This window comes from Nelumbo nucifera, chromosome 2 (assembly GCF_055504915.1).
Source record: "Nelumbo nucifera cultivar China Antique chromosome 2, China Antique-T2T, whole genome shotgun sequence".
Taxonomy (NCBI): domain Eukaryota; kingdom Viridiplantae; phylum Streptophyta; class Magnoliopsida; order Proteales; family Nelumbonaceae; genus Nelumbo; species Nelumbo nucifera.
The window spans coordinates 26,483,823-26,555,911 of record NC_142650.1 but is presented as its reverse complement, the minus strand read 5'-3'; the positions used below and the strand labels follow the sequence as shown (position 1 = coordinate 26,555,911).

The 72,089-nt window shown below is 36.5% G+C and overlaps 2 protein-coding genes and 1 long non-coding RNA gene across 3 annotated transcripts; 2 read left to right on the top strand and 1 right to left on the bottom strand.

Moving 5' to 3' along the window:
• The first annotated feature begins 20,490 nt into the window (after window positions 1-20,490).
• LOC104595387 (phospholipase D alpha 1-like) lies at window positions 20,491-28,125 on the top strand. The gene is made up of 4 exons (XM_010256099.3): window positions 20,491-20,871; window positions 20,958-21,058; window positions 24,274-26,158; window positions 27,427-28,125. The coding sequence occupies exons 2-4, from the start codon at window positions 20,969-20,971 to the stop codon at window positions 27,858-27,860; spliced, it is 2,409 nt and encodes an 802-aa protein (XP_010254401.2). The 5' UTR covers window positions 20,491-20,871; window positions 20,958-20,968; the 3' UTR covers window positions 27,861-28,125.
• A 20,221-nt stretch (window positions 28,126-48,346) lies between these two features.
• On the bottom strand, window positions 48,347-48,776 carry LOC148802021 (uncharacterized). The gene is made up of 2 exons (XR_016083062.1): window positions 48,633-48,776; window positions 48,347-48,452 (listed from the first exon to the last, which is right to left on the bottom strand). It is a non-coding gene; the product is annotated as an uncharacterized LOC148802021 (long non-coding RNA).
• An 11,111-nt stretch (window positions 48,777-59,887) lies between these two features.
• Window positions 59,888-60,797, top strand: LOC104595386 (uncharacterized). The gene is made up of 2 exons (XM_010256098.2): window positions 59,888-60,207; window positions 60,311-60,797. Exons 1-2 carry the CDS (start codon window positions 60,036-60,038, stop codon window positions 60,541-60,543), a joined length of 405 nt encoding a protein of 134 aa, XP_010254400.1. The 5' UTR covers window positions 59,888-60,035; the 3' UTR covers window positions 60,544-60,797.
• The last annotated feature ends 11,292 nt before the right edge of the window (window positions 60,798-72,089 follow it).

Here is a 72,089-nt window from a genome sequence, read left to right as displayed (position 1 = left end):
TTGGTAGAAAGAATGATGACAAGGTGCTTTCTCAAAAGAAAACACATGCATTAATATTGATACACATAGACACATCTATCACAGCACCAATGTCTAGCACATTGGCACCATTAAGGTTTTCGAACCGCTGTTAGCCCAGACGGTTGGACCGTTTGGCTCGGGAACCATTCAGGCAACTAGTTCCATTTTACCCCAAACCCGGTCCCTAGCCAAAAACTATTGAATCAGTCAACAACCCATTGACCTGTGTAGTTGAACTATCGACCTATTTAATGGTTTTTAGCCATTTTTTATTTTTTAATTTCTTTTTGTCAGGATAGGCTATCCATTCGAACTGGATGGTCGAACTGTCAACCTGAAAATCGGTGGTCAGAACGGTTTAAGCTTCAGGTCATTTTTTAAAACATTGGGCACCATAATGTCATTTTGATGTCAAGAATCAATTTCAAACCACCAATATAATTCACAAAGCAACTATTCTACTAATTTTTTTCTTTTTAACCCCAAATTTTATTTGAGGTGGAAGGATATCGCCTTAAAATTTTATTAATCAACCAACAACAAAAGGAAAGTAAAATAAATTAATATATACAAGGGAGGATGTAGCCTGCCTTACCTCAAAACCTAAAACATAAGTACACCTCCTTACCCTCTCTCAACCCCTGCTCAAAAGCTTAAAAAACAATAGAAAATTAAATCAACAAAACAAAAGCCATTAATTAATTCGCCAAATAGGGATCTTCATATAGTAAGAAATTCCTGAGGTCCCTTGGAAAATCCTGAGTTGAATTAAACACCTGAAATCTCTTTCTAGATATGACAATGTTAACCAAGGAATCAGCATATCTCCTTGATATATTAATTTATTTTACTTTCCTTTTGTTGTTGGTTGATTAATAAAATTTTAAGGCGATATCCTTCCACCTCAATTAAACACCCTCACGAAGGGTGTGAGTAAAACTAACACTCAAAGAATTAATTATACATTTTATGGAGAGGAAGCCTTCTTGAGAACCATATCAATTAGACTCTTGCTATCACTTTCAATCTCTACTTCAGAAATCAGAAATACCATTATTGAGCAAAAAGACAAACCATCATGAAGAGCTAAGCATCCACCAATAGACATTCCATTGCCATAGTGGAAGACATTAACTAGAAAAACTCTCAGATTCTGTCATCTTTTTTTTTTTTTTGTGAAAAGAAAATTCATTAGCAAACACAAACCAAAGGATGCCTTGCCTTCTCTGATAAATCCTCCATCAACATTCACTTTAGGGGATGTTTGGAACCATGGCTATTTTTCAAAAAAACGGTGCCACATCAGATTCACATAGGCGTTTCAACAAATGCCCATGTATCTCATTGTTTGGTTCAGCTGATTATTAAAAAATCGGGTATGCCTCTAAAATCGGGACCCCACCGATGCATGAAACGCCATCGGTGAACCATTTCTCTCAACGGTTGACTGATGTGTATCCTATGTGGTGCTTACCTGTCAGTACATACATAAAAATGGTGATAAAAATCACCTTACCAAACAGCATAGTATTACTCACTACTTATGTGGTAGAAGCATTTTTTTTTTTGAAAAACGAGTCGTAGAAGCATGGGCGTTTTTTCTTGAAAATTGATCCCAAAAAATGCCCATACTTCCAAACACCATGTTAATAAAACCTCCTAAGGATTGGAATCTACACTTTTGAATTCCTATCCTTCCAAATTAGCCACAAACACAGTTCCATCTTCGTAGCTACTTAGGAGTCTAGCTTCCCATTAATGGAAATAACCTTCAGAAACCATCTACCAAAGTCAGCAAGCGAATTCACCACCTCTGCCCTCAAACCAAGGGGAATGTCAAACCACACACATCTAGCTTTACTGTAATGGATAAGGGCATGCATGAATGATCGACTCATTAGCATTCCCACACCGAGGACAAGTAGCTGATTGGACAATTTTTCTTTTTACTAGAATTTCCTTCACTGGAAGAGCATTTGAACAACATTTCCAAATGAAGCTTCGGATCTTTGGTTCAATAAGAAGGCGCCAGATTAGATTCCAGAAATCGATCTTTAGGGACACTAACACGACCACTGCTCTTTGACCCAAGGTGGAAGGCTCTGAAAGCTAATAATTAGTAAGCTGTTTTGGCAGTGAACCTACCAAGGGATTGGGAACCCACGTAAACTTGTCATCCCACTCATTGACTCTATCATATTCCAGCTTCTTTAATTTTCATTTATAACTTATAAGGGAGCTCACCATCAGATTTTGAGAGTTCCTGGGACTGGGACCCATTGGCTTGCAGTTATCTAATCCTGGAATCCAGGGGTCAGACCAAATGTTTACAGATGACCCAAGATTTGCTTTCCAATACCCACCCAGTTCTAGAACTTTTCTGCCCTCAAGGATACTCCTCCAGCCCCAGGTTTGCACGAAGGAAATGACAGTGAGGGAAGTATTTAGCCTTTAGACTATATATTATATTTATTGGAAATCAAATTTTTAAAGAATATATTTTTTTTTGAGAGGGGGAGTTAAGAAAGAACAAGTACTACGGGCAGGCACTGGAACCGACCCCGAAATCACCAAAGCTAAAACTGATTCTATCACAGGATAGGTTCCGGTTCCAAAGACCTAAAACCGGTCCCTACAGGGTAGGTTCCAGGTTTTACCATGAAACCAAACTAAACTGAATCGAACCATGCTCACCCCTATTGATGGCAGCTTTGAGCTTGACCCAGAATTATAACTGGTGACGGTTCTAACAGTCCGACCAGTTAGACCAACAACAGTTTGCAAAATGTACTGATTTGTTTTTGTCCTACGTTCTTGTATTCTAAAGGATTTTATGCTGAGGGTTTGATCAATGAATTTGACTTATCAGGCTTTGAAGTAAATCAATTTCCCTATTTTATTTTTGAGGAATTGAATTAGTTTTATCAAATGGGATTTTCACACAATTTATAAAATTAGCTTATATGGGGTGTTCGACAATGTGAATGATTTTGATTTCAAAAGCAAAAAAAAAGTTATTGCCACATCAGCAAAAATGTATTGCTTTTACTGACATGGTAGGCATTTTTGTTTTAGAAAATAAAACCATTCACATCTCCGAAAACCTTCATTTAATAATGTCAAGTTGATTACTGAACTCAGTGTTTTAAACTCATGGTTGAATCGATGAATTTAAGATAGGGGTGAGCAAAAAAAACCAAAAAATCGAATCGATTGAAACCAAACCAAAACATCGGTTAACTGAACCAGTCAGTTCGGTTTCGATTTGATATTTTTAAAAAATTAACAGTTTTAGTTAACCATTTAAGAAAATCGTCGGTTAACCGAATGACCGATATATGTACAGTAAAATATTGTATTATATATATATATATATATATATATATTTAAATCGAATTGAAAGGTTAGAAGAGAGAAACCAGTCTCTTCGAAAATGAAACTTTCAGTTTTTATCTACTAGCTCTAGCTGGACCTACTCATGCGTCATATCTTTAGCAAACCAAGAAGAGAAAATGAAGCTGGACCTACTCAGTACTCATGCGTCATATCTTTATCAAACCAAGAAGAAAAAAAAAGGAGAAAACAAGAAAAAAAAAAAGAGAAAACAACCCTCCCATCTCCGCAAACAAAAGCTCTGTAAAGGTTCACCATAGATGAGCTTCTGCTCTCCAATAAGAAAGTATTGCCTGAGGAGTCTAACACAGCACCACTGACAAGCGATTTCATCTCCTCTGCTGGGCTAGATCTTGGTTCTTCTTTGTGTCAACTTTCAGCCCATATTCTCAATACAGATTACAGAAGCCATAGTTCCTATTCTCCCACCACAGACCATTCGAGCAGCGGCACAGTTCTTCATAGCCAACTTGGTTAGAAGGAAGGAGCTTAAGCGTAAGTGCCATTCGGCCCCCTCCTTATTAGCAGATCAAAATGATGTTCCCTCCAGTTCTGTGGAGCAGTGCCCCGCCTCCTGATCGACCCCTTCTATTGTTCGTCAAGCCTTCATTGGTGTGGTCTTGTATATCATGGCTGGTGTTTCCATTTATATGGTGTGAAGTGGAAGTTTCACTGGTCATTCTACAGCCAGATTAGTAGATGCATTGTATTTTTCTGTTGTGACTCTCTGCACCATAGAGACATTGTGCCTGATCCTTCTCTTCTCTCAGTTCTCTGTTTTAGATTTTTTTTTTTTTTTTTAAATGTATAAGAAACCCAAAAACCGAACCGCGGTTAATCGATCCATTAATCCGGTTTCGGTTTAGGTATTTAAAAAACCAATGAGATCGATTCGTTTTGAAAAAATGCCCCACCATGAGCACCTCTAATTTAAGATTCGCGGTCTATTTTACAATCAACCACTTGTCTGCAAAAAATCATTAACTTGTTCAACAATGCATTGACTTCACACATTAAACCGCTAAGCCGTTTGATCCAAATTTTATATATTTTTTCTTTTTTATATTTATTATTAAAATATGACATCATATATTATTCTATTTGACCTGAACGATTGAACTGTTGTTCACTATCCAAACAAAAAAAGTGATTCCATTTCTCAATTGATTATGAAACACTGTTTTTGGTTGATTGAAGCGTTCATCAACCAATAATTTCACAGGCCGCTATTTTGACATATGTTAAACTCTAACCAATAGGCCGCCATGAATCGATGTCCTCGTAGTATTTGTCGTATACAGTTATATTCGTATGTAAAAGTAGGATGAGTCCTGACCTTGAATTGATATCAAATCCACGAATAGGATATGATTTATAGGGAACTTATTGTATAATAGTTGACGTGGGATATCTTAATTGACCCTATGTCATCCGGTTTCCGTAGAGGGTACGAAGTGGATAAGAGACGTCACTCCAAGCTCCAGCCGACAGCCGACAGCCCAATGGGCCCATTACTTGGAAAGACAAGAGAATGATAGGTGCAATGGACCAAATTGGGTCAATCACAATAAATGGAGCAAAGTCCGAATCGGACAGTCGCATCACTTCACAAGTAGTTGAAATGGATTTTAGAAGCATTTAATAATGGTGAGTATGACTAATGACTGAGGACTGACGATTCTAACCCCACGATCCATCGATAAAAAGAATGAAACTGGATTCAGTCAGTGCAAACCCCTTCAAACAGTAATCATAGCCTTGCATTGAAAATATCTATACTGGGTTTGTAAAATTATTCGACAACTTCTCACCATCAATTAATCGACAACTTATCACAGCAGTTGATGGGTGAGACGTGAGAGCGGATGAGTGGTTGTATGGCAACTTGCGGAGAAAACTGGCGTGTTGGCTCGTATTAGAATCCACATGATCTTTTAAAGCTGTGTTTGGTTTGAAGGAAAAAATAGCGAAAGAAAGAAAAAGGAAAAGAAACTGAGAAACCCATTTACTTTTTACGAATTGGACAATAGAGATGTAATTGTAATGTGGGCTGGGTTGGACCAACACCGCCCATTTTTTGCGGGCTGCATGCACTGCCCAAGGCTTGGCATGAATTCTCCAAGAGGGAAGCCCAGCACTGCCCAAGGCTTGGGCCCAGTCGATTGTGCACTGGGATGTGGATTAAATTTGTCATAAAAATTGAACAAAAATAATGAAAAATTAACAAAATAGATGATAAGGTGAAAAAAATTAAAAATATATCCCATGTGAGTTTTCATATATACAATTGTTTTTATATAAAATAAAATTAAAAGATACAATAAAATTGAAATATAATAGTAATAGAATTAAAAATAAAAATTTATATACATAAATACTTACATTTTTTATATCCTTATATACCTCTTCCTTTCAAGAGTGCTCTTCTTTCGTTTTGTATTGGATTTCTACTGGAGCTGGAATTCCATAGCTATGGGTTATTGGGTTTGCTTTTGTTAGGTTGGTATTCGAAATTAATATTTTTTGTTCTAACCTTTTGCTGGAGTGTATACAACTAGTACTACTTGTGCGTCTTGCATATCGCTTAATTGCCTTTTACCGTGGTTGTTCCCCTATGTTCATTCTGGTAAGTGGAAAGCAGAAGAGACAAAAAGAGAATTGCAAAGAATGTGAACAATATATTTGTAAGGAAAATAGGAAACGTTGGTATTAGGGGTATTTGGAGAATATTTCAAACCAAATCAATAAATTACGATTTGAAAAATTCTTAAACCAAATCAAACCAGACGAAACAGTTCTATTGTGGTGTGGATCATTGTATTGGGCTTAATTTAATTAGAAAGCCCAAATAATATGTATACCTACTGAGTTTTTTCACTAGTATTTAATGTTCATTTTTTTTTCTTTTCTCTTCTCTTCTCTCATGTTTTTTCTTTCTTTCTTTCTTGTTCTTGTTCTTCTTCCATCTCGGTAAAATTCTCCTTTGATTTCCATCCAAAAGAGTAAAATAGAGTTTTAAAAATTTTATATGAATCTACATCTAGTGTTTCATTGATGAAGGTTATGTTTAAATCAAATAGAAACAACCCACAAAGTACGTTTAAATATTTTTGAAAAAAAAAATAGAGTATATTTAAGTCAATTTATAAAAACTCTTAAGTCTTTAAGTCAATTTATGAAAATTTAAGTTATATTAAAATTCAAAACATGTTTAAATGTTTATCCAAATTATTAAAAAAGGAGATATTTGTATTTTTTAAAACATTATGAGAGTTTTTTTTTTTTTTGGTTAAGATCAAAACCATGATAGAATTTAGGATTGTAAGAGAACTCAAAGGAGTTTTGAATATTTTTCACTATGCAATAGTGTGAAATAAAAAATCAGCTGATGTTGAGGATCACCAAAAAATAACTTTTACTGGGGATGATGGTGATGGGCGTATGACTTCTAATACTCTCGATTAGGGCAAAGAGTTGAGGGTGTCGGTCGATCAGATACGATGAATGCGTGGACGGTGAATTATAAATGTCTAATAAATGACTGATGTGAGTTTTTGTATTAAGATTTTAATAATTTAAAGATCGATGGATTAATGTGTATTTTTTTCGTGTGCTTTTTTATGTTGAAAAAAATAACAGTTTAAAGATTGTTTGGTTAAAATACTTTTTTGTACGTCTTTTTATATTTTTATAAATTGAAAAAATAACGAAATATTTCATTTATAGCTTTTTAAAAATAATATAAAACAGACTTTTTGTATTTTCTTAGAATTATAATTTTTGACAGCTAAATCTTTTTCAAGAGAAAAGATAAAAATACAAATTATCGAACTTCTAAAAAGCCGATAATCCGTACAAAAAGACATGTAAAACGGAACGTATCCATTACCGAAATACCGACAATACACGTGGGAACTGGGAGCGTCAAAAGTTGAAACTGGAAACAGCCGACACACAAAATGGGCCATGCAACTACAGCCACGTGTCTGACCTTCCAGAAGCTGCATGTCCTCCTCAGTCCTCAACCACATTTGTAACTTGAAAAGCAGTTTTATTAAATTACTTAAATACTCCTTTCAAGTTTAACAAATATTTTTGAACCGTTTCCGCGTGATATCGCGTGTATATGTTTTATAATAGTAAATTTCTAATTTTGCCCCACAAAGGCACAAACAATACTAGAGGTTACGATGAAGGATTAGTTTAGCCAAACGCGAGTTTTATGGGTAGGTGTAGGCAGAGGTTACGATGAAGGATTAATTTTGCCCCACTGTCCATGAGAATTCTGTCCACATTTATTGTAGTCGTACATGGAGAACATCACGACCCCTGCATAGTTTTATGGGTAGGTGTAGGCAGAGTTTTCATGGGCAGAAGATCTGGAGTCGCTGAATGCAATGGTTCAGCGGTATGTCCGATGATAATTTTTATGTCAGTAAAAAAATACATGGATTTCACATCACACTTCTTACAGTTGGACACATGAATTTATTACTGAAATAGAATATTATTAACTGAAAAGTACGGACAGGTCCAATGTAGATTTCTGAATTCTAGAGTTATAAATATTCAAAATGTCAAAAATATCCATTTTATATATCAATGCTTCTTGAGAATTGGCATCAATTCCGAGCTGACACCCACCCCAACTGTATTTTGGGCCTAAAAATTCTGACCCTGGGCTGAACCGTCATTCTCCCTATTATTATTAGTTCTGTAGTTAGCTCAATAATAAGTTATAGGCAGCCATGAGTGAATAGGTCTATAATTAGATCCGATTCAGTAAAATTCAAATATGATTTTATTATTAAAAACTTACATTTGAATGTGATCTGAAATTTGATCAAATTTGACAACTTTGGATTCGAATTCAAATCTTAATGATTTTGGATCAGATTTGGATTTAATCCAATTCTGTGATTTTTTAGAATACAAAAAGAAATAAAAAGTTAATTACTTTTCAACTTTTATATGTAAATAAATTAAACTAAATATACATACCAAATTTATGTATATATTCATATATAATATGATATATAAAAATATGTATTTTATAATTTTAAGTATAGTTATATAAACTTTATATATTAAAATTAACAAATATTACAATATAATCAAATTCAAATTTTAATGATTAAGGTTGCATTCGGTAACCTGGTAGATACCCATCCCAGCCCGTTTTGGGATGGAACATATTAAATGGTGTTTCTTTAATCCCATGGCACGTTCAAAAACAAGCTATGGCTGGGTTTGGAACACAAAATATTGTACCATTCCAGCCACACCAATTTCTTGTGTTTTGGAACGAGCCACACCCATGTTCAATATTTTATTTGATTCTATACTTATGAACCCACTATTTCAAGACTTGCACCAAAATCTACCGTTAGTCCAATGCCGCCATTCTCTCACTATCTCTCTTTTGTAGATTTGTGACTTTATAATTTTTAGTTAATTATTAAACTATCATTTATACGTATATTATTTTTTTATTATGTTTAATTAAATTTATATGGTTATATTTAAAGTTATAATACGTATATTATTTTCCTGATTTTTTTGAATTTTTTATTTTTTTAATCCACTTAGTTATCACAAGAACCAATTAGATGAGGTGGCCAAAGACGTGCCAAATCCTCCTCAAACTCAAACTGGACTCTTGTGATATATATATATATATTAGTTCGCCCATGTCAGCATAGCTCTCCTTTGAGAGAAGCTATTTATCTATTTTCTTCATTTTTTTGTACTTTTTCTTATTTTCTTTTGTTTAAAAAATATGAAACAGTAATCATTCATTATCTTGATTAGATTAAACAACTAATGAGATGCACTATCCCATAACCTAAATAATCTTTCTCCTAAACTACCTCTCCACTATTTCAAAATTTATCTCTAATTCCTATTTATCTTCTAAATTATATCTAATTCCTATTTATCTCTAAAATTATCTCTAATTTAGCAGAGAGTTTCTCTCCTAAATTATCTCTAATTGCTATTTATCCTCTCCCCTACTTTTTATCTATATCTATCTAAAGAAAGTTTGGATTAAAAAATTTAAGAATTATTTAAATATTCTAGCAAAATTATATAATAACTTTAAAACATTTATTAAAAACACAAAAAATATATATATTTTTACAAAATATATCACGAAATTATGCACTAACAATTTAAACTATGTTTTTCCGGATTATCAATTTAAATGCTTTCAAATATTTGATAATATTTAATAACTTTAATTAAATAAAATTCAAATAACAAAAAATTTTAAATATTTTATAGATTGTTTAAATATTTAACATAACTAGATTTTAAATAGTTAAAATAAAGAAATTATGGAATAAATTTTAAAAATTTAGAAAAGTTGAAAAGTAATTATAACATAATATTGAAATAAATAATTTCTCTTATATCAAGTAATAATTCGAGAAAATAACTTTCAAAACCATTAATATTTATTAATAATAATTTTAAACTCTTCATTTGAATTTATTATATAATTATATATACTAAAATCAATATTTGTTGTATTTTCATAATTATTTATTGTATTTTGTGATAAATGTATTTTCAATGATTATGTATAAATTTTTTTTGTTTTGTTATTTAATAGAAAACTTCAATAATTATTGGATATTAAACTACTATTATTGAATTTTTTAAATTTAATTAAGTGTACTTATTGTATTTATTGTATTTTTGTTATAACTTATTGATTAATTAATATTTATTAGACATTAAACTATTATTTGCGATGAATTTAAATCCATCGCAAAACCGCGATGAGTTCCAGACCCACACATACTTGCGATGATTTTAAAGTCTTTACATAATCGCGATGAGCACAGACTCACCACAGAGCATAAACAAATAATAGAAACACATGCACCATTAAATAACACATGTGACGGGACACCTCGTAAGCCTAATAAGGGTGTGCAAGCTAAATAGTGATGTCACCCATGCTATGTCTTTTTAAAAGGGTCACGAAAGGAAGTAGCACACGTTTATCATGAGAATCCTTAGACGAAAGGAAGGTTCGTCCTTGAGATATCTCAAAAGACACGTGGTGAAACCCTAGCGGTGCTCCCTAACAACTAGTCCTGTTCATGGGTCGGGTGGCCCAACGAGCCGACTCGGCCCGACCTGACCCCTAGACGGGCTTGAACAGGCTTTTTGGCCCGCGGGATTAACCACGAGCCAAAAACCCCGGCTTGCATAAAATTCGAGCCGGGCTCGGGCTTTGCCAAAATAGCCCGGCCCGACCTATAGTTAAACCTAAGTAAAAACCCTACGTGATGTCCATTTGAATAAATATTTTGATTTGAGAATGTTGTTGATTCACTTGTAGGCCCATTGTTCATTTAAATAGGGGAAAAAACATCTAAATTAAAATAGAAAATGTCCATTTGAATAGGGAAAAATTAGAATTTCTTTTATTAGGTCGGGCTTCGGGCTCGGGCTTCAGGCTTTTTATCCGGGCCGGGCTCGGGCCTAACATTTTTCTGTTAATAAAGAGTCAAAGCCCGGCCCGACCTGGCCCATGAACAGGTCTGCTAACAACTAATACCAAATCCAAAATTCCTTTTCCTAATGGGATCCAAACACTTTTTGGCTCTTTCCTTTCGGGACCTCGGGATCCCTCCCTATAAATAGAGGTCCAATTCATAATGAGATAATCATTCTATCACCTCATTTGCCCTAGCCTTTAGTCTACCTCTCACACTCGGCTTTCCTTTGTCCTTTAAGGAGACTCCTGTATGTAGCCTAACCATCTCACTCATAACAATTATTAAAAATAAATTTAAAAATTAGATTTTAGACTAAGAGATATGGGAAAATTTTCACTTTTTTATATTAAAAATTACATTTAAAATATAAAATATTAATATATATCCATGGTTAGGTCGTTCGATTTTGGTAAATTTACAAATGGCCAAAGTGAAACTGATCCAACTTGGTCGATTTGGGAATTTTTTGAACCAAAGCCCACATAAAATACTATAAAACCAACCAACTCAGGTCGAGTTGATCGGGTTGGTCGATTTCATAAGTTTGATAAGTAAACCTAACTAAAATTAATTCTTGTTATTTTTGTATTATAAAAAAATTATTAAAAGTAGTATATAAAATATGAATAATTATTAATTATTTAAAAAGTTTAAAATATAAAACAATTATATACTCTTACATGTTTCTATTAGGGTCATTTACTAGAACACACTTTATAGTTTTACATATTTACTTAAACCTACACTATAGTTTTCATTTTACTAAAATATCCCATATATTTTACAATTTATTTATTTAATCAACCTTTCACTAAGGAGTGTTTGTTTTGCCATTAAGCCCATGATTTTTTATTCCAAAAAAGACCCTTAACACTTTTTATACAAAAAACAAAATTGGCTAAATATAGCCAATAGAGTGGTTGCTCGTGTCTTATTAATGGCAAAATGATATTTTTATTTTTATTTTATTTTGATTAAATCCGTTGTAAATTATAAGTAGTGTTTTAGTAAAATGTTAATTATAACGTAAAATTGTAGTAAATCCATAAAACTATAAGGTGTTTTAATAAATGTCATTTTCTATTATTTATCTTTTCTTATACATGCATCGCGCACGGGTCCCCCGCTGGTATACATATATAGCACAAGCTTCAAAAAAATCCAAAAGACAGAGGATAATCCTTCAATAGAGCTTATCCAAAGTCGAACATTGTTTTTCATTCAACTGCGTTACTAATTGTTGACAAACAGACAAAACCCCCTTTTCTCTTCATGCCCTTTTCTTTCCCAATTTCTAAGGCTTTTACAGCATACCACCATTCAGCTTCAATGCTGTCCCTTGCTTTGCACTGAACTCCTGCTGACCTTATTGATTTAACATAATTACTCCCAACCTGTCATACTCCAAAAGTTGATCAAAAGACCCATCCACGTATAAAGGGTAATTTTAAGAAGTTATAAGAATAGCTCAGCATGATAGAATAATTGCAACTAAAGCAAAAAAGGGGACAACTTTGGGGCTTACCACCCTTCTTTTGTAAAGGTTTGGGGCTTACCCTGGTCTTTATCAAAAGTTTGGCAAAATTTCAGCAATTTTCTTTGGTAGCATGTCTACCTCAAGTGAAATGCTTATTCTCCCCATCTTTCTTTCTTTCCTTTCTTTTTTTTTTCATTTTATTTTTTATTCATGTGGAGGGGAGGAAAAGGATAAGAAATTCCTTCCTTTCTTTTTAATTCATACAAAGAGAATAAAAGGCAAAAGATATATATTATGGTTAGATGTATTGAAAGTAGCTGTCAATGGGTTGGGCCCGATCCGATGAATCCAAATTGATTGGGCCGGTTCTGATTCCAGGAACTAGAACTGATGGGTTGGTTCTGTATCCTGATATAGGGTCTTGATTACTATCGGTTCGGACCAATTCCACCTAGTCCCAAACCGGTTCAGACCTAACCCGATATATATAATGTATAATGTATTAAATAAATAAATAAATTATATATATACTTATACATATAATATATATAAAATATTTAATATATATCAAACATAAATATTTATTTTTTATCTATTATAATCGGGTCTATTGGGTCAGACTCGATTGTTCCGAAAACCGATAGATTCAGTTCTGGGTCCAAAAATTACAAACCCTATCACATCCGGTTCCAGGTCCAAATCCTCAGCATTTCATGTTAAGTTAATTCCGATTCCAGCTGATTCCGACTCAGACCTGATCCATTGACAACCCTAATTGAAAGAGAAACGGCTCAATTTGTAGGGTTGGAATCAGAAGGGACAAGCGACTTATAGGAGATCGGATGTTGTGGGGCATTTAAACTTTATGGATGTTGTGGGGGTGTTTGTTATTGGTTAAACATCCATCAAGTGCGATTCCAGATGTGCTGCTCCTATAGCTGTATATAATAGGTTAATTATGTAAACACGCTAATGTTATGTGCACATGGGACCCAGTAGATGTGGAGGGCCCATTTGGACTGAGTTCTGAGTTATTGAATGATTCAATAACTGAGTTATTTGAATCAAAACTTAAATGAAAGCTGCCTGGGTGGCTATGGACTTTGGAATACCAATTGCTGTGAATTGAATGGGATTATTCTTTTCTTTTTTTTTTTCTTTTTGTTTGGAAAATTTTCTATTAATGAGATCGATAATAGGTTGACCATTTGATCCAATTGGGGGAAACGGTTTAACCTCCGGGCTGGGTTTTAAAAACTATTCAAAATTAGCTATTGCCATTCATCAAAAGAAAAAGAAAAATGAAATTCGAACTATTCTACTTGCAAAAATTTCCTCTTCCCCCCAAAAACTAATAAACCTCTATTCATAAATCGGGCAAGACCTAAAAAAATATCACAAACACATTATATATACATGTTTTTTTTTTTTTGTTTTTTTTCTCTTTTGAATTTTGGATTTTTCTTTCACATGCACCAATTGCAATTGGGTCCTCGTTAATTTACGTGTTCTTCTTGTTCTCCTCTTTTTTATTTTTTTTTCGTTTGTCCCAAGCCATTAATGTATTTGAACATTTTGTTCAAAGCATTTGTCAAATTGCTCATTTCTAGAAAAATGACTAAAATGTTTGTTTAATATAGAATGAATAGACCAACCATAGTGGATTTGGATAGTTGTGCTTGTTGTCAATCCTATTCATGGTTCTAAAAAGTAGACAAATCCGCCATTTTAGACTTCATTTTGTTCCGTCAAACTCTTCTACACCCTTTTCTAAACTCAGCTGACAACAAGTTACAATCATAGAAAAAAAATCCGGAACCTAATTTGTAGGGCAGCATGCTCTTTTTAAAGTTTGAATGTTGACTAAATATTTATGTGAATATAAATTTGTGATTTTTGTATTACCTTATTTTAACCAATTAAAATGAAAAAAAAAATACTCAATTTGGTTGAGATCATTAAAATCAGAGAGATAGTAGACATGGATAGAGTTGGAAACTAATGGGTATCTTGGGCATGAAAAAGTTTGAATGTTGACTAAAACTTGGACGCGAAACACTCTTATAGATATATTGGATCAGGTAAGCATGACGTTGTAAGCACGTTAAATGAGCATTTACAAATTTTTTTGACACCTGTCCTTTAAAATACCCCATCCTACCATTGAAAAAGATTAATACCCACATTTATCATGTGCTCATTTAACGTGCTTAGGTTGTTGTGTTTACTAGATCCCATTCCTCTTTTTTATAGGTCAATTATAGAAATAGATATAGAGATAAACATAATAATATAAAACTTACAATTTAGAATATAAGCAAAGAAAATAAGGAGACAATTGAAAAGTAAATAAATAAAACGAGTGTTGTGGGTATATAAAAGTTTGAACATCGACTAAAGTTGGAACATGAAAATGTTTCCTTTTTACACAAGTTATATGGATATCTAGCAAAAAAAAGTATAAAACTTTAAATGATAGAAAAAAAAAGTTCTAAGTTTTAAAAATATGGGTCCGACTTAACTTTAGGTTGTGTATGAAAATTAATAATTTTTAACAAAATAATAAATTATTGCAAATTATTTAATAAAATAATTACTTTTCCATATTATCTATTAATGTCTATTTTACTTTATTAATGATTAAATGTTACAATTTTTTGTAAATATTACTTAAATATTAGTAAATATATAAAATTATGTTGTAATAATAATTAAATTATTCTAAGCCCGAGCTCAAGGTTTAAGAAAATATATATGGATCCGATTTGAATCCAATCCATTTACAACTCTATTTCTCACATTATGTGTGGGCTTGGTGCAAATCTGAGTTAAACCTATCTTAGAAGAAAATAGTTGTTTGAGCCCAAACATTTGTAGGTTTAGATGGGTTGGGCTAAGTTATAAATGATTATCGCTAAGTAGAAGGAGTCTTATGAAATTTTTAACAAGGCCATTTATTAGATTTATTATTTTAATTAATTTTTATAAGGAATGCAAATGGTTTATTTTTTTACTTTTTATTATTAAGTTTAATTATCCTATTGATATTAATTATTTTAAAATATAATTTAAATGTATTTTAATTTTTAATTTATGATTTATTAGTTTTTATTAACTTTAGTAATTTGTTATTAATTTTAATTATTAGGTTTCAAATTATAATTTTTTGACATTTAACCAATTAAATAGAATTTGAATATTAAACAAATAAATGGAATTTGGATGAGAGTAAAATTCTCTCTCTTTGGAATACAATAGGTTAATAATGAAAAAGGCATATAGAAATATGCTAAGATAAGTTAATGGTGGAAGGGGTGGGACCTATGTTTTAGAATTCTCTCATTCTCTCTCATTATTTTAAGGTGATTTAATTACTTATGATATTTTTATTAACTAATTTTTAAACTGTTATTTGTTTTTGGGCTGGGTTGGGGCCAATGTCGGCCTTAAAATTTTTAGGCCTGATGCGGACCTAGGCTTAGGCCGGACTAAAATGGTCACCCCTAAGCATATTGCTTTTGGTTTAGTAAATTAATGAGGAGAGGAGAGAGGATAAAATAGAAAAGGAAAAAAATAAGAAAGAGTAAATGAATTATAAGCAATTTAATTGAGTAATTGAGAGAAGAGAGAATTAATGAAGTGAGTTGTTGAAAAAGAGAGAGTTAATGGAAGGATTAATGAGGAGAGATTTTCAAAGAAGTAAATGAAAAAGAGAATAGAGAGTTAATGGTGAGTTAATGAGGAGAGACGAAAAATCTAAAGACTTAAACTTGAGTGGCTACTTGAGTAATTTTGTTCAACTTTAAAAATAAAAATAAAGAAACCCAATGAGAGTTTTAAGTTTGCCTTCTTATATCTTTAATGATTTAACTTAAAAGTATACATGTACATATGTGAGAAATAAGAGAATGATGGGTAAATATGCATATATGGGTAAGAGTACAAGATTTGCACATTTCCAATCAAGTATTAACTGTATGTGATATATGGCAATAGGGACTTTTACGAGTTGCGTGGAACCAAAAGCAAATATAATTTTGATTTAGAATGAAAAATTTTTAGTATAATATAAGGATTGTACTCCTAAAACACCATAACTTCATTGTACATATGATTAGAAGGGCCATGGCTTGTAATATGTTTTGCAAGTTGCTATTTGAAATTTTGAATTGATATAGAAAAGGGTGAGCGTCGACAATTATAAGAAGCTAAGAGATTACTGTGGATAGTAGAGGTGTTAACAATGGAAGATTAAATTTGACTTGGGAAATGAGGTGAAGGGATGATATATGACAACTTCTCAACATGAAGCCACATGAAGAACAAAGTAGTTCGACACACATCAAAATATGTGATTGCCATCTATTGCACTTTGGGTCTACTGGGTTATTCATCTGTTAAAGAGAAAAATTCAAACATTTGTGTTGTGCAATGGTAGTTGATGTAATCGTTTTTGGTCATATACTATTTTTTTGTGATGTATAAATTTTTTTGGCTAAGTACCTCGTTATTTGACCCGGGGGTGACGTGCCTTGGTGATGAGCTACTTGGTGGCGAACTCCCTGGTGGAGAACTGCCTGGTGGCGAGCTCCCTGGTAGAGAGCTACTTGGTGACGAACTGCTTGGTGGTGAACTCCCTGGTGGAGAACTGCCTGGTGGCGAACTCCCTGGTGGTGAACTCCCTGGTGGTGAGCTCCCTGGTGGCGAACTGCCTGGTGGCGAGCTCTCTGGTGGAGAGCTACTTGGTGGCAAACTGCCTGGTGGCGAACTCCCTGGTGGAGAACTGCCTGGTGGCGAGCTGCTTGGTGGCGAGCTGCCTGGTGGCGAACTGCCTGGTGGCGAGCTCCCTGGTGGAGAGCTACTTGGTGGCGAGCTCCCTGGTGGTGAACTCCCCGGGGGAGAACTGCTTGGTGGACTCGTCATTTGACATGCTCCTAGGCGGCCTGCAACTCAGAGGGTGATGGAGCTCCCTGGTGCAGCGCAACCCGATTGCCCTCTGCATGAAGTGATTTCCTCTCCTTTGTAGGCGGCGGGAGCTGAGGGACCTGCGAGAACTGAATCAGAGGACCCGGGGGTATTTTCCCGGTGGGGACTCTCCGATGCCTAAGTTAGCATTCTGATTACAGAGAGCTTGGAAAAAAATGAGAGAGCTAGAGAGCAGGGGTTACCATCATTTTTTCCCTCCCCTTGGCTTTGAAGATCGGAGTCCTTATATAGTGGTGTCCTCGCGGGTTAGGTGGGTGAAAAGCCTTCAAACGATAAGACTCGTCATATCCTGTCAGAACCGGGGTACGGTGGTGAACTCCCCGAGATTGTCAGGCTGGCGCTTGTGTCAGGCGGCCAGGTCGGCACCTAGGCCAGGTTGTCAGGTCGGCGCCTGTATCAGTTGGCGGGTCGGTGTCTAGGCCAGGTTGTCAGGTTGGCGCCTGTGTCAGTCGGTGGGTCGGTGTCTGGGCTAGGTTGTCAGGTCGGTGCCTGTGTCAGTCGGCGGGTCGGTGTCTGAGCCAGGTTGTCATGTCGGCGCCTGTGTCAGTCGGCGGGTCGGTGTCTGGGCCAGGTTGTCAAGCAGGAGATCTTCCTGCGATATGCCAAACTACTCTTCTGTACCGAGCTACCCTACAAGTGGCGAGCTGCCCGGGGGAGCTATGCCGAGCTGCTTGTGGCGAGCTGTGCCAAGCCGCCTGGCTCCTTGGAGAGTTGCCTAGATCCTTGGCGAGCTCTTTGGTGAGCTACCGAGCTCCTTGGTGAGCTACTGAGCTCGTGGGGTATGCTGTTATGGTTCATCGGTGGGCGTCTTATGGGTTGCCAGGTCGGCCAGGTCGGATCATGTACCGGGCTGATCCAGGTCGGCCAGGTCGCGCAAGCCACGCCAGGCCGGCCAGGTCGGCTAGGTCGGTGCCCCGGCGGGACACCAACTTGGTAAGTTGTTGCCTGGGTGTCGCCTATTTGTCATGAGGTGCCACGTGTCACAATTTCACTAGAGGGCCAAATCTGCCCTCATCAGTAGTGTTTCTGTTTGAGACAACTAGGGTTAATAATCCTAAACTCGAGTATGGAATTCCTGAATTGCTATAATTCTATTGCATTTTATTTGCACTTTCATTCACTTTGTGACAAGTATCCCCAAAAGGGCTATTGTGGCAACTGGCGAGCCTTGCCGTCTTCAACGGTTGAGGGAGGAAAAGAGAAGAGAGAGGGGGTGTGAGGGTTGCAGCGGTGAGCCTTGCCGTCTCCCACAGTTGAGGGAGGAGAAGAGAAGAGAGAGGGGATGTAAGGGTTACAACGGAGAGAGGGGATGCAAGGGCTTGTTCACGGTGGTGAGATCGGCACTGTGTGTTGGTGAGAGTGAAGGGGTGGGAATAGAAGGGGAAGAGACGGAAATCCTGATAGAGGGAGGGAGATAGTAAGTGGGAATATTATATATGAAATTGGATTGGACGCTTAAGGGCATTTCGGTCAAGAAAATATTTAATAAGCTGGCTCATCATTCAATGGCAGTTTGGTCATGAAACTTACATTTAGGTTGAAATAGACAACTTGGGCCAATGAAATTTAATGGTGTTTTTAAGGAATGGTGAGTTTTAGAAAATAAAATCTTGTGAATTTTAAATGTTTTGAAAAATTATGGTGAATTTAAAATAATTCATTAAAAAGTGATGATGGATTATAGACAACTCTCCAAAATGTTCTATTCCCATCATATCCCAACAAGTCAAAAGGCCACTTGCGAGTAGAATACTCTTCAGATTAGTGGTGGTGTGGTCTCAGAGAAACCGCTTACTTCGAGAGAAGAATAGTTATCAATCTTCTGACATCATAAGAGTGTTTCATATGACCCAAAATAAAAAATAAAAATAATAAAGCTTGTGATTAAGAGAAAATAAGGCCAAATCACACAATACTATCGCTCTCAAGTCTCAACCATATATGCTAGTTGGGGCGGTCAATAGGTCAGGTACCACAGTGAGAACCGGGTCTCAGATGGGGCCCACAGTGAGCACTGGTGTTTTCAATTGTGATAGGTAATTCAGCTGGGTGTGTATAATTTTGTCTCCAGCTCATCCGGACTGAAACATGATAGCCAATCAGATGCTACTTATTAAATTCATGAGTGGATTTTAATTGATCAAAGCTCTTCTCATGTCTTTCTCGCATTATAGATTTTCCATTAAATTATATGTTAAAAGTACAATTGTCAATTATATTCAAATCTTAACGGGTCAGACCCGACCCATATACCACTTGGGCATTTTCCTAATTCCTCTCCCCGAGTTATTGGATACTTTTATTTGGGTAGAAAAAGTTCTTGGATCTAGAGCTCAGTTTTTTTTATTTATTTTTTTATATGCGAATAAAGTAGGCCCCTAAGGCACTAATGCTTAATTTCAAAGATTGGAGTTAACAATGAAGTTGATTGCGGTAACTGGCCTAGCCCACTGCTTTTTTTGTGATGAGACCCTGCCCTCGCCAATATCTTAAATTCCAGGCCCAAATTTCAAGCCCATGCTTTCTGTTGAGTATTGAGGAAGATATCAATTATCCCGGATAACGTCGCCCACTCTGGCTCAGGATAATGGGGCCCATGAAGCCGGCCCACCACCAAGTTGCACGGTGGACACTGGACAGACATAAGATAAAATGAATTGAAAGCGAAAAAAAGATGTTAGAATAAGTAGAGACAAGCGTCTGATAACTATTGGGTCCATGGAGCTTAAGTGGTTGGGCATTACATGCTGCTTTGATAGTTGATAATGACACCCAATTAGAAACGGGTCCTACAGGTTCCATTAATAATTCGGTGCCAGTGACCCGACCCAAATTCTTCCTTCCTATCTCGTGGTCCGTATTAATTTCCTTTCTGTTTTTTATTTTTCAAACTTCAAAGTCTTCGTACCAACTAATGAGAAAATCCCCAAAAAGGACAGAATACCACTATACCAAGCTCTTTTATTGCCCAAAGCGTCCCTGGTATATTGTCCTTTTCTCACTTAAATTGACGAAAATACCCATAGCGGTAAAACTCGAGTTCCTTTCGCTTTTTCCGCGTAACAAATTTTTTCCCTTTCTTAATCTTCGCGGGATTTTTTTTTTTTTTTTTTTTATTTTATTTATCTCCATTTCCGCTTCCATTCGACTTTACATATACTCTCCCTACTCCCCACTTCCTCAGTTGAACTGTCTTTCTCTCTCCATCTCTATCTCGAGATATCTTTCAATTTCGTACAGCAGAGGATTGGATCAGATCCTTTCTTCCTTCCTCTACCTCTCTCTCTCTGTTGGTTTCTGATCTCTTGCTTCGAGTTTTTATCTCTTGCTACCTATCCGAAACTTTTCTGCTATGAAAAGGAATATTCCGTGACTATATCCTCAAGATCGCTTTGGGAAGTCAGGTTGCTTGGTGAAGTTAGATTCTCTATAAAGGTGCTCGGTCAGGAATTCTTTCTGTAAATTCAGTTCACTTTGGGGGTGAGGCTTACTCCGATCTTTTCTTTAGTTAATCTGTTTGGACTGTTGAAGTGATTCCAGTTAGTTGACGTTTTTGTATCTTGCAGAGATCAGGAAAATGGCTCAGATTTTGCTTCATGGGTCGCTTCACGTCACGATCTACGAGGTGGATAAGCTATCTTCCCGACATGGTGGTTTTTTCCATCAGGTATTTGCTTCAACTTCAACTTGCAGGTCTAAAAGTCGGGATGAGATCGAGTGGTTTTTGAGTTTTTCTTAAATGTATTTTCGTGCTTCATATTTTTCTCTGTTTTTAAAGGACTTCGCATGCTCTCTGATTATTCTTTGTTTTCTCTCTAATCTCTTTGAATTCTGTTAAACTTCTAAGTGTTTTTGTACGATCTGCAGCGGAAACATATGATTCTTTTTCTAGTTATGCATTAATGTCACTGGATTTTGTGATGAGATCATATAAAGGGGAGCTATAATTCAGTTTGTTAGGATTATCTGCTAGATAATTCTTTTATATAGTTCTTCTGTTCAAATATCTAAATCAATTTTTTTTTTCCGTTGTGTTGTGATAAATCTTAGTTTTTCAGAAGCTGTGCTATTTTTTTTTTTTAATTATACCATGTGACTGCATTTTGGTGCTTTAAGTTTTAATTATACCATCTTCTGTTTTGAGTTGCTTTAAGTTTTAATTCAATTTGAAAGATGGGGAAAGTCAAGGGATAACCACAAAATGCTACTTTTGTGGTGTGGAAGCTCTGATTCTTCTTACTTCTTTACTTTCACGGAAATGCAATTGTTCTGATCATGCCCTCTAGAAAAAAGGATCTGGTTCTACCAGTAATTGAAAGGATTCTTTTCTTAAAATGATAAAAATATGAGAAAATATTATAAATCACATTCCTTTTGTTCCTATCATGTCCTTGTTGGGACCGGGGTCTGTGCACCAGCGTTTCCAGACTTGGACCCGATGGAAACTGGCAGCCAAAACAACTTTTGGGATGCCCAGTTCTTAAAATATTGACCTGGTCGAGATGGAAACTGACAGCCAAAACAATTTTTGGGATGCCCAGTTCTTAAATTTTGACCTGGTCAAGCTCACCCCAAATACATGTGTTAATAGGTATTATAATAGGTAACATTTACTGTTTTAACCATAATTTTGATGTAAAATAGTTTTGAAAGATAATCTGGAAGCATTTTTAAAATTTTTTCACATATTTACTTGAGTAAATTGAGCAGTTGAATTGGAGTATCGAACCATTTGAATGGGGGACCCAGTGACCAAAATGGTTTTACATCCTGTCCGAGTCTGAACAAGATTGCTGTTGTGTCAGTGAAGTTGCAATAGATAATTGAAAGACATTTTAGGGAGGCTTGCTATGGAGGTCTTACAAGGCACGCACACACAGACATAGCAAACCAATCGCAGTTATTTTGGCCGTTTTCTGAGTTAATTAAATTCCCGGTCATCATTGTTTATACTCTTGTAAATCTGCAAAAGCATACAACATTTGCATATAATTGAGTTCACTAAATTCTCACAATTACAATGATGGATCTTGTGGAAAACTTTTACGACAATACAGAATGGAGGATACTTGTAAAGAGCATAATAACTTATCTAGTTGGTCTCTCTTTATAAATTCCCTAGTTATTTTCCTGGATGCTTTGAAGGTTTCATGCTTCACTGTTCTGGATACATCAGTTTATATAAACTTTGAATGATCACCTTGTAATTTTATGCCTAAACATCATATTAAGAAGGATAAAAAAGTAGATGGTTGATGTTCCGGAATGTTTTTAAGGTTTTGAAAGTTCATTCTTCTTTATTTGAGTTCTTGAAATCTCTATTGTGACCTACTTAATGAGTTTAAAGTGAGGAAGGGCACTATAATTTAATTAGGCGAAAGTATTCAGTGCCTGTTTGGGATGGCTTTCATAATGTGACTCTTAGATTTTTGAGGTGGGGTCCACCTGGAAAGTTTGCAATGTAAGGTAAATAAAATCTGGAGAGACAAATTCAGTCATATCACAGCCATTTATGCAGCTCTCTGTACAAGCTTCTTCTAGTAGCTTCTCCAAAGCAGCTACATACAAAGCTAAGCCCTCCCAAATGAGCCCTCAAGCTTCCCCTATTCTTTCTGGAATGATCTGGAGCTTCCCCTGCTTTTTAGAAATAGACTTAAACATCCTTCATGACATATGTTCGCTTAACACAAACTTCATTAGGTATCTATTACATGAATTTACTGGATTCCATCTCGCATGCTTCTAAAAATTTTTCATATATACGATAATTCCTTGCTATTGCAAATTTAAAATGCCATTGGGACCAAATGCAAATATAGATTTTATTGTTTCACATTTGGTCACATTGGTGAATTCAATATTGGCAGACTCAGACTGGATAGACAACCATTTTGGTGACTGTGCCATGGATCAGACTGTTTGACCATATGGGTTCAACTGCTTGACTCATTCGAAATTTCAAATAAAAGGTTTGAAAAATAAAAATTTTAAAAATGAATATGGTTCTAGACTATCTTTTAAAGCTATTTTACACCAAAATAAGCTTACAACAATAGGCATTAGAGGGTATAACATATATTAGCACATGTGGATGAGTTTAGCTTGACTGAGTCAACATTTCCAAGAACTAAGCAAACAAAAAACTATTTCTCTGCTAGTTTCCAGTTCTAACAGCTCTACCATCCAGTCTGATCCATGTTGAATAATTAAGATTTCTTTTGGTGAATTGGCTACAGTGTAATAAGGTGTATTGATATTTGGTATGCAAAGGCAATTTTGAAACTTAAATTGCATAGAAGCATCTTTTGTCATCAAGTGAGCAGGGTTTTCTTGTGATTATACATTTTCAGTTGTATTTTGACAGATTATGTGATATGAGATGTTTAAACATAGAAGCATCTTTTGAAAAATAAACATATTTAAACATATTTATCAAAAAAAACATATTTATGAAAAATAAGGAAAATTTCAGTCTATTTCAAAAAGTATATGGAAAGTTATAGTAACTTTCCCATTTAATTATTTATACAAGGATAGATTTTGTTCCCTTGACTTTATTTTGAAAGGTTTACCAAAATCAATCATTTTCTTTGTTTTCTCCCCCATATGTGTGTGCATTTATGAGAGAGAGAGAGAGAGAGAGATCATTTAACTCTTTGTTTTCTTCTTGTTTCTTTTTTACCCTTCTTGCCTTTTGTTTTTCTTATTGGAAAATTTGGAGACTGTTGGTACACAAAAGATAACAACAAGAAGATTGTTTTCCCAGGTCAAGAGAATATGCTTGTGCCGCCCTAAGGTTTCATTTTGTTAAATAACAACCTCAATTTCTTTTTATTAAATTGTTAGCATCCTTTATTTCTCATTCATGAATTTTTCGTCCAGATTGTTGAAAACATTGGCATTGGCAAAGGGACTCCCCAACTATATGCAACAGTTGATCTAGAAAAAGCTAGAGTTGGCCGGACCAGAATGCTGAAAGAAAATGCCAATCCTCAGTGGAATGAGTCCTTTCATATTTACTGTGCACATATGGCTTCTAATGTAATCTTCACTGTAAAAGATGATAATCCTATTGGTGCAACCTTAATTGGAAGAGCTTATATACCTGTTGAAGAAATCCTAAATGGGGAGGAAGTAGATAGATGGGTTGAAATCTTAGATGAAGACCGCAATCCTATACATGGGCATTCTAAGATTCATGTGAGGCTACAATTTTTTGATGTTACTCATGACCGTAATTGGTCTATGGGAATCAAGAGTTCCAGATTCCCTGGGGTCCCTTACACGTTCTTCACACAGAGACAAGGATGCAAAGTTACACTCTACCAAGATGCCCATGTCCCAGACGGATTTATCCCAAAAATCCCTCTTTCTGGAGACAAGTTTTATGAGCCGCATAGATGCTGGGAGGATATCTTTGATGCTATCACTAATGCGAAGCACTTGATTTACATAACTGGGTGGTCAGTGTATACTGAGATCAGTTTGATAAGGGACACAAGGAGACCCAAGCCTGGGGGAGACATTACCCTTGGAGAGCTGCTCAAGAGGAAAGCCAGTGAAGGTGTCAGAGTTCTAATGCTTGTTTGGGATGACAGAACCTCTGTGGGTTTACTGAAGAAGGATGGCTTGATGGCTACTCATGATGAAGAAACTGCCAATTACTTCCACAACACTGATGTCCACTGTGTCTTGTGCCCTCGTAATCCTGATGATGGAGGGAGCATTGTTCAGGACTTACAGATCTCTACCATGTTCACCCATCATCAGAAGATTGTTGTGGTGGATGGTGAGATGCCCACTGGTGCATCAGAGCAGAGGAGGATTGTGAGTTTTGTTGGAGGTATTGATCTCTGTGATGGGAGGTATGACACAGCATTCCATTCCCTTTTTAGGACCTTGGACACAGCCCACCATGATGATTTCCATCAACCCAACTTTACCGGTGCTTCAATCGGTAAGGGTGGCCCAAGGGAGCCATGGCATGATATACATTGCAGGCTAGAAGGGCCTGTTGCTTGGGATGTATTGTACAATTTTGAGCAAAGGTGGAGGAAACAAGGAGGAAAGGATGTGCTTGTTCAGCTAAGAGAACTTGATGACATTTTTATTCCCCCGTCCCCAGTAATGTTCCCAGACGACCGTGAAATATGGAATGTCCAGTTATTTAGATCAATTGATGGCGGTGCAGCATTTGGCTTTCCTGACAATCCTGAGGAAGCTGCCAGAGCAGGGCTTGTCAGTGGGAAGGACAACATCATTGACCGCAGCATTCAGGATGCTTATATAAATGCAATTCGACGGGCAAAGAATTTCATTTACATTGAAAACCAGTATTTCCTTGGAAGCTCTTTCTGCTGGAAACCGGAGGACATCAAGGTTGAGGATATTGGTGCCTTGCATCTTGTCCCAAAGGAACTCTCACTGAAGATTGTTAGCAAAATTGAAGCAGGGGAAAGGTTTACCGTTTATATTGTGGTCCCAATGTGGCCAGAGGGGATCCCAGAGAGTGCTTCAGTTCAGGCAATATTGGATTGGCAGAGGAGGACAATGGAGATGATGTATGCTGATGTCATTCAAGCCCTACATGCTAAGGGGATTGAAGCAGACCCCAGAGATTATTTGACATTTTTCTGCCTTGGGAATCGGGAAGTGAAGAAGAGTGGAGAGTATCAACCTTCTGAGGAGCCAGAAGCTGATACAGATTATAGCAGAGCTCAGCAGGCCCGGCGTTTCATGATATACGTCCATACCAAGATGATGATTGGTAAGTGTTTCTTTGCTTTCATAATGGAGAAGTACAATGCATATTAAGCAGAAGAGTTAATATGTTGGTCTGGCCAGACAAACCATAAATATCACTGGATCAACTAACTGCTCTGGACCCAAATCCATTATAACATGAGTTTGTATTGTTGGTTAAATGGGTACCCATCAATATCCTTAATTATTGGGAATGGAAGGGATGGACATGAAAAGCTAGTTAAATTTAAATGAAAATATTTGTTTACCTGGCAAGAGTTTCCATCACTCGGAGGGTGGGCCTTGGTGCAACAGTTGGGTTGCTCCATTGCAACCTGGGTGACCAGGGTTCAAATCTTGGAAACAGCCTCTTTGTGTCTGCAGGGGTAAGGCTGCCTACATTGACCCCTCCCCGGACCCCTCATTGGTGGTAGCCTTGTGCACCGGGCTGCCCTTTGGTTTCCATGGCTCAGAAGGACATCTTGACAGTTCATAGACTTTTATATGTAGTTTGGGTTCTGAACTGATGGCCAGCAACCTTTGCTATTAAAAGCATGCATAGACACACTGATCATGTCCCATTTGTATAAACATGGGAATCAATTGTTTGCATGATACTATGTTAGTAATTTGGTAACTTAAAACGATGCAAGTGGGTTCTGGGCCTCTACAAAACTACAACTTCAGATGAGCGGTTGCCTAATTGTTGCTTTAAATTGTAGTTGGAAACCTAGGTGCCTTCTCCTGAAATTTGTTTTCAAAACTTAGCTTTAAGGGCCCATTGGGATATCGGTTCCCATTGACCAAGATATCCATGTCCTTTTTTCAGATTTATGTGGGATCTACGGAAAATTTATTTTCCCTGGGTATCACTTACCCGGGTAAGCTATACCCATATCCTAAATGGGTAAAGTTATTAACACTTGGAGACAAAATTGCTCCTTTTAATAATGGCTTTTTATGGCTAAAACAGTCATTGTCTTATTTACCTGGAAAATAAAAGAACATGGATAAGTGCATTTACCCGGGTAAGTATTTCCCAGGAAAGACTTACCAGGGTAAGTGCATTTACCTGGGCAAGTAACTTTCTGAAAAGCGAATGGGGCCTAAAACCAATGTTCAATCCATGATTCACCAATCTGATTGAGTTAAATTTCAGTTAGATGTGTTGAAGTCTTCAAATCAGCCCCAAAAAATTTCTTCTAACTGCCAATTCAGGCAGTTCTGTGAGGTTCCAAATTACTTCAGCATGAATATGAATTCCGAGTTGATTGATCTCCCCCTTTTCTGCAGTTGATGATGAATACATTATCATTGGATCTGCCAACATCAACCAGAGGTCAATGGACGGTGCCAGAGATTCTGAGATTGCCATGGGAGCTTTCCAACCATATCATCTAGCAACGAGGCAACCAGCCAGGGGTCAGATCCATGGCTTCCGAATGGCATTGTGGTATGAGCATATTGGCATGCTTGACAATTCCTTCCTGCAGCCTGAGAGTGTGGAATGTGTCCATAAGGTGAACCGGATGGCTGACAAGTACTGGGAGCTGTACTCAAGTGACATACTGGAACAAGATTTGCCTGGCCATCTGCTCAGGTACCCCATTGCAGTCACCGAAAACGGAGAGATCACCGAGCTTCCAGGGACTGAGCACTTCCCTGACACAAAGGCCCGTGTCCTTGGCACCAAATCTGACTACCTTCCCCCAATCCTCACTACATAACAAGATAAGCTACAGTTCTCTACTTAGGGTGATACACTCTTCTGTTCTTATTACATCTTTACCAGCAGCAGTTTGTACTTGTAGAGTTAATAAATTATATGTTTTTGTAATTTGCAGAATAAGAGTTTGTAGTATTGTCAACAGAAGCAACCCCCAATCCTCAGGTCAACGGATGTTTGCTTGTTTTTAGTGATTGTGTTACTGACAGCTTGTTGTTTGCTAGCTTCATAAATCATAAGCAGTTGATTTAGCTGGTTTTAAATAAGTGGTATTGGCTTTCTTTAACTTTCAAGTGTAATAATAGGACTAAGGGTTTGCTTGTTGGGTAATGTACAGGAATTGGAATCAGTTGAAATGGGATTTCATTCCCTTAGGAGGGGGAGGGAATGGCCATTCCTTCAAATGGGAATGCTATTCCACGAGGAATGAAAGTAGGATTTTAATTCTGTCCAACCAAATAGTTGGAATCGTATTCCAATTCCAGACCCCTATTATCGTGAACCAAACGGGCCCTGAAATCCATAGAAGTTCGTGACTATCACCTTACATGTCTAAGACTAACCCACTGTGCTGGACCCATGATTACTAGTCCGGCATGGTTCACAAGTATGGTTACTCACGATTACCACCCACAAAAAATTGTGTATTGTGAGAGTAGATTTTAACAATTGATACCTTTTTTTTTTTAATTCTTGGATTTATTTCAGTTTGATATTCTTTCGGTTTGATATTTCACAGATGCGTACGTTAGGATGGTATCAACGTTTGAAATTGTTAAAATCTTAAAATATCCTCAGTATTAACGTTTTGGTGACCTGAAAACAATATGTAATATGTATTGGATATGTATCAATACTTTGAAGTATATAGCCCGGTCAATTTGTCTTAACTGAGGCTAAGGGGTGGTTTGCTGAAGTCGCTGAACTAAAAGACTAATGCTATTTTTAAGTGAATAATGGAGGCTGTGACTTCAACGTTGAATGTTGGGTTGATTATGATATTCCTAAAATATTATTGCAATTTTATCTATTAAAATTCAAAAATAAATCATTCAGTTCAGCCACATCAACCATTTTAAATTGCTTTTGAGCTAGACTGGACAGTCGGTTCTTTTTCCTTCTTTTAATCTTTGATGGGTTCGATTGGGACAGTTTAGGTATTGATCATTTCATGGCCTGGACTTGTCCTGGCCTAAGCATATGGCCAAAGCTCAGCTGAAGACTAGAAGTCAAGTGTACCAGTGCAAATTTCCATTGATATCCAGAGTATGTGACCAAGGGGGATATTTGGACCATGTTTGGTTCAATAGAAAATGAGACAGAGAAACTTGAGAGTCCTTAACAGAATTTGTGAATTTTCTTAACAATTTTTCCTTTAACTTTCTGTTTCTTTCTTATCTTCTTTCAAACTAAATACAACCTAAGACAGAGAGAGAAACTTGAGAGAGTCCTTGATATTATTTGTAAAATTTCTTGTCGACTTTTCCTTAAACTTTTTGTTTCTCTCTTATTTTTTTTCAAACTAAACACATCCTAAGGCAGAGAAAGAAACTTGAGAGAGTCCTTAACAGAATTTGCGAAATTTATTGCCAATTTTTCCTTCAAATTTCCATTTCTCTCTTATTTTCTTTCAAACTAAATATAGCCTTAGGCAGAGAGACAAACTTGAAAGTCTTAACAGAATTTGCAAAATTTCTTATTTAACTTTTCCTTCAACTTTCTATTATCTTTTATTTTCTTTCAAACTAAACACAGCTTAAGACGGAGATAGAAGCCTAAAAGGTCTATAACATCAGTGACATTTCATCTAAATACAAGCGGGGACTTGTGCGATACACAAGCTTTATTAAGCGAAAGTTAAATAATAGAAACACATAAGAGTATACAATTATTTTATATTTTACTTTTTAAATAATTGATGAGATTTTCGTAAGAATCAATTATTATTATTTAATAATCAAGTAATAGTAGTAATAATAATAATAACAATAACAGTAATATTATTATTCTTGAAAATTATATTCCAACCGTGTATAACACAGTAAATCTTCCAACAGTGCATCACATGGTATTTACAAAACTGGGTCGGGAAACAGGTCAACACTGACCCGTTGTTTGATTATCGAAAATGGGTTGACTTCAGCCGTTTATCTCCATCTTCTTCGCCCGTTTGATGCAAAACAGGTTTTTTTAACAGCATTAGATTTTGTCATTTTTTGGGTTTTTTTAACTGTTTTCTTACTAATCACATATATAGTGTTCCGAGAATACATTCAATCGAAAACATGTAGAAAAAATATGTACTTTTTACCCGGATTCAAGCGCAAAACATATTGATCACGCCTGGTCTACATCCGCCCCTGTTTCTTGTCAAAAACAGCGTCTTCCCACCCCTGTTTTTAGTGAAAAAAAAAATAATAGACCTTAAACTAGATTTAGAATAGAGAAAGAAGAAAGGAGATGGTGAAGTGATTTACTGATTTGGTGTCCTTTTGCCCGTTTTTTATTTTCTCTCAAAAAAAAGTTATTTCCACCACTGTAGAAGCTATGACGTGAAGAGAAACAAAACGGAAAAAATGAGAGATCTAGGTGGATTGATTGTGAGAACAAAATGGGGAAAATCTAACTTGAAAAGTAGAAGAAGAACAAAGGTTTAGAATCTTTAGATGGCTTGGTGGTGTTTCAGTTGGACACGATCTAGGAGAGGTTTGGAATGTGATAAACACTACTAGAATTGTGACGAAACATGGCTCTTGGAAAGCCATCCAACAAGGTAAAAAATGTATCAAGTGTAGGAATTTGATTTGTTAAATGCAAAAAACGTAGATTACAAAAATCAAAAAAATGAGAAAATTTCTAGACTTCATTCTTTTAATATATATACTAGGAACATTCTCGGGGCCTCTAATATCTTTTCACTATTGACAAGTGGGACATCATCCTTCCGACCTTGAAAGTTACTTAGCTACCCTCGGCTCCAAATTTGGTAGCATAATAAATAATATATATATATTATTTATATAATATGATAATATAATAATGTATTAAATATAAAATATATAATATAATTATATAAATAATATATAGAATATACATATACAATATGTAAATAATATTTCATAATTAACGGAATGGATTGAGTCACAGCAGATCAGATCAGTCAATATCTAAATCCGCTTCTTAAAGAATCAATATCAGATTCGAATCAAACCTGATCTGACTATATATATATATATATATATATATGTATGTATGTATGTATGTATGTATGTATTCAAGTGAGAGAAACAAAATCAAGGAAAAGAGAACAGTGAAGAGACGGACGAGAAGGGAGATGTCACCTAATCGCATGCTGATTGGTTCCAAGGAAGAGAAAAGGTTGAAGAAGCTAAAGGCTAACTTGGCTTTCGATCATATGTGTAGTATAATCATGTTGCAGTCTATGTTTTATCTTTGATTTTTCTCTTCGAGTTAATAGTAACTAGTTGGAACCTGTGTGATGCATGGGATTTTTTAACCGAATTGCAAATTAGAGTTAATGCGCTTTTAAAGAGCCCTAGATACTTATAAACACCTTACCACAAAATTTCATCACAGATATCCCCCATTTAACCCTTCATCACACTAAGATTTTAATTTGGGTTATCTCATTGGCAAAGATATTCATTTCTTAAATGCCCTTGACTATACCATTTATGGACCAATCAAACCCCACCAAATGATCCAAGAGACCAATACCTCTAAAAACCTTGTTGTCAGCGCCTGATTTTTACTCAATTCATCGTCGAAACCCCAATTTACCCCAAACACCTGATCAGATTATTCCAAGCCTTCTAAAGTACCTAAAAATTCCCAAACACCACCATAAGACCTAGGACCTCCTAAAATATCTACCCTTGAAATTTCAACCAAAAATTGCCCTCCATTTATTCTTTTATCAAACCAATATTCTCTTTTGAACCCTCTTGTTAGCCTGAAGCACTCACAACCCAAATCTCCTTGATCCTAACACCTTTGAATCAATTAGACTCTACAATTGAATCCTATACACACCAAAAACATCTATCCATAAATTTTCAACCTAAAATTCCCTAATTTGCCCCTATCATCGAACAAATATTCCATTTCGGATGCTCTCGTTGATCAAAATTTCTATGATTTTGGCTCTCCAAAATCAATCAGATGTTTCCATAAGATCCTAAACACCCTAAAATCCCAACCCACAAAAGTTCAGCCCTAAATACCTTTGTTTGCCACTCCATTACACCATGATTCTGTTTTAAAGCTTTTGCATTAACTGATTAAGTCCTTACTAAATCTGCCTAATCTCAAAATAATTAGGCCAATCCGACCCTACCAATCAACCCATAATGCTCAAGCGCACCACCCTACTAAATTTCAACAAAAAATTTCCTTATTTTCTCCTCTATCACACTAAGATTCTGTTTCAAAGTTAATAAATTAACCGAATCACTACCCCTCCAGATCTGCCTAATCCAAGCCTATTTAGGACAATATGACCCCACCAATCGATTCAAAATGCATAAAACCCCACCCTATAAAATTTCAGTAAAAAATACCCCCGAGTTTACCAAAATACCTAAATTAAATAAATAAATAAATACCATAATTAACTATGGTATTTTTTATTGATGTTTTTGTTATTAATTATGGTATTTATTTAATTAATAAATAGTATTTATGAAAGTACTATTAATTAATATTATTTTGATATAATTAATTATTAATTCATTAATTAACAATATTTTTATTAATTATGGTATTTTTTCAATTATTTAACAATATTAGATTTATTTTTGTAGCAGTATTTTTTATTAATTATGATACTTAATTAAATAAATACTGTAATTAGTCAATAAATACTATTAAATAATGTATTGCTAATGTTGTTAATTAATTAAATAATTCACTACAAGAAAGGGAGAAGGGAATGATGAGGTGGCTTCATGAGGAAGCAAGAAAGTTTAAAATAAAGAGTGTCTGAGAGTTCTCGGTTGGAGTAAGTGAGAAAGCTCAGGCCATGACGTGGCATGTTTTTACTTTAGTGTATATTTATAACAAAAATACAATAAATAATTACAAAAAATAAAATAAATATAAATTTTAGTATATATAAATATATAATAAATATAAATTAAGATTTAAAAATTATTATTAATAAATATTAATTTTTTGAAAGTTATTTTCTAGAATTATTAATTGATATAAGTTAAATAATGTTTTTATTATTAGTACATTAATAATTGCAATTATAATTCTATTTTTTAATATCTATTAAAACTTTTTTTTTGAAAGTTATTACCTATTTTTGTTATTTGAAAGCTTTAATACCTCTAAATTATTTAATCTACTTTTCATTATTTCAAGAATATTTAAAAATTTTAAATTATTTATATTTTATATTATAATAATCAAATATTATTAAATCTATTATAATTATTTTTGTGTTTTTGATAAAATATTTAAGGTCATTACATAATTTCTTTTTTAAATGATTTTATTTGTTTTTAAATAATATTTAACATATGATTTAGTTATTGAGTTTTTAATATTTAAAATTAGTTATTTAGAATATTTTTCATATATTTATTAGATGACTTCTTCAAGATCACGACGCTCGACCGTTAGACCCATCTTTTCGGCCCATGATCACCCCTAGTTATGAGTGAGTTATCGTCTCTGACTTCTCTGAGATCACGATGCTCGGCCGTTAGACCCGTCTTTCTGCATTATCCGCATTGGAGTTGATCGGACGGACCTTATCCCTCTATGTGAATCACATATCCGGCTGAGAAATCTCCTCTGAACACGACGGACATGTTTTTCTGGGATTCTCATATTCGTTATAAGAAGCTCCCGGTTTCTTACGCCTATATAAAGGCATCCCCTCCCTCAGAGAAGGTATGCGCGATTTAACTCTCTCATAATACTCTAGCTCTCCAATATACTTCATTGACTCAAGCATCGGAGTGCCTGACCCGATTAAAATAATCCAGATACTCTGATACTGTCTTTTTGCAAGTTGATCCCGACGAACTCGTCAGCTCAGTATCCGAACTGCCTTCCAACAAGAAACGGCCAGATCACACATCATCAATACCAGACTGACATCTCCCCTGTTCCATTTTTCTAACACAGGCTGAAATCCCATCCAAAACTGTGACGAATCTTTTTGCCACTTCTGGCTGTGTAAAATCTTAACCCAGTGGTCGATCATTAGTTTGAATCGTGTTCCTCTTTCAGTTCTGAGGTAAAGTATTCCCCTGAGTTGGTTTTTTTTTTTTGAAATTATGCCAAGAAACGCTGTTTTTTTTTTTTTTGGATTGCTTGCATGAGAAGAAATAGGTAAATAAATAAGTAAAGCATCAAATAGAATAAAACGATAAAAAAAAAATCGATAGAGAAATGAAAAGTGGATAGAATAGGAGGAATTCGGGCTCTTCGCAGCTTGGCAGAATGAAAAGAGAAGGGAGGTTGGTTGAGAGTAGTTCGGTTTTGCAATAGAAAATGAAATAAAATAAATAAATAAGTAATTAAAATAATGATAATAATGGGATGGATTTCTGGACAGCTTAGCAATTAAAGGATATTGGCAACTTGGGCAAATTTAGTAGATTTAGAGAAAAAGCAGGTTGGTGAAAAATTGGCATACAAATATACCAATAGGAGTTCATAAGAAAATAACAAAAATAAATAATTGATAAAATATACAGAAAGAAAAATATATATGATTAATAATAATAATAATAATAATAATAATAATAATAATAATAATAATAAAAGGCATAAGAAGAAAAAATGCATAAAAAATAAATAAGGAGGAACTTGTTATATGTTGATTTATTCTTTCTTTGTTTTTTTAGTTAGTTTCTTTATTGTTTGGATATTTGCATTTTAGGTTTGTGCTTGGTTATTGGTAGTCTATGTGGGCCTTACCTATTGGACCCGGGAGAAGAGTGCCTAACCCCTTTCTTCCTCCATCTGAGTCTCAGCTGGACTGGTGTAGTCAGTGCCATGGGTTTTTTGGAATTACTATTGAATTAAAATGAGTTTTGATGTAATTCCCGGAGGTCTCATCACCTCTACTTCCTAATCTAATGGGTAGCGACTCCAAATCCAAGTCAAATAAACTGTTTTCTCGATGCTCACAATACCCAAACCCGACCACCACGACACCACTAACCTGATAAGTGGGTTTAAAAAAAAAAAAATCTTCAACTAGAAACTTGTGGCATAAGATACTCTATCCCTATCATATGGGTGCAAGCAGGATCATAGTAGGGGTCTGAGGGTCTCATTGATTTGGCCATTTGGTCTAACACGGATCAGATCGGCCCCATACGCTGACCTTATACTAGAATTTTTCATATTGTGGCATGAGCTGTTCAAGTAATCAATTTAAGGAGTGGCCACAAAGGGCTATTATAGACATAGCCCAGTGACAATCCCACGAGGGGGAGGAGAAATGATACCTCATTCACCGAAGCAAATGGAACCCATATTCCTATATTAAGTAGTTGAAGTTTGAACTGCTTTTGAGTCTGTCGGTGAACCCAGAAAGAGGCTAATATCTGGTTCACACCCCTAGACAAATTAACACGATAATAACCCACACTTGGGTCCCAATGGGCCCATTCCTTGACAAGGGGAAGCAGCACGTGGGTGGGTTGGGGTCAGTTGGTTGAGGCCCCGTAATTGGATAGGCCATTCTAAAATAGGGCCTACAGCAACAATCAGCACAAGCAGATGTCTGTAGACCATCTGATTTCATTATCAAAGCATACACACTCTGGAATCTAGTATCTAGATAAGAATTCAAGCTAATTGACCTTTGCACTCTTCCTGGAAGGAGGGAAATGGTGGATAACTATTCTACATCTCCCATATTTTCAAAGAATCTTAGACTTCACACTGTAACATGGGTTATGTGGCTGGCCTTGAGTTGGATTTGTGTTCTGTTATATCTGTATAAAGACCTATATACATGAGTGTTCATAAATCCTGAACTTCACTTCATTGACAATATCTAAAGCTTCTTCTAAGTTTAAGATACCACCAAAGAACCCCCTGTCAGAGATATTTCATTTAAATGGAAAGCAAAAATGCGAAATTACAATGGATCAATTCATTAAATTCCTGTTAAAATAGCATCTACACAAAGGGAGTGGCAATGCCATACACAAAATGGAAGATATTCAATGAATGGTAAAGACAAATACAGCTTTTCTACATTTTGATTGAAAAAGAGTCAATAGAAAAAAAAAAGAATTAAAATTAATTGATATCTCTGTCGAAACAGATGTAAAGGAAACGAAAGGTAAAACATATATCATGGATCAATTAAGTCCTCTCAGGGACTTACTTAAGGTCATGTTTGGGAGTGTTTAAATTAAAAATAAATACTTAAAAACAAATATTTATTCAAATAAACACTTATTTGCATTTGGCACCCAATTTTTTCAAATGCTTATTTTTTTTAAATAATCACTTATTTTAATTGGGCATTTAGTAGTCTTTTTCTCTAATGAGCACTTAAATAAACATTTGTGACTATTTTGTCCTTCATTTTCTTTCAAATTCTCAAAATATACCCTTTAAAAGCACTTTTAAGAAAATACTTTTATGAAAGCATTTTTACAAAAGCACTTTTATGAAAACACTTTTGTGAAAGCACTTTTACGAAAAGTACTTTCATAAAAGTGCTTTCATAAAAACTTTTGTAAAAGTGCTTTCATAAAAACTTTTGTAAAAGTGCTTTCACAAAAGTATTTTCATAAAAGTACTTTTATAAAGTGATTTCATAAAAGTACTTTTATAAAAGTGCTTTCATAAAAGTACTTTTATAAAAGTGCTTTCATAAAAGTACTTTCATAAAGTGATTTCTTAAAAGTACTTTTATAAAAGTGTTTTTATGAAAGTGCTTTGTAAAAATGCTTTCATAAAATTACTTTCTTAAAAGTGCTTTCGTAAAAGTACTTTTATAAATCAACTAGGGATAATTTTATAAATGGTATTTTAAAATTAAACTAGGGATAATTTTAGAAGAAAAAAATTGAATAAGTGTTTATTTTATAAACTCTTAAAAAAAGCTGGAAATTTGAGCTTAAAAAATAAGCCCTTATTTTTAAAATAAGCACTTACTTGGACTTATTTCCCAAATACCAATAAGTGCTTAATGGCCCAAATAAACACTTTTTTAAACACTCTCAAACATGGCTTAAGAATAAGAAAGAGTAGGGGTGGTCACGAGTTGAGTTTTTCACAATCTATTCGAGTTTTACTCATAAATAGCTTGATTCAGCTTTGTCTAAATTGAGCTTCGAGTTAAGTTCAAGTAAAATATAGGCTTCTTGTTAATCGAGCCCAATGAAATTCAAGAGCCTAATAAAACTTATATTATATATAATATTTTTAACTTTTATATATAAAATAAAAAATATTTTTATATGTATACATTTTCATTTTTTATATAAAATTTAGCTTATTATTCATTTCGAGCTAAATCGAACTTGAACATATAAACTTTTGAGTGGAGCCGAATTCAAGCTCAGATCTGTAGCTTGAATATATCCCTAGATATTATACTGTTCAGACGCGTGTCTTTTAATTCAATATACCCTTAATAATGGTAATTCTGCAAATGAACAAAATACCACTGACCTACAAATGAGGGATTGGTTGAAATCATAAATTGTTAGGCATTAGGAAATATCAATGCCAGGTTTATTTTGAATTCAATGTTTGGTATTGATGCATTAAATGGAAGTTCATAAGACGATCTAATATTGATCATTCCCGGGCAACTCAATTTTAATATTTGGATCTGGGCATTACCAACATATATACAGGCTACAGCCAAATCAATGTGCTTCATTGCTTTACACTATATGAAATGGTTAATATGAATCCCTATATATGCACCTCCTATGTGCAGTTGGATGTCGTGTTCTCAGCATGTTTTCATGTTTTTGGCTTTCAGTAGATCCCGTTTTAAAAGGAGTTCGGATATGTTGTTTATAACACATTGTTGGTCACATTCATCTAACCACACATTGAGAATATAAGATGTTTTCAATATACCACCGAGATGAGCTATGAAGTTGCTGTGACCTTTGAGGCTCCCTCTGTGACTGTGAGAAGCAAATGCAATTTGATCTAGTATTAAGAGTCTGGATCTGCTCCTCACAAAATGTGCCTCACACTGACCTAACAGTATGTCCTGGCCAAACATCAAAATATATCCCATACTTCTATTTATTATTTATGAGATGTTCCCAATATAAGATAAGATGTGACTGTGAGACCCACTGTGTGAGGAGCAGATCCCAATTCTAGTGTCAATAGTAGTTATGTTTTTCTTCACATCTACTATTACTAAATGTGTACATGTATTTGCACGTGTTAATATCTCTGAGATAAAATTATTTATAATTCATGTACAGTTTCTGAACGGTTATAACTTATAAATGGATAGTTTCTAAACAGTTACATATAAATAGGTTGTATAGATTAGTACAAATAAATATTATATTTTAGTAAAATCTGAAAAATAAGCCTTATAACCGTCAAAATGTCCACCACCGGAGAGTTCTTCGTAACCCGTGTTCAGATCAGTGGGTTTTGTATGGGAATAATGGTCGGAATTAGAAGATGGCTGACACATATCACGTCTTCCGAGTAGAGAGGGGGGTGCAATGGTATTTTGATTTTAATTATGGGTTTCAGCGGTTGGATATTCTACATAGGAAGCTTTCTTTCTGTGAAGGGGGTTCAAAGTCATTTCCCTTTTTTTTCCTAGTTGAACTGGTGAGCATGTGCGGCTGCATTGAAGCCAGGCTCACCGGACCCAGGAGGCGGGTCATCCTCACAAGTACAGAAATAAACTGCATGCGCGTAGGGCCAGGACCACCTTGATTGGGTCTTGTCTAGGCTCCGACATGTCTCTCACTCACATGGAAGTGACGTGCCATGAATCATGATGCGGAATTCTTGGTTCTTTTGTCGACAATGTCATTCCCGGCCCAGCTAATGCTAACTACATCCAATCAAATTGCCTTAGTCCGTGGACCGAAGGGTCCAGTACTCCGGTTTTGAGGCCAGGACTCGAACTTGGTGGGGCCCGTCCCAGATTGGTCCTCCAAATCTTGGCCAACTTGCCTCTGCTCCCATGTGAAATGTGGAAAAGCTCAACTGACAAACATCCATCAGTCGTCAGAGTGTGACAAAGGCAACAGCTTCACTTGTGATAGAAAAAAAAAAAAAAAAAAAAAAAAGAGGGAATGACGATTCAGTGGGCCTGTTCATATTTTTTTAGAAAAAAGAGAGTTTTATAGTTCAATTCATCCTACGAGAAATCTGTGGAAATCAAATTGACATTTTTTGACTCAGAAGCAATCTTAGGGTAAAATGAAACCGATTCTTAGACTGATTTTCAAGTCAACTGATTCGACCATCTGGTCCAATCCAATATTGGATCCAACTATCTTGGGTCCTGTTACATCAGATCATAAATTTTGATAGTTTTGTATAGATGGAAATGGTGATAAACTGATAATTGGGAAAATCTATCACAAAATAAGTGATTCTTGTAATGTAGGTGGATGTTTGGGACAATTCATTAGTAAATTAAAAGTTTTTACTTTCTTTCTTACACTTTAATTCCGTTGTAATAAGTGTGTATAGACATAATGTATAAGAAAAGTGCATGAAATAGTCTGAAAAATGGTTCTTTCGTTACGGGTGTACCCACCTTGATACACAAATATTAAATATTTTAGAAGTTTAATATAACCAGGGGTAGGCCTTGCTAAGATTGGCCCCTTGTAAAATTAAAAGAAAATAAAAAAGAAAGTGTGTTGGTCAAGTCAAACTCTTGAGATACATGTTTTGGCGTATTGGGTTGTACATATATTTAAAACCAAAGTTAATGAACCAATTAATTCATCACTTCAGCAAGAATTTAGGGGGCGTTCGATTCCCATTGATCAAGAATTTTATGTTCTTTTTTTAGATTTATGTGGGGATCTGGGAAAGTTTATTTTTCTGGGTATCACTTATCCGTCTCCTAGATGGGTAATGGGTAAATAACTTTCCCACCTAGGGGAAAAATTGTCAACACTTGAATGGGACAAAAATGTCATTTTTAATAATAGATTTTTATAGCTAAAATGGCCATTGCCTTATTTACATAAGAAATAAAAGAACATGGGTAAATGCACCTACCCGAGTAAGTGTTTCCCAGGAAAAATTTACCCAAGTAACTACATTTACCCAGATAAGTAATTTAATGAAAAGAAAATGAGGCCTTAGGTTTTGTTAAACTATTGATTTGTTTATCTACAAAATGAAGTTGTCAACAATTCAATGACCCAATTGATTGAACATTGAACTATTTGATTTGGTTAGTGACTCATAACTCATAAGTTAGATATTAGTTCTCTCTTTTTTTATCCATTTCTATCATTATTAAGGCCTTGTTCGCTTTTCGGTAAGTTACTTACCCAGGTAAATGCAATTACCTAAGTAAGTTTTTCCTGTGAAACACTTATTTGGGTAAGTGTATTTACCCATGTTCTTTTACTTATCATGTAAATAAGGCAATGGCCATTTTAGCCATAAAAATCCATTATTAAAAGGGCATTTTTGTCCCATTCAAGTGTTGGCAACTTTCTACCTGGAAAAGCTATTTACCCATCTAGGAGATGGTAAGTGATACCCATGAAAATAAATTTTTCTTAGCCACTAAATGGGATTCTTAGTCAATGGAAACCAAAATCCTATTGACCAACTTTCCCCCTCTCAAAATATGAAAAAAGAACGCCCCATTATTTCTGTTATATATATATAAGTGATTTTGGTTCCCATTGACCAAAAATCACATGTTCTTTTTTCATATTTATATGAGGACTATGAAAAGTTTATTTTCTTGGGTATCACTTACCCGGGTAAATAACTTTCCCACCAAGGGGGAAAGTTGCCAACACTTAAATGGGACAAAAATACCCTTTTAATAATGGATTTTTATGGCTAAAATGGTCATTGCCTTATTTACATAAGAAATAAAAGAACACGAGTAAATGTTCTTAACGGGGTAAGTGCTTCCCAAGAGAAACTTACCCAGGTAAGTGAATAGGCCTTATATGATCACAAATGATTGGTTATAAGTTTATCATACTTATTGTGCATATCCACACAATAAGTAGGGGTGTCAATGGACTGGTTTCGGGTTGGACTCTATCTGATCGGATGTGTTATGGACAGATTTGGACGGTCCTAAAATTGATATGGACACGGACCGGTCTGAACATGAATCGTCCATTCATAGAATGGACTAAAAATGAACAAAGCCAAAAGTTCGAACGAGCCCGCTGGTCCATTCATTTTCGTTTGAAGTTTGAACGTTGAAGGCTTGAAGCCTGGACACTTTCGAACACTAGTTCGGCGCCTCCATCGCTCCATCTCAAAGTCTCACCGCGGTATTTCGTTTAAAGCTTCGAATGAACTCCGGTAGCATTTTCCTCTCTCCGACGATCTTCCTCTCGCCCTTAACCTGCGCACCTCCCACCTCTCCATCTCTGCACTCCACCATCGCCGTCTCTGCCACAAGCGCAAGAGCAAGACTCAGGAAATCAGGAGGCTCGGCAGTCGGCAAGGAAAGCGTCCATCCTTTTCCCCTCTGCCTGCCTCAAGCGATGATCAACTAAAGTAAAGAGAAAAATTAGGTTCAATTAAGGTAAAGTCTGTTTGTGTGACGCGTTACCATTGCTACCACACAACGGCTACATGCTAAGAAGTACGATTCCCGATATCTCTCTTCCCTTCTTTTTGTTGCTTTTGAGACCCTTTTATTTCCTTCTCTTTTTTTGTTTCCAGTTTTTCGGTTTTTCTTCCCAAACGCATCCCCACTGCCTAGTGCCAGCGGTGCATGGTTAATTCGTCCATGGCCCATGATCCCACCGGAACCCATTATCCCAATTCCGCGCCGCTCTCCCCCTCGGCCTAGCATGCTGTTTGCATTTTCTGAAAGTTAAAATACCTCAAAAAGCATTTTTTTAAAAGTTAAAATACCTCGGCCACGACGAGGGAAAAAATTTAATTTGGACTGGATTAGGTCAAATCCGATCCATTTGCATTTCAATTGGACTGGACTGGATCTGGTTTGTATGGGGTTTGGATCAGATTTGGTCTAATCCATTTGTAAATGGATCAATGTTGGATTAGATCGGATTAGACCAAATCCAGTTCAATTGACAGCCCTAGCAATAAGTTTTGATTTTCAAGGTTGCCCGATACTTCCCCCCTCCCCGGTACCTATATACTTTGACTATTTAAGTGATTTCAACTAGGGTTTTTCACTATGATACTAGAAAAATTTATCGCTAATCAACGGGTATCTTAAAAGAGGCATTAATCAAAATTCACAGAGATACTTTGATTGGTTAAAGATATTTCAATACCATGTCTTTTGGGTATCATAGATTTTCCCTTTCGACTAATACAAGAGGTCTTATCATAACCCAAGGAATTGTCATCAAAACATACAAAAAATATTTTGATTAACTGAAACTCTTAACATGCATGCTTTTTTACTATCTTAAGTCTCTCAATATTTGAACTTTGTGAAACCACCTAAGGGTGGCCATGAGCTGAGCTCGAGCCCAATTTATGAGCTCATTTGCTAATTGAGTCAAGTTCTAACCTAATAAAGCTCGGGTCATGAAGCTTGCGAGCCTAATTGAACTTCTACATATATGTATACATGCATACATACATATATAATAAATATAAAAATATTATATATATATATATATATATTATTTATATATATAATAGCTAATTATTATAATTCTTGATCTTTTAAATATCAATTAAAAATAATATTTTATTTTTATAAAACATTTGGCTCATAGTCGAACTCGAATTCGAGCTCAAGTCTTTAGCTCAAACCGAGCTCGAGCTCGAACTCAAGCCTCATACTTTCTTGGCAAGCCGAGCTCAAATAACTATCTATCCGGCTCACATCAACTCAAATCTACCCGTATTACCACCAGATTGTTTACTAATTTTATAATACCAATGGATTGGTTATAAAATTTTCTAGTATCATGTATTTTCATAATCAAACCCATATAATAATATTTGAAACAAATTTTACAAAATTTTTATATTTTTTATAACTATTATTTGACTATCAACAAAATGTAAAAACGGTTTCATTAATGGCGATACGAGTGAGGGCAATAACACTAACCAAGCTGATTACATTAGGCACTAATCAGTGGAATGAGCCAAAGTCAAAAACTCTCTCTCTCTCTCTCTTTCCTTTTTTCCTTTTAACTCTCTCAACTGAAGTGCATGTGTAATCTCTCTCAACTGTTCCTTTTACCACACAAAAACATATCATTCCATCAGTAGGTGGGCTTTACCAAACCAGAAACCACCTTCAATGGTCTTGGTTAATAAATTATGGAAAACTGAATTAACACCCTAAACAATATAATTAGCTTAATGTGCTCTTTAATTAAAGGCTAGTTTTGATTTGCTTAATTAATTAGAAGATCAAACGCTCTACGCTTTCAAGTGTGACACATTAAAACACACTTGAAATTGGAATCGGAATCCAAATTTCATTCCCTGCTCTTTCCTTAGGAATGAAATCTCATTCCCACTGATTCTGATTTCCATTCTTATTTCTGTTTGAACCAAATAGACTATGGGAATAGGTTATTCTGATTCTAATTTCGAAAGATTTCGATTCCGATTCTGGTTTTCGGTTATAAATCAAACGGACCCTAAAAATCTTTTATGCTTAATTTGTTTGTAATGCAATTTCATTTAAACTGTGAAAAAAAAAATAGCGAATGTAAACAAGTTGAATGCAAATTTTGATATATTTTGTTTCTATATTTACTTTTTTTATTTATTTCCATTGTAAATAAAGTAAAATAAAAGTCGAAACAAAGTGATGTAAAAACTAAAGCTAAAGTGGTATTTTTTTAGGTATTTAGTACCATACACCATTAATAGTAATAACCCCTTTCCCCAAATTGGTGGTTACGGTAATTGATTCTGTGTTAATGTTAAAGAGAACCAGCTAAGATACCAATGAACCACTCGTCGATTAGTTGACTTTTATGATATATATTATCATGCATTTATATTAATGCAAATCAAATTGCACTGAAAACAAACAGAGCCTTAATAATTAATCGAAGATAAAAAAAACCCTCTTCTCAACTTCTCTTAAGGGGGGTGTTTAGGTAATTTACTAGCCATGAATAAGTTAAAACAATATCAGTAGGTGATTGTTGAAAAATACTTGGGCTGTGAGGCTGAGTTTGGTTTAATAGAAAATAAAAGAAAAACAAAAAGTTGAAAGAGTGAATTTCACAAAATGCATCGAGGGACTTCTCCACAACTTTCCCTTATTTCAGTAATTCTCTGAGAAACCAAACGCCTCTTAGGTATTCCCTTTTAGCATTTGGAAAATTGCAACCATCTCTTTGCTTTATTTTCTTTCATCTTTTATTTTTCTTCCCTCACGAAAACGCTGAACTTTCCTTTGGTTTCTTTATCCTTGTCTTCCATTTCCCCAATCAAAAGAAAAAGTAGAGGTTTTTTAGGCCATGTGTGAATGACCTGTCTAGAGGTACACTAACTAATAAATTTCTCAGGGCCGTCCATGTGCGAATCCAGATTTCCTACACTAAAAAGCCCTTGTACTAGAGCCTACACTAACCAATGAAAATTCATCAATTTTTACAGGACCATTAAGACCAAAAGTACTGCATTTCAGAGAGACCGGATCTGCTCCTTACACCTCTACCATGCATTGGGAATATCTCCCATACTTATTAGTTATTATTCATGGGAGATGTTCTCAATGCACGGTGGATGTGCCTGTGAGGCGCCCATTTGTAAGGAGCGGACCCCACTTCTATTCGAGACCGGATCTGTTCCTCACACCTAGTGCCTCACAGGTGCCTCGTACGGACATCCTACCATGCATTGGGCACATCTCTTGTACTTATTAGTTATTATTCATGGGAGATGTTTCCAATGCACGGTGGATGTGCCTGTGAAGCGTCTATTTGTGAGGAACAAACCCCGCTTTCATTCGAGACCGGATCTGCTTCTCACACCTGGCACCTCACATCCACATCCTACCATGCATTTGGAACATCTCCCATACTTATTAGTTATTATTCATGGGAGATGTTCCCAATGCACGGTGGATGTGCCTGTGAAGTGCCCATTTGTAAGAAGTAGATCCCGCTTCCATTTCAGGCCGCTGGAAGTCAGTTGGGATCTTCTACTAATAAAACATATTGTAACCCCTACCAATTTGATCTAACACTGCATATTTCACCATAAAACTGGGATCCACCATAAAATGGGACCCGCCGTGTATGACTGCCGGGCTCGCCATGCGTGTTTTCTTACCTTTCGGTCTGTAACGTCTGTTAAGTAATTGGATTGGATTCTCATCGGATACACTTACACCGAATCTGGTCCGATTAGCATTACCTCCGAATCCAATATAAAATCCGAAATGTCATCTTTGGATTTAATTCAAGCTTGACTTATTGTGCATAAAATAAGAAAAGTTAGAATTTTAAAAATTATTTTTTAATTTATACATGTATATTATATTTATATAAAATATAAATATTCAATTTATTAGTAAACATATTACATAATTGTATAATGTCTCTATATATATCAATAATTATATTGCATATATAAAATAGGGTTTTAGCCAATTTTACATCTAAACATTCCTGTTTGGCTGTTTCTCTAAAACCATTCTATCAAATGTCTAGTCCATGTGACCAGGTTGGCAAATGGTTTTGGAGCCATAAATTCAACTTAGTGGGACACTCATATATTGGTCCCTAATTCAACTTATGGAACGGAATGCCAAACAGTATGTATTTAGCCAATTTGCTTAGATGATGATGATCTCTATGCACCAAAATGGCACATGGAAGTGGGTGTTTCATTGGTCGATTCAATTTGTTAATATTATTTCCTCAAGAATCAATTATTTTGAGGATTTATATTTATAAAGGAATATTAATTTTTTATTGAGATGGTTACTTGGTGTCTTTCTGAAAATAGAGGTACATGATAAAACCTGCAGAATGCAAAGTCTCCATTTTAAGGTCAATGGACCTCACCTGTACCCTGCTCTTTCCCCACCCCTATGTCCTCCTGTATGTAATGTGTCTAAGAAAATATATTTAAATAAATAAATAATGCTGATGAGGCCATTTCATAAAAAAAATGTGTCTATTTTTGGGGCATTATTAGTTAGAATATTATTGGCATTGGCATGTATGCCAAATCAATTCAAACCCGTAGGTTATTAAAAAAAAAATAACACAGTCCAAATCACGGAAATCAGTACTGACTGATTTTTCAGGAATCTATTTTACATTTGGGAGATATTTGGCTCCAACCTGTTTGGAGGATATTTGTCCTAACAAACGCATTTTACATGTTAATTTTAGGATTTAGAGTTTAGGGTTTATATATAAAAATTAAGATTTATTCAATGACGATAAAAGTGAAGTAATGCCCTTTTACATTTTAACAAATGCTAGTGGAGGGACCCCTAAGTTGCAGGGGCAAAACATGATGGTAAGTGGCTTGTCAAAAGTAAATTATCGTATAGGAAAGAAATTTGGGAAAGATAAATTTTTTAAATAAAAGTTTATTGAAAAAAAGACCTATTTAAAATAAATAAAATTTTATGGATAATAATATATTTAATTTAATAAAATAAAACACTAAATAAATAAATAATCATGGCCATCGGGCAATAGTGAAAGAGGGAGAGATGACTTTTGTCATTGTATTTTTGTTTTATATAGTGGAATAATTGTAAATAGTTAAGTAATAATTAATTTAATTTAATAAATAAATTTATAAAATAAATGAGATAAATAAACAATCAAGTGAGATAGTAAATATATACACGACTCTATGTCTTACTTTGCTAGCAATAATAATTTGTTAGATTATTAAATTATTAACTAATTAAATAATTTAGTAAAATAAGTAAATAAATAAATAAAACTATGCATTTATCAGATTGGTAAAAGCTATCTCAAATTATTTAATTAATTAATTTAGCGTTGTTAAAGGGCTCAGTTGAACTACTAGGTTACCGAGCCCATGAATAGGCTTAGCCCAGTCTGGCCTAAGACTTGGCCTATGGAACAACCCGGCCCGTGGCACGACATGGACCCGTGCAAGCTCGGGCTAAAATAAAATTTCAAGATCTTTATTTTTTGTCTATTTTTTAATTTATGTTAACTTTTTAATTATTTTTTCAAAAATTTTAAAAAACATGGCTTAGCCTAGTTTGTGGCCGATAATATATATATGTGTGTGTGTGTGTGTGTGTGTGTGTGTGTATGTATAATTTTATTTTCAATTGTATACATCAAAATTCATATAAAATAAAATTTTAAGATCTTTTTTTTATCTATTTTTTTAATTTATGCTAACATTTTCATCATTTTTATTCATAATTTTTAAGAAACATGAACTAGCCCTGTTCATAGCCCAACCTAGTCTAAAACTTGGCCCACAGACTAGCCAAGCTTGCGACACAACACAAGCTTGTGCGAGCTCAGGCCAAGGGTTGTGCCAAGCCAACCCCCTAAAGTATCCCAGGGGAGGAAAGCATGATTCAAAACGGCCTGATTGTAAATAAAATGAGAGATAAAGACAATTTTTAACAAATATGAAAAATGTAGAAATTTAGTAGCATCATTGTAAATAGTTAGAGTGGCATCATTATAATTAATTACATGTTTAGCATTAGATATGAAAGAGGAAAAGGAGAAAGAACAAATTATGATTATTCTTTTTTTTTTTTTGCTTTATCCAATGACATCATTGTAATTAATTAAATTTGTAATGTTAATAGTTAAAAGCATGAAAAGGGAAAGATTATAAGATTTTAAGATTTTATTTAGGTTTTAAAAGAAAAAGAAAAAGATTTCATTTCATAAATGTACAACATCAACTTTTAGGTTATATATAGATGTTTTATCACATGATTTAGAAAATCAGTTTTTTTTTTTTTAATCCTTAAAATATTTCATTCAAGAGATTGATACAAAGAGATGCCAACAAGGCCAATTAAAGTGCAAAGACAAATCTCAAGAAGAACAAAATAAAAAAGATGGATGTAGGAGAATGGAAAGAACTGCTGCAACCAGAAATATAAGCAAGGTGACTTAAAATCACCAACATAACTGGCGATCATAACTGATAGAGCAGGTTTCCAAATCCATAAGCCAAGATCTGTAACTTCCGCCCACTCTGAACTAATCCGCAAAGAAGCCAGAACTATAACTCTCAATCACCACACCGGAAGAACTGTTATTGCCATCTTAGACGCCGGAGAACTAAAGCTACCTTCCAAAACGCTGGGAACGGCAATGCAAATGGCAGCTTCCACCGATGGTTAATGCAGAAAGGATTCTAGAGAAGAAACTCCCAATCAAAACGCCCGCAGAAAGATCGAACAGGCTGACAGATGGGAACCTGGGGAGAACTAAAAGGAGAACAAACAAAGAACAGAACGAACAAAGGCCAAATGAACAACCAGAGGGCAAACGAAACAAACAAAGGAAAAACGAACAGAACGAAGAGAGAAACAAAAAAAAAATTAAATAGAGGGCAAATGAACATAGCAACAAAAGAAATTAAATAAAAAGAAAGAGGAAACAAAAACCTCGAGAGTTCTCGAGAAAGAGCTTCCCTAAAACAGAGAGAGAAAGAAGAAAAAGGTGACTCCCTACGAGGAATCACCCCAAACAACCTCCTGTCCGATGAGCGACAGGAGGTTTGAACAAAATATATAAAATAAAATATCCTTTTTGAGGCTTATGGCAGAAGGCATGTTACCCTACTTAGTTCTTTATTAATTTATTTAATTAATTAAAAGAATATTAATCATAATTACTCTTTTACCCCACACCCCATGCTAACATGTGATACACCCAGGGAGGTTTCGAAACAGCCCGGTCCAAAGTCCAAACTTATCCAAAAGAGACATGTAAAAAGCTTTTGGGATTGAGACAAGACTTCTTTCTTGCCTATTTTGCATTTGTCATGGGTGCCACGTGGATTGCAACCCACAATCAGATGAATGGATATGTGAGGTAAATAGGGGCCAGACTGGCCAGTGAACTCGCACTCCACAGATTTTTTTTTTCTTTTTTTTTTTTTTTCATTTCTTTGGTACATGATACTTTGTACATCTTTCTCCCTTCAATCAGTTCGTGTAAGCATGAATTATTCATTCAAATTTGGTAAAGGACCAAAAATTTGGAACTTTTATTTCATATGTATTTAAAAAATTTAAAAAGTTTTTTATATTAAATATATGCATATTTTTAATATTATTATATACATGTTTACACATAAAATATGTGGAATTATTGGCTTCAAACCTTTTAAGTTGGGATGTATTAAACATGGATACATATTTGACTGGTGTTTTACTAAATTATGTTTATCTAATTGAACCCTTTGATGCATATTTTATTATTAACTCTGAATTGTACAAAGAAGAGGGGGATGGGAGAGCCTTTGGGTAAACGGTAATCGGTAAACCTCCTGAAAACCCTAGTTTTGCCGCGGTTCTCACTGTAACCATTTATCCTTTTCCGATCAGTCTTGACCCTCTGGTGGTGGATATTCCAGTCAAAGAACCTTCGATCAAAAAGGGGAGAGCCGGCTGTTTTTTTCTCTAATGAAGAGACAGAAAGAACTCTTTTCCCTTTGCGTTTTGCCCTAGTCGGCAAGAGTGTTCATGGACGACCTTCTTTGGCGGAAATAAGGGAGTTTCTTGTAGACTCCTTTCACATCAAATGAGATCGTGGTAACTGCTTTGGATCCAATACCTGTGCTAATCCGTTTTGATAATGAATTCTGAGTTTCATCGGGCATGGTTTTGAGAGGTTATGCGGATCAAAGATTTCTTGTTCAGGTTTCTAAATGGACGTTTGCAACTGAGTTGGGGTTGGAACCCTCTCAGGTACCAGTTTGATAACTTTACCTCGTCCGCCTATAAACCTTTACAATGATAGATTTGTGTGGCCTACAGCACAAATTGTTGGCAGAGTTTTGAAAGTAGATCAAGCTATGGCTCGGCTGACTAGAACCACGATTACAAGGGTATGTGTGGAAGTCGATTTAATTTACTTAAGGAAAACCCTAGAAGAGTGTGGAGAGGTCTTAGGAAGGAAGGTTTCTGGCAGGAAATTATTTATGAGAACCTGCCTTTGTACTGCTCGTTCTGTTTCAAGCATGGCCACGTTGAAGATGATTGCAAGCAAAAGTTGAAGAAGGAAGGAAAAATCCCCGTTGAGAAGGAGAAGAAGAAGGAGGACAAGAAAGACAAACAAATTAAGGTTCTGAACCCTAAGCAATAGGTGACTAAGCAAATTTACCAACCTACAACGAAAGTATTGACTTTTAAGGATAGGAGCGGCAAATGGGTGGATTGGGTTGGGTAAGGGTTAAATATCAATTCACCCATATTAACCCACTAACCCACCATGATACATCATCAATCTTTGTTAAAGGGTTATAACCTACTCTAACTCTCACTCACTCATATTGATCCATTTGACCCATCCATATTGACCTTTAACCACCCTAACTCATATTAATCCACCTACCCTCACTTATAAATACAAAAATGGGTTCCGTATATCCAAAATAATAAATTTTGAGAGAATAATTTCTCTCAAGACTTCCATGTGACAAAAATGAGTTAAGTCAACTCGTATACTCGAAAATGCAAAAATTGTAGATAAATGCAAAAAAAAAACTCATAAAATTATAGAAAATACAAAAATTACAAAAGATTCAGAACTTTTGTAGAAAAATAAAAATGCAAAAAATACCATAAATTTGTAGGAAATGCATGAAAAATACAAAAAAAAATGCAAAAATTATGTAGAAAAAAAGCACAAAAAAATTATAAAAAATGTAGAAAATACCATAAAATTTTAGAAAATGTAGAAAAATACCAAGAAATTGCAAAAAAATGCAAAACTTTTATAAAAGTGCTTTCCAAAAGTACTTTTATGAACAGAATTACTTCTATAAATGTACTTTCATAAAAGTAATTTCGTAAAAGCACTTCTATAAAAGTGCTTTTATGCTTTCATAAATGTGCTTTCGTAAAAGTAACTTTTATAAAAATGATTTTATGCTTTCATAAAAGTGTTTTCATAAAAGTACTTTAATAAAAACACTTTCGTGTAAAGCATTTTTATAAAAGTGCTTTCATGTAAAAGTACAAGCCTTCATGGATGTCGCGGAGCCTTCATGAATGTCGCGGAGCCTTCATGGATGTCGCGGAGTACCAGCTCGGCTTCGGCTGGGCGCAAGCATCGCAGATAGGGGAGCGTGTAGGATCGTCGGTACAACCGTTCGTCTATCATGACGTATTTGGCTGCCTGGCGCTGCACCCTCTTGGCTGTGTTGCGGTCCGCGGGGAGGGTTCCGTCTAACAGGAAGCTCGCGAGTGGGTCGATCCAGCTCGGCTCTGCTTCGGTGACGGGAGCGACCTCTTCTGCCCCACCGAGAATGCTGGGCCGAGGCAAGTCCTCTACGTACACGGTTCTCCTGGCGTTGTGGCTTGTGCTAGCCAATCGGGACAGGGCGTCGGCCTCAGCGTTCTCTGACCTCGGGATTTGCTTGATGAAGTGTGATTGGAAGTTGAGCAGAGCTTCCTTTACTTTTGCTAAGTACGCAATCATAGTGAGTTCGCGTGCTTCGTACTCGCCTGTAACTTGGTTGACCACGAGCTGGGAATCACTGCAGATAACCATGTGCTTTGCTCCGACCTTGCACGCTAGGTTTAGCCCGGCTATCAGTGCCTCGTACTCCGCCTCGTTGTTGGATGCCGCGAACTCAAAGCGTAGTGCATATTCCAATTTTGTTCCGCCCGGGCCGCGTAGCACTATTCCAGCCCCGTTGCCTTGTTGGTTCGAGGAGCCATCTATGTGAAGGATCCAGGGCTCCTCATCCCAGTTCGCGCTTGGTCTAACCAGGAGGGAAGCCACGCTGGCTGCTACTTCGCGGGGTTCGGACTCGTTTGGCTTGGGAGCTCCAAGTTCGCCCAAACTGGGGACCTCGGGCTCGACCGGCTCAGGGGCTTCGAGGCTAAACGTGCACTCTGCGATAAAATCTGCCAAGGCTTGGGCCTTGATGGCAATTCTTGGCTTGTACTGGAGATCGTACTCGTTGAGTTCGATGGACCACTTCATCAGCCGGCCGGAAACCTCGGGTTTGAGTAAAACTTGTCTCAGAGGTTTGTCGGTCAGGACGATGACGGTGTGGGCCTGGAAGTACGGGCGGAGTTTCCGTGTTGCTACCACCAGGGCATACGCTAGCTTTTCTATCTGCGGGTACCTTGTCTCTGCTCCCTGCAAGATTTTACTAACATAATATATGGGTCGTTGGACCCGGTCTGCCTCCTTTACTAGTACCGAACTGACCACCTCGTCGCTAGCTGAGAGGTACAGCTCTAAGACTTCGCCTTCCTCGGGCCGAGCTAAGGTTGGCACATTGGCGAGGTAGCCTTTTAGCTCGTCAAACGTGAGCTCACAGTCTTGGGTCCATTCGAACCCTTTGCCTTTGATTGCTTTGAAGAAGGGTAGGCAGCGATCTGCCGACTTGGACATGAAGCGGCTTAGGAAGGCTATGCGGCCGTTTAGCCTTTGGACTTCTTTTATTTTCCGAGGTGGTCTCATATCTAGGATGGCTTGTATTTTGTCTGGGTTGGCCTCGATGCCACGTCGATTGACAACGTAGCCCAGGAACTTGCCCGAGGTGACGCCGAAGACACATTTGTTGGGGTTTAATTTCATGTTATACTGACGCAGGATTTGGAAGACAGAATCTAAGTCTTGTATTAATTCTTGCGAAAACTGTGTTTTGACGACCATGTCGTCTACATAGCACTCTATTTTTGTGCCGATCAGGGGCCGAAACAGCCTATTTACAAGTCTTTGGAAGGTCGCCCTGGCGTTTTTTAAACCGAAGGGCATGACCTTGTAACAGTATAGACCGAACTCGGTTATGAAGCTAGTTTTTTCCTCGTCGGACTGGTCCATCCGGATTTGGTTGTAGCCTGAGTAGGCATCTAGGAAGCTTAGCAATTCATGTCCCGAGGTCGCGTCCACTAGGCGGTCGATCCTAGGAAGGGGGAAGCAGTCTTTCGGGCAAGCTCGGTTCAAGTCGGTGTAGTCGACGCACATGCACCACTTGCCGTTCGCCTTTTTCACCAGCACAGGGTTGGCCACCCAGCTCGGGTAATGGACTTCCCTTATGAAGTCTGCCGCGAGGAGCTTTTCGACTTCCTCGTCGACCGCTTTCCAGCGCTCCGGGGCTAAGTTCCGTTTCTTCTGTCTAACAGGTCTAACTAAAGGGTCAGTGTTAAGTTTGTGAGTTATAAGACTAGGGTCAATACCGGGCATATCGGCCGCGGACCATGCAAAAATATCTAAATTTTGGAGTAAAAAACTTACCAGTTCCGTCCGTAGGGGTTCCTTGACAGAAGCACCAATCTGGAGTGCGCGAGCTGGGTCCGTAGGTGAGGTCGGGATTGCGACTGTTTCTTCTGTTGGCGAGGCGCGTTCTTCGCCTTGCTCCGTAGGCCGCTCCATATCGAGGTCGCCGGCCGGCTTGGACTTGCCCTTTAGGGCGGCGACGTAGCACTTGCGGGACTCGAGCTGGTCGCCCCGCACTACCCCCACACCGAAGTCCGTAGGGAACTTCATTGCCAAATAGTAGGTAGAGACCACCGCCCACAGGAAATGCGTGATTGGCCGTCCTATTATGGCGTTGTATGGGGAGGGGGTCACGACCACCAGAAAATCGTGGTTGAGTTTGACCGCACAAGGCCACGTGCCAACTTCCACGGGCACCGTTATCTTTCCAAGGGGCCTGACTTCCTCCCCGCTGAAGCCCACCAGGGGAGTGCTTGCAGGTTTTAGTTCGCTCCTTGGCAGCTGTAGCCGATCAAACGCCGACTTGAATAGGATGTCCGCCGAACTGCCTGAATCTACGAGCACGCGCCTAACCTCGAAGTCGCTGATCCTAAGTTTAATGACAAGTGCGTCGTCGTGAGGGTAGCGAACTCCCCGCGCGTCGTATTCTGTGAAGAGGATCGGCTCCTTGGTCTTCGGCCTCTTCGGGGGGTTCCGCTCCTCGAGGACCGCTTCGCGAACTGAGGTCCGGGCTGCCACTGATGTGCACCCCGCCACCACCGAACCTCCCACAATTACATGGATGGTTCCCCGAACTGGCCTTTCTGCCAGAGGTTGTCGCTGCATCGGTTCGGCAGGCCTGCTTCTAGTCTCCGGGGCGTCTTTTAAGTGTTCGCCCGGCTGATCTGCTTTATTGCTATTATTGTTGTGCTGTACAAAGTTTCTTAAGTATCCGCGATGGATGAGCCCCTCTATCTCGTCTCAGAGGTTATTACATTGCTCGGTACTGTGACCGTGGTCCCTATGGAAACTACAATACAAATTCTTGTTTCTTTCGTTCGGATTTCCCTTTAGGCGAGGTGGCCATTTCACGAAGGGGGCGTCCTTGATCGTCATTAGGATCTCGGTCCGCCTCGTGTTCAGTGGCGTGTAATCCGTCCGAGCTGGCAGGGGAGCTCGGAACGACTGGTTCGGTTTTGGGTCCCGGGCCGGGTTTTTTCGGTCGGCCGAGCTAGAGGGCTCGCCGTCCCTCTTTCTTTTCTCGTTTCTGCCCTCGGTTCTTTGGTTGATTTCCTCCTCCGTCCTCATGAACTTGTCTGCGAGCTTGAGGAACTCGGCCACGGTCGCGGGCTGGTTAGCTACCATGTGCCACTTGAATTCCTTGTGCGTCACCCCTCTTTTTGCTGCGGCGAGCTGCACCGCGGGGTCTAACCGAGGTATCTGTAAGCATGCCTCGTTGAATCGTTTGATGTAGCCCCGTATGGGTTCTCCTTCCCTTTGGACTACTCCGAAAATGCTTTCCTCTGCTCTGGGGCACCGTTTGCTGGTGACAAAGTGTGCAGTGAAGACCTGCACGAACTGAGCCCAACACTTTATCGATCCGGGGGCCAGGTTCCTGTACCAGGTGCGGGCTACCCCCTTGAGGGTGGTGGTGAAGGCCACGCACATGCATGATTTGCTGGCTCTGGCGAGGTGCATTTGGGACTGGAAAGCGTCCACGTGGTCGTTGGGGTCGAAAGACCCGTCATACTTGTCCAGGGGCGGGAGCTTGAAATCTCTGGGCAAGGGGACTGCCAGGAGTTCTGAGGCGAGGGGGGAAGGAACTGAGAGAATTGGGGTGACTCCTACCTCATCCGAGCTCGTCTCGCCTTTGCCTCTGAGCTCGGATAGGACGCGGGTGGCAGTTCGTCGACTTCGACGGCGCCTTCGCTGCTGAGTGGGCCTTGTACTGGCGCTGCTGGCCTCCGTGTTGCCGAGCTCGATGGGCTCGGAGTGCTGGTAGTCCGCTGCTGCCAGTGCACCGAATCGGTTTTCCACCAGTGGGGACTCCGGTTTGGAGACCCGAGGTGCTGACCTCGCGGGCGAGGTTCCTGATCCGCCTGCGAGCCGCGAGGCGGGGATGACTTTTCTTTCTCTCCGGCCTAGGGACGAGGCCTGGCTGTTTGGGGGATTCTGGGGCCTGGGGGTCTTTCCTTGGTGGTGGCGCCCATCCTGCGGAGAGGCCTTTACTGGCTTCGGGGCAGGGTGGCGAGGTGGAAGTAGTGGTTGGTTCGGTGTCAGTTGGGGGAAGTGCTGCTGATAGTGGTATTGTGAGAGGTTGTGCAACACTTGGTGCTGGTGAAGCTGGTGTTGCTGGAACTGCTGCATCTGGGCTTGCATTGCCCGCATGCACTGCATTAGGTCGTCCAACCGATTTTGGCTAGCTGCCAGGGGGACGGCGGTTGGTTCAGTGAAGGTAGTCTCGATGGGAAGAGGGAAGGTGATGTTTGCAAAAGGTAGGCTTACAGGCGCCACTGCTTGTGGCGTAGTCAGATTGGGGATTCCATCTACCGAGAGGGGGATGATGAACTGCCCAACACACACCACGGGAACTTGGGGTTGTTCCCCGGTGGTGTTTGTCTCTGTGCCGCGTCCGGCGTTGCTGGATGAGGCCATGGGTATTGAGTTTCTCAGAGAAGAAGAAAAGGGTATGAAAGTTTTGGAGGGAGGCTTTTTGAAGCGTTTCCCACAGACGGCGCCAATTGATGATGCACAATCTGGCCGGTCTTAGCTGTCGATGAGCTTGCCTTTGAACTGAGTAACAGGGACCTGAAACGGAAGGAGAAGAGAAGCTCCGGGGAGAACCCGGCGTAAGGGCTCCGAAGCTCAAGTTTGAATCCTTCAAAGGCAAGAATAACCAGATAGTGCGAAAGTTAGCATACCTCGTTCCTAGGGGGTAGGAGCCTTTTATAACCACCTCGCGCACTCACTTCCAGGCCCCCGTCAGGTCGGGCATGATTACTTCTGAACTCCTGCCAGTTCGGGTGTCATTTCCTCTGGCCGGACAGAACCGCCACTGTTCCTTTTGTCGGAGCCGTCTCTGCGGCAAGTGACGACGGTCGCAGGCGGCGGTGGCAGGAAGCCGTTTGAAATGCGGTTGTCAGGCGTCAGATCTCAAATCAGTCAGGTGCGTCGCCCTTGGATACGGACGTCCTTGGTGTCAGGTACGTTTGGCTGGCCTGGTGCTCTGGAAGTGAAGTGTGGGAGTGGCGAGCGAGGTGCCTTGAGTTCGGTTTGGAGTGTTTCGAGCTGCCATGGGCCAGCTCGGGTCAGCTTTGTGAGGCTCGGGGCCGTGTAGTTCGTGCCCCTTGTAGGGAGCTCGGGTTCTCAGTAGGGAGCTCGCTCTTAATAGGGAGCTCGGACTTCCAGTAGGGAACTTGTTCTTAATAGGGAGCTCGGATTTTAGGGAGCTCGGGTTCTTAGGGAGCTTGGACCCTTAACAGGGATCTCGCTCTTAACAGGGAATCCGGATTTTAGGGAGCTCGGGTTCTTACTTAGGGAGCTCGGATTTAGGGAGCTCGCTCTTAACAGGGAGCTCGGGCTCCTAGTAGGGAGCTCGGACTTGGGGAGCTCGGACTTAGGGAGCTCGGACTCAAGGAGCTCGGACTTAGGGAGCTCGCTCTTAACAGGGAGCTCGGGCTAAGTACAGCGGTCTGGAGTTCGGGCTCGGTAGTGGGCTTGGACGCTTCCGATGTTCTCTTTGGCGCTCTACTACCCCGAGCTGCTTGCCTTCGCCACGTGTCGGGTGATCGCGAGGTCGGGCCAAATTTCCCTTCATCAACAGGTTTTTGAATTTCTGGTTTAAAGAATATCTATTCATCTAGTTATTTAATATCGTGTTAAATAAATTGCACCATTTCTATACCACAAAATTTGTTTTATAGAAAACATTTTTTGATGATTTGAAAAACACGTATTATCTTTTTTTTGAAACAAAACCAACCTGCATTTTACTTAAAAAAAAAGATTCTAAGAGTCATCGTTTTAAAATTCGATTTGGAAATGAAACTGCTTTAACCACTGATCTTCGGGCCAAATGGTTTGACTGTCCAGTCTGTACCCGGCCAAACGGCTTTCGGTCCAAAACAGGACATGGAGATAAGACAGGTTCCCAGGTCAACTGGTTCAACCGTCCAGTCCAGTTCAATTTTCAATACTATGCCAAGGACTTTTTGCTGACATGTCAATTTTGAAAACAAATGAAAATACCCACTAATTGGGTCTTACTAAGAATAAGATTGCACCCTTTCTTTGGATTTTGTTTGTTTTATGTCCTTTGGTATGGCTCTCTCATTCGTGAATCCAAACAATCGTGATAAAGCTTTGTTTACATGGATTCAGTTTTTGTAATTCAAGCTTAATCTTAGTAAATGCCCCCTTCTTTAATTAATTACTTTCTATTTTGTTAAATGAAATTTCGAAGCCACGAGCAGAACCCCATAAACGGTTAAACACTTAAACCAAAATTTTCAACCAGTGGGTATGAACCGGCATTGCACTTGGGCCCTAACCATTGAGCCACCTATGCAAGCAAAACCTATTTCCGCCGGTTGGAATCCAGAAGAAAAGGTTCTGGCATATTCCAAACAAAAGTATGGGCCATTTAAGTACAATGGGCCCTCGGATCTCTTTTCAAGGACTGAAACCAGAAACCACTTGCCAGCTGATCCTGATGTTTCACGTGGAAGTCTTCGTGGACTCTTTCCCAGAAGCAAAAAAAAAAATAAAGAAATATACAAATAAAATAGAATTAGGATTTTTTTTTCTTTTGGTCTTTTAAAAAGATTCAGGATCAAAACACTAAAAGCCCGTGATACTACCAAAAAAAAGCCCATGAAAATATATTAAAAAAAAGTGAAGACCCTTTATAGTTTTATAAAAAAAACCCAAAAAAAGAAATTTTAAAACAACATATTATTTATTATTAATTATATTTTATATGAGTGAGTAAAGTGATGGAACCGGACCGGATGGTCCAATTCTTCAACCTGTGACAAAATGGTTAAGAATCGAATCTGACATCACTGATATGGCTGTTTCCCTTTAATTTACAGTTTACAACTTTATATGTATTGTACCATCTCCATGGACTGTGACCACAGTCTACTTTATTTTGACTTTATTTTAGTGTTCACTTTCTTTGACCGAACATTTTAGCTCAGTCTATATTAATAAATAAAAAAAATCTATTAATCAAGCCAAACGCATCTCTTGATTAGCTAGTCTAATCCAAAGTTCAAATTTTCAAATACCTTCAATTCAAGAAACAATTCATCTTGTCCTGTTGTCCACGAGTGGGTTATAGAGCATTATAAAGCTTCAGTTGAATTTTATGGCAATGTTTAAAGTATCGATACAACATTTCTGATATACGGTATATAGTATTGATATCCATTCTAATTAATGTAATACATATATGATATTTAAATTAAACGTGCATAAAATATTGATAAAGATCGATACTGATATGATTTCAAAATATTGATATGTATCGCATTGTATTATATAATATATTGATTTTAATTTTAAAAACTATATATCGATTTTCACAGCTATTTGCAAATATGTATCGGAAATATCTTTATACTTGTATGTTTTTATTAAATGGGAAATATTCCCAATGTACAACTGCAAGTGGCTGTAAATATGGTGTGGGGCACCATTTTGTACAGACTGAATCCAATCTCGTTAATACCTACCTATCTTAGTCTACCTATTTGTGAATTTATTTAATTGAAAAAAAAAAGAATCTTATTATAATATAAAATGATTATTTGTGATATATTAAATACCGATATTAATATAGTGAATAATTGAGATAAGGCAAAAATGATGATGATCAGTAAATCCCATTAAAAACTTGATATGATTAATTTATTTTTCATTAAATTACATTTTATGAAGACATTTACCAATCACATTAAAGATGTTTTTTATCAAAATCACATTAAAAATTAAATAATATTAGAAATGTCAATTATGACGTCCAAAGTATTCATAATTTGAGACATTTGGAAAGTGCCGGTGGAATAATTCATGTTTGTTCAATCCTTAGTCAGTCCTATGATTAGGTATCAATTCTGGGATAGCTTTGACTTCAGGGGTAAAAAGGACTATTCATATTTAATTAATATATTATTTTCTATTTTCTATTTTGTCAAAACTCAAAAGAAAGGAGAGGGTGACGCCTTGGAGTTGCCAACTTGCCGTGCGGTGCACGAGCGAAGGTCAGACAGACACCTTCCTGTTCAGAAATACTGATGACACGAGAAATCCAGATATTTAAGTTAGTCTAGAACTGTAAAGATTTTATGTTTTTTAATTTACTATTATTATTATTATTATTATTATTTATTAAATATTTAAATATTAATACCCTTTTATTGTAATCTTGAGTCTTTTATTTGGAACAGAATTACATTACCTTTTCTGCTTCATACTCAACCCTTCTATTTATCTCTGTTTCACGTGTTAATTGCAACGCTTTTCTCATCGTTGAATCCACGAGAAATAACAACCCATTCTTCTTCTTCTTTTTCGTTCTTTCTTTCTTCTTTCTTCTTCTGGCTTAATCTTAATCCATCATCATGTCTTCAATTTTGAGCTCCCAAGGAGTAGTCTTTGCAACAGCTATGGCGGTCTCGGGCACTGTAATCCTCCTAGCCTTCTGTCGACAGAAGCCACTCCTAGCTACCCAGTTCGCCGTCGATCGGAATTCCGACTCTACTGCTCCAGTTCTTCGGTCTTGCATCTCTTCTGGTACGAGGACTTGTTTCGACAGTTTTTCCTCTTTCTATTTCTTGAACTAGTTTCTTGACGGTTTCTGTTTTTCTTTTCTCCTTCTGGGTATGTGTTTTATCAGATGGGAAGAAGAGAGACAAGAAGAAGAAAAGGGTTCACTTTGCAGAAGACGTGGTTGATCCAATTGGAAACAGCGAGGAGTTCCGGAGGGAGCACCGCAAGAAATCGTTGAGTTTGAATCAAGTTTGCAGGTCTGAGAACCGCAGCGTCGTCCAAGGAATGCCCAGAAATCGAATGGCTTTGTACAATGGAATTCTCAGAGATCGTGTTCAGAGAATGACCTGCTCCTATTGATGAATCCTTCAAAAAATTTTCGAACGGTTTAATTTGTAACTGTGGTCCTTTACCGCCGCCCCCCCCCCCCCCCCCCCCTCACTCTGTTTGTCCAAAGAAACGAAGAGGAATCTGTGACTCTGCTTCTTCCATTTGTAAATATCAGTCTTCACAGCCTTGGCCTGATAACTAGACACAGACATTGATTGGAGATTAGGCCCTCCAAGATTTTGATTTCTTTACTTTGGCTAAATGGGTTTCTACTTTCCTGTCAATTTCTCATTTCTGATTTCCCCATGAAATAGAATTCATGGAAATTTCACGGGTTTATTTCTCCAACTGCTACTCTGATCTTTTTTTTTTTTTTTTTGTGGTGTTAATCACTGTGAAGGGATTCTTTCCCAGTTCCCCACAGATGACAGAACCCATAAATAATTGAATCAACTGTCAACTGTATGTATACAACTATACATGAATGAATGCGCGTAATTGTGTATGTCTGTGCTTTGATGATCAAACAAGGACCCCAGGATGGAAGATGAAGCCCAAGTAACCCTACAAAGAACTTTCCTTCTATTTCTCTGTTTCCTGTTAGTGGGATCTATGGATCTTAATTTCTTGGCTGAAATCTGAAATCTGAAAGAATGGAAGTTGGGTCCAATTCATTTTTCATTTCAGGAGAAAGTGGGGTTGAAGGAATTGAATGCCAGGACAGAAACGGATACAGAGCATTGAGTCTGAGAACTCTAGAGAGGCGTCTTCTATTTTGGACAGAATCTCAATATAAGTTACTTCTGTGCGCATTACGCATACCCCCTTGAGCCTTAAGCACCAGCCACTTATCCATCACACTCATAACTCAAAGCCTCAAACCCTTTTTCTTTCTTATGCATCTAAAAGGGAAAGAGATCTTACCCCAAAGGCCCAAAAGAAAAAGAAGAGCAGGAAAGAGAGGCCTGAATGGAATAGAATAACAGCTTATGGAGTTGAGCATGGGAGATGATTTTCTCCTTTTATCACCTTGATACCAATCCAACGGATAGAAAACACCAAAGGGTCCCGCATTTAGAGAGAGAGAGAGATCGACACTTAGATGCACTAGATGGAAGGAAAGGAAGCTGCAACTACTTTTTGAGAAGAAATTCTAGACGTAGCAGACTCAGCATTGTTGAATTGAGTTCAAATCAGCCTCCCATAACGTTCCACAGCACATCTTCGTCGTTTATTGTGAATATCTCTCGATGATGACATCATCATTTTTGGTATCGTCATGGAAGATGTTTTCAATACACGGCTTAAATGTACTTTGGGACGTTGTGGGGGGCATTATCGTGAGGGGCTGACTTGCTCTCTGTTGGAGTTCAAATCAGCCCCCCACCAGATTGCCCTCCACAACGTCTCATAACACATCTATGCTGTGTATTGTGAATATCTCCCGATGATAACATCGTCATTTCTAGTATCATCATCGAAAGATGTTCTCAATACACGGCTTGAATGTAATATGGGACGTTGTGGGGGGATGATTTGCTCTCTGTTGGAATTCAAATCAACCCCCCCCAGCACATCGCCGTGTATGGTGGTTAGGAGGTGTTTACTGTTTAGCCATTTTCTGGTCGTTAGGTAGTGTTTGGTACGCTACAGTTTAACTGCTTAAAGTAATGTTTGGAAAGGTGGTATGTCATGTGTTATTCTATTTCTAGCCCGGCTGTGAAATCAGTTACCACTTACCACCATATTATTGACCAGTTGATTCACTTTTATGCTTTTTAAAACCAAATGGAAACAATGGACAAAATGAGTCGGAACCAAACTAAAGTTGGTTCATTTTCAGTATAGTATTCGGACTTATGTCTCCTTTAGGCTCAGTTTGGAAAGAGTACAAGTACAAATAAGTACAATGTGAATACATACGAAATACAAAGTTTTACACTCTACATATTTGTAATTTTGTATTTGTATTCTTTCCAAACTGAGAATTTCTACTCCTTCCAAACTGGGCCTAAGGTTGTATTGGTTGCAAATGCAACTTTATTTGCACTAGTACAAATGCATGAAAGTGCAAATGAAAAAAAATGCAAAATCTTGTTTAATTTTGCTTTGGGTTTTACTTTATTCTGCTTCATGTTTTAATTTACTTCATTTCTACTGCAATCAAACATAAATTCAAAACAAAAATAGATCAGAATTTATACTCAAATCATTTGCACCCATAGTTTTGCATCAGTACAAATTTATTTGCATTGCAACTAAACACAATCTAAGGAATTACTAGTGGGCCCTCATGCAATGCAAATGTAAAAATTTTCAGTAAATTAGATTTTTTTTAAAATAACTTTACTAAATTAAATTACCAAAAAACACGAAAATTAGAATATGGAAATCACTAAATTAAAATTAACAATAGAAACCAAAAACCAATGTAAATTACCAATAATTGTGGAAATTATTAATAATTATCAATATTAAAATTCTCAAAAAATCCAATTTAATAATTACCAAAAACCAATATAAATGACCAATAATTAACTATGTAAATTATTAAACTTTTTAGCTTAATAATCTTCAAAAATAATATTAAATTTTCTGAATAGTTATGGAAATTATATGTATAGTTAAAATTCCCCAATAATTTTCCAAATTAATATTTAGTTACCAAAAACCAATGTAAATTACCAATAGTTAATTATAGAAATTATTAAAATTTTCCAATTTAATAATTTTTAAAAAATAATAAATTTTCTAAATAGTTGTGGAAATTATAAATAGAGTTAAAATTTCCCAATATTTTTCCAATTTAAAATTTAATAATGACCAAAATACAAATTTAAATTACAATATCAATAAATAATTTTTATTACAAAAACTAATTTTCAAAATCAATAATTTCCTGAAATCACCTAAAAATTTTAGGTAATGATCATCAACTTCAGTTAATATTAATATATAATTAATTTCATATAATAATAATTTAATATTTATATATTAAAAAAATTATTAAATGCCATTAATTATTACTGTTCCATTAATTAATGATTGTTCAATAATTACTCATATGAATAAATTAATTTTCAAAAACTTATGTATTTATGAATAACTAATTACTAAAAATATCAAAATAAATTAATAGTTTAATTATTGTAATTATCCTATATGTTTAATGTTTGAGAAGTTTCTGCCTTTGTTACGACATGAAATGGTAGGCATGGTGATGTGGAAAAATGAGGGGCCTAGGCCATACTGGACCTGGGTTGTTGTGTTTATTTTTTTCATTATTTTAAAATTGAGTTTAAATTAATATTTTTTTACTTTTATTAAATTTTAATTTATTTAGTAAATTGTTATTGATGCATAATTTAAGTTATGATATTATTTATGATAAGTTTATTACTGTTTAAAAGGTTTAAATGTTAGAATTTTTTTATTATAAGTATAGTATTATTTTAATTAATTTTAATAATTATTATTATTAAAATTAAAAATAATAATTTATTCTGAAATTTCTGTTATGCTAATTATTTTTAATTTGAAATTAAATTTTATTACTTTATAATTATTAAATTATTATAATTAATTATTAAATTTTATAATGACAATATATCATTAATACTCAAAATAGTGAAAATTTGGGGGGTTTTGAATGCTTCAGATCTTAGAAGTCATCCTTAATAGCCTATTTCTCAATTGTCAGGCTGAAAAAAAAAGTTAAAAATTAAGTATTCATTATTCGAAACCCACAGTGTGCAATTTTTTTACATGTCCATTAGTCCATATTCTAAACCTTTACTAGGTATATTGGATTAATTGAAGATAATGACCCTGTAACAAAGTGTGAAATCAATGATAATACCCCATGTCAATTCATAATTAAAATACACATGATATGCATTGACCCTGTAACAGGGTGTGAAATCAATGGTAAGCAACCATTCAATCTCTCACTTAGCATTCGCTGAGCTATGATATTAACATTAGGTAAACCTAATGGTAGCCATTACGTTTACCTAATCTGAATTTTGTCCATGGGATTCTCATTGTGCAGCATGTTAGTTCATCAAGTATTCATACAGCACCGGTACTGTTAGCTGGAGCCTTGTGAACTAATGTGTTATGTGGGAAGATCCCTATTTGACAGTCTAAAGAAGTCAAACAGCCAAAAATATTTTCCTATTAAACCTCATTCCATATGGTTGACAAGGAAAGAATCGCTTATATTGTCTTAAAGTACCCCCAAGGTTTAGGAAATTGACTAACTATACCCTTACAGTTTTAATATTGTCTTAAAGTACCCTTACTGTTTCTTACAATTGACTAAATCTTCTTTATTGTCAGTGTCCATTAATGAAAGGATTAAAAAGACTATTTACCCATCATTTTTTTTTCAAAATAAAACTTATGATACCTTATTGAAAGTGAGACAATGTTGGAGATGATGTCAGAGACGCTATCGGACATTATCTGTATATGTCGGTGAGGTTTTGGTCGCTGTTGTCTACAAGAAAGTTGACAATCAAGGGTATTGGTTGTTGTTGTTCTCATTGGGAAAGACAAGTGCCCTTGCTCTGCTTCCAATTAACTCCAAAAAGAACTCCAATCAATAATCATGTTGCAGAGAATCGTCCAGGGAATAATTCAACTAAGGAACCATGCATCTCTTCTTCTGAAGCCAATCCCATATTACCCGAAGGTCCAGCCAATGTGAAATCATTCAAGACGAGCTCATCAGTTCCTGACCTTCCAATCTTTGGATTAGTGGCATCCCCTCCATCTTTATCTTGAACCTTGGAAGCATGAACTCAGATTCCCAGTGATTTCTCACCATTTCCTCATATCTGTTTTGTCCTCCCCTCATTTATATCAGTTCAACATTTAGGCTCCTAAATCATCGTCAGCCCCCTGCTCTTGGTCTTCACTGCATCACAGTAACAACTACCGCTCAGTTTTATTCTGTTCTCAATCCCAAGCGAAACGAGCACCTAGAGGTTTGATCTTTTCTTTCTTAAAGATTCTTCATTGCTTCTTACGATCTTAGAAAAGATGAAGCAATTAAATGGTTAATTCCTCAACTAATCACAAGGCAATCCCAAGGCATCCCATGCACTTAATCTCAGTTTTGGGTCTGCTGCCTTCATTTGACAACCAATTGCTTGACCTCAACCAAACCTAGGATCCAGTTGACACCACCACTGCCCCATCTGGTATCCATCGGAGAACCCAGTTTCTCCACCATAATCCATGAATATTTAGAAGAGGAGACAAGGGGAACTGTGAGTGATGCAGAGAGGGTCATGGAGGAGAGAGAGAGAGGAGAACCACCGCTTCCAAATGTTGCAGCGGTGGATGGCAATGGTTTCATTGACAGTCCACTATGCAAAAGTGGTGAGGAGAGAGAGAGAGAGAGATTGGTGGAGCTGGCACCATCCCAAGTTCATTGGCAGCCCCGCTATCGGGACCGATTCCAGAGTTGATGTACACCGACTTTTCTATTCGTGTGGTGGTCTCCACCACACCAATGCACTACACCTCCAAATCAATTCGATAACAGAATACAGAGGTGTTGGAAGACAAAGAGAAGATTTTGAAAGACAAAATTGATGATACACGAAGGTTCTGACTTCTGATACATGAATACATGAGTGAGGTTTAGTTGAACTACAACACCATGTTCGTAGTCTGCGAAGTTCAATCAAATCTCACTCACCTCGCAGTGGTCACGACGTCGTAGTTTGAGAAATAATGCATGTTTCAGGCCTTGGGCTCTCCATGACTGACTCATTCTACTTTTGCATTCTCATGCTTGCATGTGGACAACTCTATAAGTGATCTTGAATGCCACTTGCCATCGGCCGTGAATGGGGTAGCAAGCGAATCCTTTTCGGCTGCTCAGAAAGCTCCGATGGTGGCTTGAGCCATGGCTTTGGAGGTGTTGTGCGTTGGTGTGGTGGAGACTACCACCAGAATAGCGAAATTGGTGGACTCCTTCAACTTCTTCTGAAACTTCTCTTTTTGGACAACGACCTTTTAGACTTGGAAGTAGTGTCATAGTTTGAGTTAAGGTTCTAGGTTGGCTTAGAAGTTGCTGAAGTCATGAAAGGAGGGAGAGGTTTTTGGATAAAATTGGGGTTTCAAGGAGAAGAGGCGAAGATTAAGCGGTTCTAGGTAGGACCAAGATCGACATTAGGGTTTGGTGGGGAGAAGAAGAAGGAATGAGAAGTAAGATTAGGGTTTAAGACACCGAAGGTAGTGAAGAAGGTTTGTTGGCGTAGTAGAACCCTTGAGAGCGGTATATCTAGCGGAGAAGTTCCCTTTGAATTGGAGCAAGATCTCCTTCTCCATCTTGAAAGAGATCATAGATCTCAGTGTTGTCTTAAAGTACCCAAGACCCATTGACGGTGGATTTAAATCTTTGAGATCTCATATCTGGGTTCCTTGCAGATCTGAGAGATACTAGGTAGATCTGATCTAAGACAAGTTGCAGAAGGCGAAGGAGAGAGAGAGAGAGAGAGGCTAGAGGTGGAGGGATGCATAGCTGCAACAAGTTGTAGTGGCGGTGATGAAACAGGAGAGAGAACAATGGGGAAGAGAGAGAGAGAGAGTGAAGGGTACAATTGGATTTTAGAAAAAAAAGTATACATCACGTGGTGTCACGTGTGTATAGAATTTGACATAATATTAACAGATGATAATGGTAAGGATAGAGCTAGTCAATTGTCAGAAACAATAGAGGTACTTTAAAACAATAATGAAAGAGTAGAGGTATAATTAGTCAATTAATCAATTTCCTAAACCTTAGGGGATAATAATAATAATAATAATGATGATGATGATGATGATAATGATGATGATAATAATAATAATAATAATAATAATAATAATAATAATAATAATAATAATAATAATAATAATAATAATAAAGATATTATAAGAAACTCAAAGCATTAGTAATGTAGAATGACACACGTTTAATACAAAACCCACTCTACAGACCCCGCTTTAGGATGTGTACAGCCAACAAGCTCAAATCAGCATACGAGGATGACAAGATGCATACCTCATGGCTAACTGCTTCGACCTCACCATGTTGTGTGTTTAGCAACAGTTTGTGGTGAAGAATAATCCTGGAAAGCCAGGGTTCTTTCTAGTGGTTGAGGATTCCACTAGTGTCAGAAAGGGCGGCCAATGCTTTATGGCTACTAAAGTAGAGCTTACGGACCCAACACAAATAATAATAAAGTAATGCTTTCCCACGTTATTCTTCATCCTCTAGCTAGCTTTATATAAAAGCTTTCTCGTGTCTATTCTATTTTAATTAGGCGCTGTTTGGCACATCTTTTGTGTGATTTTTCAGCTGTTTATAAGTTGGTAAGACTGGAAATCAGTTTATTTCTGTTTGGCATGCAGAAGATTTAGTCATCAAAAGATGCGGCGCCGAAAAGATACGTGAAACCCATTTTGGGCTGATTTCGAGAAGTTTCTCGCATCTTTCACGTTTTAATCTCGTGTAAAAATACCTGAAACGATGCACGGAAAGATGCACATCTGCCAAACGATCTTCGGGCTGCCCAGATCTTATGTCAAAAGCTCAATACGTCTAATAACTGTCAGAGCTACGAGAAGATCTTCTCAAAAAGACTTGTCAAACAGGCCCTTAATTAAACTTTATATAAAAGTTTGAGTGGCTTTAGTTTAGTCTTTGTTGTTTATATGAGAAATGATCTTTTGTTACATTCCCCGGAGTTGTAGATGGAGGAGAAGGTAAAAAGACACAAAGACTTGAATGAATCAACTATGAAGACTTCATTTGGTTGTGTTCTCTGAGTGTTGGAAAACTCCTTGCATAAATTTTATTACAGCCAATGATCAATGCCCATTGTCTCTAGCACGAGAAGGGAAGGTGCTGAATTTTTCTAAGGCCCCGTTTATTTTTCAATAAATTATTTACCTAGGTAAATGCATTTACAAGGGTAAGTGTTTCTCAATAATGATTTACCTGGATAAGTGTATTTACCCATGTTCTTTTATTTCCTATGTAAATAAGACAATGACCATTTTATCCATAAAAATCCATTATTAAAAGGGGCATTTTTCTCCCATTCAAGTGTTGACAATTTCCCCCCAAGAAAATAAAAAAGACATGGTTTTCTTGGTCAATGAAAATCAAAATCCCATTGACCAACTCCCCCCCCCCTAGTTTGGGAATAGTATAAATATGTACAGTGCAAAAACTTATATATTATATTTATAAACCTTATATTTTTATTGTATATATTTGTATTTGTATTCTTCCCAAATTAAGATAGACAACCTTACCCCTATATATACAGAGAGACTGTTTCCAAGATAGAAATGGATATAAATACAAAATGGAAAAAGAAAATAGTATTGATGTTTAATTTGCGACCCACTAATTGAGTCAAATGGTTTAACAATTTAACCAATTAAATCATCAGATCATATTATGCTATTTTTTAAAATAAATGGTTTGGGGGTTAAATAGGCCAGAAACCTAATCAAATGGTGACTTAACCGGTCTAACTAACCGATTAAACAACATATTAAAAGCATTGATACATAGTGGTAGCTGGTTGGACAGTTAGTTGCTATATATTGCAACTTCATGGTCCAATCTGGTTTTGATAAAATATCATACCAAACCAGCAGGAGGCCTTACCAACCAACCAGTTGGTAAGGCCTGAGATTGAGAGTTTGAGACAGACATCTGGATTTGATTCTATGCACAGTGTTGTGTACAGTATATCCGAACTCGTGGCATGACTTTGTATTTTTCTGGTTGTGTTTGGATTAAGCCGTGGGTTTGGGTGGAGTCGTGGATACAGTGGTTCAGTGGTTGTGTTATAAGGACAGGTCTCGAGTGCTGATCCACCTGATGATATTCAGTCAGATGGTTGCCAAACCTGCTCACCTGCCCTTATGCAGCAGTCTCGAGACAATTGAGACACTCTATAAAAAGTTGTGCCTTGGTGTGGGTCTGGTTTCATTATATTGCAACAATTGATTGGTTCAGCATGAATGTTTTTGTTTTCATCTGAATTTGGTGGGTGAAAGTAACAATGTCAATTTAGAGGGCGTTCAGCATGAATGTTTTTGTTTTCATTTGTTACATTAAAAAAAATAAAAATATGTTCTTGAATTATATTTTTGTTTTTAAAGAAAAAAAATAAGTTGATTCTGTTTCAAAAAATAATATATATTTTTGGAACTAATAAAATATTGTTTTTAAAAATAAAAACAAATTTTCTAGTATAGAAATTATATGATTTATGGAATATAGTATTGAATAATCAGATAAAAACATGTTTCTGAAATCAGATTTAAGAAAAAAAATTTGGTTCCAGTTTTGAAAACAAAACACACACACAACCAAGAACATGATGTTTTTTGTGTTCTTGTTTTAAGAAACAATCCATTTCCAAATAAGATGATTTTTATTTGTTTTTGGAACCGGCAACAAGAAAAACAATTCATATTATGAAATACCCCATTTAGAGTGTTGTTTTAACATTTTCTCGATGTTTTCAACCCGGTGTTGATTCGAATGATTCACTCAACCATGATTCCAAATCTAGTTTAGCTAAAATTTGAGAAATGGTCAAAATCTGTTGACTTAGTCAAAAACCATCCAACTCATGTAATTAAACCATTGACCTGTTCGATCTGATCACTTGGTCATGGGTCATACTCTTGCAAAATTCTGAACGACATAAGTTTACGCTCAGATGTCCAATTAAGGTGATCGAGCCACTTGGTCATGACAAAATTAGTATGTTCATTCGTGATTTGTTACATGAGTAGTAGTTATACATAGCAATGCAAGCAATAGACCCCTAATACTAGCTATTTTGGAGGGACACCGAATGACCATCTCAATTAGTGAATCAGGGACAAGCATTGTGGAAAATTGAATTTGGGCAGCTAGAGAATGTGATCCCACTCTATGCACTATAGTATTCTTTGATATTTGACCAAACTATGTTGGTTAGTTTGGTAAGCCTAAGCTCACACTCGATAGGAGCCTAGGTCAACTGAACCCAGAAATTGAGCCAAGGTCAACATATATGGAAGAAACCTTAACCTCATGGAAGCCAAGGTCAACTAAATCCATAAAGTGGGTCAAATAGGGGTGTCAATGGTATTTGAAAATTTGATTCAATTATGTTAAATTTTGAATTCGAATAATTCGAATATCTAACTGGTCAAATTCGGATATCCTATTCATACTAGTTAGTTAATCGGACTCAAATTCAAAAATAACCTCATTTGATTTGTTAAATATCCAAATTCAACCAATCATTTAATTCTTATATATAGTATATAAGATATTTAAGTGTTTTATATAATTTATATATAATAATTAAATTATATAAATAATTTATATATTTATATACTTTATATAAATAAAATATTTATTTTATATATTTATTAATTACCTAAAATAATTAATTGGTCGAATTTGAATAGAATCTAATATTCAAATATTTAATCAAATTCAAATTCGAATATTAATTTTCAATATCCGTTGGATATCAAATCGAATTTCTTAATTAGATCCGAATTTGAATATTGCCTGATTTGGTTCGAATTCAATCCATTTACACCCCTAGGGTCATATGCCAATTTCAAGGAGAAAAAACTACCAAATATCGTATAAACAAAAACTCTTCGCACATAGCATCTAGTCACACCTTGGAAATATCTCATGTACATGCATTCATCGGGAGATATTCCTAATGTATGATTGGATGCCTGGGCTCGCGAATTATGTGCAGAGTTTTTGATTGCATAAAATCTTTAAAACAATCCATGCTAACATGCCATGCCATGAATCTTAAAAACAGCCCATGTTGTTTCATAAATAGTCAAAATTTTCTCATTTAAGGGTACTAATAAATTTGCATGTGCTTTGCACGTGGCAATTTTAGATGAATATAATAATATACATCCAAATTATTTTAAATTTTATATATATCTCTATGTATATAAAATAATTCTATATTAAAGATGTCTCAAATGATTTCTACAAATATTATGCAGTTTTTTTGTTTTTGTCTTTCTCTTATTTTTATTATTTAATTATGACATCATGGCTTGACCCACCACCTAGACAGAAGGGCAATTTCAGTTTTTGGTTCACCTTTGAAAACAAAAGAGATTTATTGTTAAAAGTATTGGATATAGATCTAATAACAGAATTTATTGGTGAGGCAATATCTTAAATATATCATTTAATGAGATAGAATAGACGTTGGACCCTTAAATATATGACTTAATGAGAGGGATTTAAGTGAGGTGAAAAATAATAGTTCAAAATACATTTTTTGCCCTTACAATTAAAAAGGGACTAAATTCAAATTACATTTTTTTACATTTGTTATATTTTCATGTGCATAAAAATAATTCTTATTTATGACACTTGTTATTGTATAATATGTTGAGTATACAATATTAGAGATGTGCCCAATTTTTTTTGCAAAATTTATGTATTTTTTCAGTTTTATTATTATTTTTTTTAATTTTATTGTTTAACTATGACATCAAATATTGGCACA

Excerpts from the sequence above, each read along its gene's own strand:
- LOC104595386 (XM_010256098.2), top strand. The coding sequence starts at position 60,036 with ATGTCTTCAATTTTGAGCTCCCAAGGAGTAGTCTTTGCAACAGCTATG. Across the intron at positions 60,208-60,310 it reads TCGGTCTTGCATCTCTTCTG|ATGGGAAGAAGAGAGACAAG; the intron begins GTACGAGGACTT and ends GTGTTTTATCAG.
- LOC104595387 (XM_010256099.3), top strand. The coding sequence starts at position 20,969 with ATGGCTCAGATTTTGCTTCATGGGTCGCTTCACGTCACGATCTACGAG. Across the intron at positions 21,059-24,273 it reads ATGGTGGTTTTTTCCATCAG|ATTGTTGAAAACATTGGCAT; the intron begins GTATTTGCTTCA and ends TTTTTCGTCCAG. Across the intron at positions 26,159-27,426 it reads CCATACCAAGATGATGATTG|TTGATGATGAATACATTATC; the intron begins GTAAGTGTTTCT and ends CCTTTTCTGCAG.